The 72,089-nt window shown below is 43.6% G+C and overlaps 2 protein-coding genes across 2 annotated transcripts; one reads left to right on the top strand and one right to left on the bottom strand.

The window, feature by feature from the left end:
• Positions 1-22,468: 22,468 nt before the first annotated feature.
• gtf3c3 (general transcription factor IIIC, polypeptide 3) lies at positions 22,469-56,812 on the bottom strand. Its single transcript, XM_083937648.1, has 19 exons — positions 56,710-56,812; positions 56,348-56,423; positions 54,006-54,388; positions 53,798-53,921; positions 53,523-53,714; positions 52,497-52,662; positions 52,246-52,393; positions 50,363-50,534; positions 29,119-29,219; positions 28,632-28,803; positions 27,648-27,850; positions 27,243-27,344; positions 26,637-26,763; positions 25,767-25,992; positions 25,613-25,667; positions 25,338-25,473; positions 23,593-23,717; positions 23,347-23,499; positions 22,469-23,178 (listed from the first exon to the last, which is right to left on the bottom strand). Exons 1-19 carry the CDS (start codon positions 56,800-56,802, stop codon positions 23,056-23,058), a joined length of 2,877 nt encoding a protein of 958 aa, XP_083793774.1. The 5' UTR covers positions 56,803-56,812; the 3' UTR covers positions 22,469-23,055.
• Positions 56,813-66,004: 9,192 nt separating this feature from the next.
• On the top strand, positions 66,005-68,771 carry LOC310964772 (adenosine receptor A1-like; the record flags this gene model as incomplete). Its single annotated transcript, XM_083938030.1, has 4 exons — positions 66,005-66,184; positions 66,314-66,448; positions 67,660-67,844; positions 68,009-68,771. 4 exons carry the CDS (start codon positions 66,005-66,007, stop codon positions 68,769-68,771), a joined length of 1,263 nt encoding a protein of 420 aa, XP_083794156.1.
• Positions 68,772-72,089: the final 3,318 nt, after the last annotated feature.

Raw genomic sequence — 72,089 nt, 5'->3', positions numbered from 1 at the left:
AGACAAAAAAATTTAAATAAAATAGCTATAAACACTATCTTATAAACACTATAAAGACCTTTTACTTAGCCTATAGATACGTCCATGACGGATGACTACACTGGCACTGGATAATTATATGGATACAACCAGTGTGCTTATGATGACAGCACAAAGTCCGATTTTGCTCTCAAAGTACGCCTGATTGATGAATTTAACTTTAAAATGTCATGATCATCATGATGGAGGTCGGAAAGACTCACTCACTCATCTTCAACCACTTGGGCTGGAGCCCATCCTAGCTGACATCGGCCGTGAGGCACGGTACACCCTGGACAGCACGCCAGTCTATCACAGGGTACATAGAGACAAACAACCACTCACGCTCACACCTACGGGCAATTTAGAGTCCACAATGAACCTAACACCTGCACGTCTTTGGACTGTGGGAGGAAACCGGAGAACCCGGAGAAAACCCACACAGACACGGGAAGAACATATAAAGTCCACACAGAAGGGCTCCAGCCGGGATTCGAACCATGAACCCTCTTGCTGTGAGGCGACAGTGCTAACCACGTTTTATTGTTAAAGATGTGTAGCTGATAGCAGACAATGTGCAGTAGTGTTCCTTATTGTTTTTGAGACTACGCTCCCTCCCTTTGTAAAGAAAGCACGACAGGAAACAGTGTTCTCCCAAAGAAAATTGAGATGTGACTGACCCGAGTAGACTTGAAAAATACACAAATTACTCACAATTTACATGTGAATGTTGCATATAAATAGGCTAATTTTCAGGAAAAGTTGCATTCCCATTACTGTCAGAATTACAATGCAGTTTCCTACTTATCTTAAAGAAATGACGAGCTTTTGCTGTGGAACATCCTCTAAATTTGTTCTGTTTCATACCAGCAAACCCACCAACGATGTGAGAGAAACAACAATAAAACATTTACTAAACCAGACTCTTAAACACACACACACACACACATCTGGACAAATGTATAAATAGATGAGGGGAGAGGCCAGTGATGACGCTGCTGCCCAAATAGCTGTGACACACACACACACACACACACACACACACACACACACACACACACACACACACACACACACACACACACAATCCCTCAGAGTCAAACTAAAACCCTTCATGACAAAAACCTACACACTGATGCCCCTTGTCATAAAACTAATCAGAATGAATGTGAAGCTCTGTGGAGGTAAGTGTCCTTGATCCAGCAGCAGGATTAAAACAGAGACTATGGGGGGTGGGGGTTGGGGGGGGGTTGGTTACTGTTGACAGAATGTCTTCTCTAATCCGCTGCATTATCACGCGGCTTAAATCTACAGCTGGAGCCCTGTTTCCCTAACCCAGATGGATTGATTCGCATGATTCCCATTTGCTCACAGATCTTTTGGGGAGGGGCGAAAATACTGGTTGCTGATTGGACAAATCATCTGTCTATCACCACCTTTGTTGGTGATAGGCCAAATCCACCAGTTCAATCAATTAAGTGTATGACGTACTAACAGAGCGTCAGGGCAAAGCTCAGAAAGTAAACAACATGTCAATAAAGGATATTTTCCGTCTGTGTAACGTGAATTTACAGACAAAAAGGCACAATTTCAGGTGCCCGGTCCATATTCAACAGAAGGATCCAAGAGAGGTGGTGGCGTTGGGCCCGTGGTGTAGGGGTTCTCTCAGGGTTCTCGGACTCCCTCCCAAAATCCAAAAGACGTGCACATGTTAGGTTTATTGACAACTCTAAATCACCCGTAGGTGTGGAAGTGAGTGTAAATGGTTGTTTTTGTCTGTCTATCTGTGCCCTGGCGTCCTGTCCAGAGTGTACCCCGCCTCACCCCCACTGTAAGCTGGGATTGGCTCCAGCGGGGTCCAGGGGGGCGGATGAAGATGATGGATGGATCGAAGAGAAAAGCGCGACAGAGCGGCTCTCTCCATAGCTGCTCTCATCTCATCCGCGGAAGCCTCCATGTTGTTTACACTGAACAGTCGCTTCTCGTTGTGTCCTGCTTAAACCCGCCTCACAACCAACGCTGATTGGACGCTCACTGGGCAAGTTCTAACATTATAACACCTGAGCTCGTACGTGGTAAGTTATGCGAGTGGTTGGGTCACCTGATTTCTGTCTTTGACTTTTGAATAAGGTATTGTTGGGTCAATAGAATTGGTTCCTTTTCAATTGTAAACATTCAGTACATTATACTGTGTACCTGTCACATGGTATGGCTCTAAATTGTACACATTTTTAAACGGTGAAATTGTGACGCGAAAAGATATTACATGGATGGACTGAACAGAGCAGCACAGCCCAACAGCAGTACTGTAAAACAAGGCAGTCAAGCCTGACGCTTGCTGGCGTCCATGTGTGCTGCTGGTACCAGTGTCGGTCACAAGAGAATCGCAGAATTTTGAGGTAATTGAGGTTATTCATCGACGCCGATTGGAGCTCTCTGATATTGAATCAACGATCAGAGTTGTCACTCTTGCCTCCACAACACTGTCCTGTCAGTGAAGTGAAACGTCACTAAAAATCTGATTTTCAGTTTCGGAACAATAGTTTAGTTTGTTTAGTATTGTATAGTTTTTGTTATGAACATTTGTATTGTGAAGCCAGCACGATTTTAGTCATCGCCTTGTAACAGAAAGCTGAAATGATGGCATGCTCTCCACTGTGGAAGCTGAGGAACATCCTCATATATACTATAGATTGTATTATATTATTTGAGTATGAAGAAATTGGGAGTAGAGCAGTATTTTTCTGCCTCTCAGACCTCATTCTGGGAGGACTTCTCCCTCACTGTCACTTCCCTATGGCCCCGTATAGAAGAAGTGACGCGTTCTCACTTTTTCTTCCGCAAGGGTCTTTGGGGGGAAATCTGCAAGGATACTGTGACGCAAAAGTGTGGGAAATTCAAAGTAATATCCTCTACTTTTGTGTAGTTTTTGTTATGAACATTTGTATTGTGAAGCCAGCACAGTTTTAGTCATTGCATTGTAACAGAAAGCTGAAATGATGGCATGTTCTCATGTCCTCACATATACTATAGATTGTATTATATTATTCCAGAAGTAAGAAATTGGGAGTAGAGCAGTATTTTTCTGCCTCTCAAGCCTGATTCTGGGAGGACTTCTCCCTCACTGTCACTTCCCTAAGGCCCTGTTTAGACGAAGATGATCTAGAAAGTAAATGCAAAAGTGGCGTTGCTTTTTCACTTTTTCTTCCGCATTTAGACGAGCGTCTTTGAAGCGGCTGTGAAGCACTGCCACACAACAGCACCCAGAGCTGGTGCATGCGTAGAAACGTCCTCCTCCTTCTCTCCCTAACAGCGGAGAAGCAGGTCCCCGTACAGTGTGAGAGGGGATCTGCAGCACGACCTGCAGCCTCCCACCGCCTCGGCTCCACCCAGGACACTTGAACGTCCCACTGATGGAGAAAGTCCCACATGTTTGTTGTTGTTTACCTGAACTCTGCACACGGATGTTACGGAAACACGTACGCCACGTGAGCTAGCGTGAGCAGATCACTTTAGTGTTTTTACCCCGTTAAGCGAAAACACAATGGTGGAGCGTTTTTAAGATTTCCACTCACTTTTTATGCGTTATAAGTTACAAAAACACCGTCGCCGTCTAAACGAAAGGCACATCTGATAAAATATTTTGTCGTTTTCACCTGCGAGCGTTGTGTAAACGGCCTCAAACTCACTGTCCTCATTATCTGTCTTTAACTCTAATGGTTGGATTAGGCCCGTAGAGTGCTTCTGTGTGCACTGCATGTGGATTTAATGGATATGTCAATAAAAAATAAAAAGAAGACCTAGTTTTTACATTACAACTCCTTCATTGAGCGCTACTGTGCTTTAGTAATATAGTTATGATTAGAAGAAGAAGTCCCGCAATGGGGAAATTCAATTTTCACTCTATTTTTTTATTTTTACACACACACAGGCCAGAAATACACACACATGCTCAGACAGGACCTATATACATGCAACCAATGGAGAGATGTCACAGCGAGGGGGCTGCCAGTGACCGGCAACCTGAGCAGTTGGGGGTTCGGTGCCTTGCTCAACAGCACCTCGGCAGTGCCCAGGAGATGAACTGGCACCTCTCCAGCCACCAGTCCCCGCTCCATTCATGGTCCACACAGGGACTCGAACCAGCGACCCTACAGTTCCCAGCCAAGTCAACTATGGACTGAGCTAGGGGCAGGTGGGCATACATATATATATATATATATATATATATATATATATCTCCCCTCCTCCCTTCGCTCTACAGCACACAGAGTCAGTGAGATGACCTTTGACCTGAGTCAGCCTGGTTCTTAAAGCTCAGCATTCCACATTAGGCATGCACATAAAATTTGTTCACACCGAACGCTAATATTCTTTCAGTGTCAACCAGCGCCGAGCACCATATCCATTCCCCTATGGGACCAAACATTGAACTGACATTTGAAGTCCCACTCCACACACGTGTTTAAGCATTTAAAAACTACTCTAATAGGATTTAGATTTTGTTTAGCATGGATTTCCTACATAGAACGTAAAAGAAAAACTCAGAGATGGAGCTGGTAAGCACTTATATACTGTAATAGCACTGAGTACATTGTATATTTCCACTGTCCGACCACAGAGCTGTGAAAAGCTGCAATCAGAGGAATATTAACACAACTGGAGTTTTCACACTTGTCCTCAGGTTTGCATAGATTCTCCATGCCCCCCTTTGAAGAGTGTCAGCAGACTTCCACTATGGTAAGTACGGGCTGAGTTCAGCGTGAGGAAGTGGTGGTGGGGAGGGGGCACTGGCGCCGTGTTGTCAGCACACAGGTGAAGTCGCGCACACACCACTTTCCCCAAACGCAGAGACACTGAGTGGATTGATGGATCGCGTAGACCGGATCACAGCGCTGACTCATCGCTGCCCTGCTGCCCCGTGGTCTGAGACTCTACAGGAAGTGTGAGTGGTCATGGGAGAAGCCATAATGTTGGAGGTGAGCCGATGCCACTCCCTGATGCTGACTGGGTCATGTGAGACACAGACACGAGAGCTATCTAGGTCCAAGCCACATAAAGACGTGACCTGATGCATAACCTGATAATTGATCATTTTCATATAAAAACAATTGTCCACTTAGGTAACACGGAAAAAGTTGCAAACATTGACATATAATAGTTGTTAAGGCTTATGTGTTAGCTAAACGTGACTGGGAACTGTTGGTGAACTTGATTCTGTCTCGCCAGGCCCCTACACATGACGTGCGGTAAAAAAAATGCATCGCTTCGGACATTCCATCCAGTAGCGCCCGAGGTAGCGACGCGCACCGCTCAGATTTGCCTCTCTGCCGTTGCGCTCAAACTGCAAATCAGTAGAACTTTGACCTCGTTGCCGCAGCCCCTTTCAAAAGCGCAACCAAGGAGATAGAAGCTTTGTGTGTGACGTTTATGTTTCCTAGGCAACCAGAGAGCGACGTCATCATCATTTGTGTCTCTTGTCTATTTCAGGTTGCGTTAAAGTCATATCACGATCTCAGAAGAAAAGGTAATGAAGGAGGTTTATCAGCATCGCACCAGGTTTGTACACTAACGTTGATTTAGCCCTTTACTGGGTCCCTGCGTCCAATGTAAAAAGCTGATCATGTGAAGGCCCCTTAACTTTGTCTGTTGGCGGTTTTGTGTAGTCCATGCAGATGAGAACTTCTTGAGGTATCTGATTAATTCAGAAACACTTGACTGCATCAAGTCGTAACTTCACAGTTATCTCAGGAAAACGTCTAATGTGCATAAATGTACCGTGTAGCTACGTGCGCCATATTGTGGCCCCCATAACGCGATAGTTCTCCGCAAATACATGAACCAAAGTAAAGATATTGATTGGAGCCGCTGCTTTTGTTTCACTACTACATATAAGCCAATTTTACTATATTTTATATATACAGTGGGTACGGAAAGTATTCAGACCCCCTTAAATTTTTTACTCTTTGTTAAATTGCAGCCATGTGCTAAAATCATTTAAGTTCATTTTTTTCCTCATTAATGTACACACAGCACCCCATATTGACAGAAAAACACAGAATTGTAGACATTTTTACAGATTTATTAAAAAAGAAAAACTGAAATATCACATGGACATAAGTATTCAGACCCTTTGCTCAGTATTGAGTGGAAGCACCCTTTTGAGCTAATACAGCCGTGAGTCTTCTTGGGAATGATGCAACTAGTTTTTCACACCTGGATTTGGGGATCCTCTGCCATTCCTCCTTGCAGATCCTCTCCAGTTCTGTCAGGTTGGATGGTGAACGTTGGTGGACAGCCATTTTGAGGTCTCTCCAGAGATGCTCAATTGGGTTCAAGTCAGGGCTCTGGCTGGGCCATTCAAGAACAGTCACAGAGTTGTTCCGAAGCCACTCCTTCGTCATTTTAGCTGTGTGCTTAGGGTCATTGTCTTGTTGGAAGGTGAACCGTCGGCCCAGTCTGAGGTCCATAGCACTCTGGAAAAGGTTTTCGTCCAGGATATCTCTGTACTTGGCCGCATTCATCTTTCCTTCAATTGCAACCAGTCGTCCTGTCCCTGCAGCTGCAAAACACCCCCACAGCATGATGCTCCCACCACCACACTTGACTGTAGGGATGGTGTTGGGCAGGTGATGAGCGGTGCCTGGTTTTCTCCACACATACCGCTTAGAATTAAGGCCAAAAAGTTCTATCTTTGTCTCATCAGACCAGAGAATCTTATTTATCATAGTCTGGGAGTCCTTCATGTGTTTTTTGGCAAATTCTATGCGGGCTTTCATGTGTCTTACTCTGAGGAGAGGCTTCCGTCGGGCCACTCTGCCATAAAGCCCTGACTGGTGGAGGGCTGCAGTGATGGTTGACTTTCTTGAACTTTCTCCCATCTCCTCACTGCATCTCTGGAGTTCAGCCACTGTGATCTTTGGGTTCTTCTTTACCTCTCTCACCAAGGCTCTTCTCCCCCGATTGCTCAGTTTGGTTGGACGGCCAGCTCTTGGAAGAGTTCTTGTCATCCCATACGTCTTCCATTTAAGGATTATGGAGGCCACTGTGCTCTTGGGAACTTTAAGTGCAGCAGAAATTTTTTTGTATCCATGGCCAGATCTGTGCCTTGCCACAATTCTGTCTCTGAGCTCTTCAGGCAGTTCCTTCGACCTCATGATTCTCATCTGCTCTGACATGCACTGTGAGCTGTAAGGTCTTATATAGACAGGTGTGTGGCTTCCTTAATCAAGTCCAATCATTAGAATTAAACACAGCTGGACTCCAATGAAGGTGTAGAACCATCTCATGGATGATCAGAAGAAATGGACAGTACCTGAGGTAAATATACAAGTGTCACAGCAAAGGGTCTGAATACTTATGTCCATGTGATATTTCAGTTTTTCTTTTTTAATAAATCTGTAAAAATGTCTACAATTCTGTGTTTTTCTGTCAATATGGGGTGCTGTGTGTACATTAAAAGGAAAAAAAATGAACTTAAATGATTTTAGCACATGGCTGCAATTTAACAAAGAGTAAAAAATTTAAGGGGGTCTGAATACTTTCCGTACCCACTGTATATATATATATATATATATATATATATATATATATATATATATATATATATATATATATATATATAAATATATATATATAAAATATATATATATAAATATATATATTTATATATGTATATATATTTTATATATATTTATATATATATATAAAATAAATATATTATATATATATAAAATACATATATATATAATATGTATTTATATATATATATATTTTATATATATTTATATATATAAAATAAATATATTATATATATATAAAATATATATATATAATATATATATATAAATATATATATATATATATATAATACATATATATATATATTTTATATATATATAAAATAAATATATTATATATATATAAAATATATATATATATAATATATATATATAAATATATATATATATTTTATATATATATAAAATAAATATATTATATATATATAAAATACATATATATATATAATATATATTTATATATTATATATATATTTTATATATATTTATATATATATAAAATAAATATATTATATATATAAAATAAATATATTATATATATATAAAATATATATATATAATATATATATAAATATATATATATATCTCAGAGGCAGGTTAGAAAAATGCATTCAAATATAAAAAATATTGATTAACGCAGCTTTAATTGGAAAAGACATGTCAGACAATACGACAGTCGTACAAATGTATTTTTTATTTTTGTCCAAGACCAAAAGATTGGAATGAAAAATGATTGACTGAACTCCAAAATTAACTATTCTCTTGTTTTTTATCTATTTTCAACGTTCATCCTCCCAGTTTGTCCCTGCGAGCCCCCGTACTTTGATATTGTACTGAGAGACAGTATACTAAGTGCAGCCTTTCCCCCGGCAGCAGCTTCAAGTCTGCAGGTTTATTTATAAATGGTGAGACTTTGTGACTAAAAATACACACGACCCAGTGAAAGCAGACCCAAGCACCAACATCAATACACAGTGGAGGAGGTGGTGCTACAACACACAGGCTGTACGCACTAAAAGTAATGCCCGAAACCTGTTATATATGGCTCTAATTCCATCATACGCTAAAGACAAACGGATGACGGGTAGCATGTTATCCCCAGAAGTGATTCCTATGAAAACATAACGCGGTGGGCCAGACAGGAGACACATGCGATGCCTCTGACTCATCAATCAAAGAAATCCAAATACTGCTGCTGACATTCTTCTAGGTCAGGGGTGGGCAATTCCGGTCCTGGAGAGCCACTGTCCTGCATGTTTTAGGTTTCTCCCTACCCTAACACACCTGAGTCTAACAACGATCAAACTGTGACGAGCTTCAGCTGTTGATAACGAGCAAATCATTAGAATCAAGTGTGTGAGGGCAGGGAGAAACCTAAAAAATGCAGGACAGTGGCTCTCCAGGACCGGAAATGCCCGCCCCCGTTCTAGGTGGAGCAGTGTGTCGGTTATGCGCCGGTGCACTAAAAGGCTGCATCGCTGAATTATGCAAGTGTCTGAGTATAAAAGCTGCAGTAATCAAGATTTAAACATGAAGGGGAAAAAAGTTATGTCAGTCTAATTGAATCAAAACAGCGGAGCTACAGTGGAGAAGGCTGACCCTGAATAGGGGCCAGGAATGTTTGTGTGTGTATGTCCTGTTCGCCCCAGACAAAGGTTGCAGTGTCGGGGTGGTAAAATTCTCCGCCTGTAGGGAGAGACACGGCCAGACGTAAGGGCCAACTGTCAACCTGACTCCGCCAGATGGGTTGATTCGCATGATTCACGCTCAGCATATCCATCTGGGAACTCTCGTTTGGAGGGCTAAACCCTCCGTCTATCATCGAACAAAACAACCAACCAGATCAACGAAGTACAGAGCGTAAAGGCAAAGTTCAAAGCACGCGACATGTGGGTAAAGGATATTTTTAGTATGTGTAACACGCATTTGCGGATAAAATGCGCAAATTTCAGGGGCCAGGTTTATATGCCAACAGAAGGATCCAAGAGAAAAAGGCGTTAGTGGAATTTGGGCTTCCGCTGTCAGAAAATGTATCTGGATCAGGTCGAGTTTGCACGCGCTGTGTCACACTTAAACCCGCCTCATAACCGACGCTGATTGGAAGCGGCTACAAAGTTTCTCCGTTGCACGTTTCTACGTTGCACCGATCCGCGACTTATATACCATGGAGCTTGTGAGGTCAAGATGAGCTCTCGGGGCTAAGGAACTGTCCCCCTTATTGCTAACGAGGGATCGACCGATGTGGATTCTTTTAGGCCTGATGCCAATGCCGATTTTGAGCCTTGGCCAATGACCGCTTCGGCCTGAATACTACTTTTGCTCCCTCAGTTTACGTCATAAAAATGACACGTTGATAACAAATGTGGGCTACGCGGTGGTGTAGTGGTTAGCACTGTCGCCTCACAGCGAGAAGGTTCCAGGTTCACATCCCGGCCTGGGCCTTTCTGTGTGGAGTTTGCATGTTCTCCCCGTGTCTGCGTGGGTTTTCTCCGGGTTCTCAATCCAAAGGCATGCCTGTGTTAGGTTAATTGATCCTTAGGTGTGAATGGTAGTCTGTCTCTGTTCGTCTCTATGTGTCCTGTGATAGACTGGCGTCCTGTCCAGGGTGGACCCCGCCTCACACCCAATGTCAGCTGGGATCGGCTCCAGCCCCCCGCAGAACCCAGACCCTGGGATAAGTGGTTGAAGATGAATGATAACAAATGTTAAGAGACTCATTTTCTTTTTTAAAAAGAAACATTTATTGAACTTAAAAAAAGTGTGTCCAGCAACACGGAGCTGCCTGTGGACGCCTGTCTGTAAACAATACCGGGAAAAATGTATAGGCGAATGCAGCAGCCCGCATCGGCCGATACGACGCTCCTAAAAAACTCAAATATAGGCCAGACGATGTATCTGCCTATCACTACTGCTAACTCTGTTAGGCAATTCCGGTCCTGGAGAGCCACTGTCCTGCATGTTTTAGGTTTCTCCCGAGTCTAACAAGAATCAAACTGTGACAAGCATCAGCTGCTTGATAACGAGCAAATCATTAGATTCAGGTGTGTTAGAGCAGAGAGGAACCTAAAACAGTGGCCCTCCAGGACCGGAACTGCCCACCCCTGACTTACAGGACTCCTGGTTAGGCGTTGCATAATATGGACAACAAATTAAACGATATATTAAGTTAAATTTCTACTTCTGTGGGCGTCAAGGTTTTTAACGGCCTTTGTCTGTTTCATTTGCCGTCGACTCCGTAGGGGAAGTCACCTCCGTCAGACAGACTTTTTCTGTGATTTTCATAAAGTATATGTAAATATATGTTCATAGCTCCTTTGCGTTGAAAGGAGCCAGTTGAGGTGAGCCAGTTGAGGTGGTTCAGGATCATCTAGTAAGGATGCCCCCTGGGCGCCTCCCTATTGAGGTGTTCCCGGCATGTCCAGTTGGGAGGAGGCCTCGGGGAAGACCCAGGAGTAGGTGGAGAGATTATATCTCCACGCTGGCCTGGGAACGCCTCAGGATCCCCCAGTTAGAGCTGGTTAATGTGGCCCGGGAAAGGGAAGTTTGGGGTCCCCTGCTAAAGCTGCTGCCCCCACGACCCGACCCCGGATAAGCGGATGAAGATGAGATGAGATGAGTATTTTACAAAATGAGTTTATGTCAATGTAAATTGTCTTTGGTTCTCTTTATGTGTGTCCTTTGTGTTATAAGTTATATTAGATTATTATACAGCTAATTACACGCTCTTATATTTAATACAAGAAAAATCCTCCAACTTCTCCTTAATGTTTTATATTATAATACTATGGCTTTTTGCGTGCCTGACGGAGTTGACAAAGTCTAAGTCCTCAGCTGTAAAAAATGCCATATTAAAAAAAATTGAATCACCGGGTGGTTGGCCCCTTACAAGGTTTGATAGCCGAGACGTTGAGCTTTAAAATATACCTTCCTAGAATAACAGAAGGTTAAAAATAAAACATATAAAAGACAAAATAATTCTCAAGAACAGGTGATAAAGCTGGTACAAACGCAGACTTCTGAGTTAGGACCATTATCACACACACACATATTATAGCCACAAACAAGAGGCCTGAAATAGCTGTAGCGTGACTGCAGAACAATAAGGGAGTCCTGTCAGCGGCGACAGTTTCCTGTCCCCCACACACCCTCACATTCCTCTGTCAGTTTCATGCCCGGTCCGGTGTGACAGACGTGACAGTGCTTCTCCAGCAGAAGAACCCAGTTAGATTATATGTATTTTATTCAACATTAATAATCCCAAATTTAGGGTTTACAGGGGCCCCAAAGATGTTTAACATTAAAGAATGTTTTTAAATTTTATCTGATTGACCTATCATCTATTTTGGAATCTTTTCTGTTAAAACATGCTCATAAAAGGTTTCATTTTTCCCCCAACAAAGAAAAGCAGATTATATATATATTATATCTTAGCTTAAGTGAACAAGCGGCTAACTGTAATCTAAAGGGAATTAGCAGATAACTGTAAGCTAAAGGGAAATAGCAGCTAACTCTTAGCTAAAGGGAACTAGCAGCTAACTGTAAGCTAAAGGGAACTTGGGGCTTACTCTTACTTAAAGGGAACTACCAGCTAACTCTTAGCTAAAGGGAACTAGCAACTTACTCTTAGCTAAAGGGAAGTAGCAGCTAACTCTAAGCTAAAGGGAACTAGCGGCTAACTCTTACCTAAAGGGCATAAGCAGTTACTTGTTAGCTACAGGGAACTAGCAGCTAACTCTTAGCTAAAGGGAACTGGAACTTTTCCGTAAGAAAAAGGGACCTACCAGCTAACCGTAAGCTAAAGGGACTAAGAAGCCAACTGTAAAATAAAGGGAACTAGCACCTAACCGTTAGCGAAAGGGAATAAGCAGATAACTGTAAACAAAAGATACCTATAAACTAACCAATCCATAAGCTTACTGTAAGCTAAAAGGAACTAGCAGCTAACTGTAAGCTAAAGGGAACTAGCAGCTAACTGTAAGCTAAAGGGAAGACACAAACTTCAATTTGAAGCCGATTCTCAGCTCAACATTTTAACGTATTCAAATGTTTTTATTGAAATTTAAATACAAACAATTCAACCGCTGTTCTCAGCTGAATGTTTCCCCTCTGTATTTCATGAAATGATTTGGTCCCGACTTCAAAGCTGGTGCGGGAACAACCACAGCACCTTTCAAAAGTTAAATCAAACTAAATCAAACGAAAGATAGGTAAGGGGAACAAGAAAAAGAAAATCCCAAATGGAGGAGAGCACTGAGCACTACTGTGTTCAAGGCTTATTTTGGCAGGGTTTGTCTGTTATTAGTGGCTTGATTGAATTGTGTTAATATTATTGTACCGTTTTAATATTGTGAAAAAAATGACAAGATAAACTTCAAAATGATGATTCAAACTGTGGAATTATTATTATTATTACTTGAGGTTTCAAGATTCAAGAAACTTTATTTATCCCGAGGGAAATGATTGTGCAACAGTTTCAATACTGTAAGATGAAGTTTAGCTTATTTGAAAACTAAACTTCATCTTACAGTGACAACTAGCTTACAGTTACACCTAGTGTACAGTGAAAACTAGCTTACAATTACACCTAGTTTACAGTGAAAACTAGCTTACAGTTACACGTAGATTACAGTGAAAACTAGCTTACAGTTACACGTAGATTACAGTGAAAACTAGCTTACAGTTACACCTAGTTTACAGTGAAAACTAGCTTACAATTACACCTACTTTACAGTGAAAACAAGCTTACAGTTACACCTAGTTTACAGTGAAAACTAGCTTTCAATTCGACCTAGTTTACAGTGAAAACTAGCTTACAGTTACACCTTGTTTACAATGTACTAGCTTACAGTTACACGTAGATTACGGTGAAAACTAGCTTACAGTTACACCTAGTTTACAGTGAAAACTAGCTTACAATTATACCTACTTTACAGTGAAAACAAGCTTACAGTTACACCTAGTTTACGGTGAAAACTAGCTTTCAATTCGACCTAGTTTACAGTGAAAACTAGCCTACAGTTACACCTAGTTTACAGTGAAAACTAGCTTACAATTACACCTAGTTTACAGTGAAAACTAGCTTACAGTTACACCTAGTTTCCAGTAAAAACTAGCTTACAATTACACCTAGTTTACAGCCAAAACTAGCTTACAGTTACACCTAGTTTACAGTCAAAACTAGCTTACAGTTACACCTAGTTTACAGTAAAAACTAGCTTACAATTACACCTAGTTTACAGTGAAAACTAGCTTACAGTTAAACCTAGTTTACAGTAAAAACTAGCTTACAATTACACCTAGTTTACAGTGAAAACTAGCTTACAGTTACACCTAGTTTACAGTGAAAACTAGCTTATAGTTATACCTAGTTTACAGTGAAAACTAGCTTACAATTACACCTAGTTCACAGTGAAAACTAGCTTACAATTACACCCAGTTTACAGTGAAAACTAGCTTACAATTACACCTAGTTTACAGTGAAAACTAGCTTACAATTACACCTAGTTTACAGTGACAACTAGCTTACAGTTACACCTAGTTTACAGTGACAACTAGCTTACAGTTACACCTAGTTTACAGTGAAAACTAGCTTACAGTTACACGTAGATTACAGCAACATCTAGCTTACAGTCATTCACTTTCTAAATTGATGTTATATGCTATTTTGTCATGTTTGTTAACCGCTGTGCATGTTTTGTAGATTGCCCTGGCTAGTCATTTTGTAATTTTAATCTAATCTTTTCTATATTTTATATTCTGTTCGGTTTTTAGGGTGACTTTAACATCTGTCTAGGGAATACAGATGAAAAATAGCCTCTTGGCTAATTCTGGCGCATTCACAGTAATGTTATTATGTTATGACTGTATTATGTGCACTGTCCCTGTTTTCAAATAAACTAAACTTCAATAAAATAAGTACAAACTAAATAAGTGATGAGTGATAAGGAGCGATAAGTGATAACAGTGGTAAAAGTGAAGCAGCATTTCTTACTGAACTAAGTTACAGTACAACTGATAGTACAACTAAATAAAGTGATGACTAACTTAACTTCTCTGTTGTTTTTTCATCGGGTTTCAATCCAAGGAAAAGCATGGAGCAGGATGCACTGAAATCGAAGTAGTGTCAAATATCCGGTCAATAGGCGTAGTAGTCCAAAATAGGCTTGATACACTTGAGAATCTCCCTCGTATTGAAGTGCAATGCCCAGACGCACTAGAGTGGTGGTGGGTATAGATTCTACTCTAACTACCCCTGGCCTGAGAAGGACAATGGGACCTTCCACTTCTGGTGTCAATGAGGAAAAAAACAAAGGATGTTCCTACTGCACCAATCTTATCTGTCCTTACCGTGAATACTTCCTGTTTATACACTGAGGGATGCTACATAAGAAGATAATGGGTCTGTTTATTAGTGAAAAACCATATACTGTATATATAATGGATGTAGCATCTCCGTCGAGGCTCGTTCTCTTGACTTGATCCAATCGTACTTGCCTCTGGGAGCCGCCATCTTGTCTGACTTTAACCACGCCTCTAACCTCTTACGAAAATAGGGCATGTATGTGACGTTGGGGGGAGGGAGAGGTGTCGTCTTGCTGATGTTTACCTGACGCATACTGAGTTAGCAACATTAGTTCCTCCGGCCAGCAGCTAGGCTAACAGAACACTTTACTAGATGTACGGGAGTGGGAGACAATTTTTTTCAGGGACCAGTAGTCATTTTTTAAAATTTCCTGTATCTTTAGCGGAGATTATACCGGCTCCACGAGTCAAGTACAGGCAGCATTTATGATCTCTGATTTAAACTGATATTCAGCACAGCACCATGCTCATAGACTGTAAAACACCGACCCTCACCGCCCGAATCCTCCCGCTGCTCCAGATTAGCATCTAGTGTATCTGCCATCAATAGTAGGCTAATCTACATTGCAAGTCAAACACATGTTCCTAAACGAGCGATCGAAAAACAAACTATCTTGTCACTTATAGTAACACCACCACAAGAATAACCACAGTCAAGGTCCAGATGACGGAGTTAGCATGCTAATCCTGACAACTAGCCTCCGAGGAGAAGTGAGGGCCAGCTGCTAGCTGTCGCTCAAGAGGCTGCGCCCCTAGTTATTCATAAACTTTAACCTCCCATAAAATAAAAACTAACCCGGTCCAAAAATATTCACCCCCCTCAGTGTTGTCATGGAGATATGACCTAAACATACAGACTAGAATGTTTTTTGTAGCAGGACCTTAAACAGGTTTAATGATGCTGTGAAAACGGCCGGTTTAACATGGGGGTCAATGAGAAACTGCTCTATTGTGCAAACTGCTCCTAGTGGACACTTGGAGAACTGCAGTTTTTGGAGCTTCTGTATTGGATCAACCGGGATGTCTCAGTGGTGGGGGCTTGTGATAAACACATCTGCAAGATAAATACTTGTGCATAATAATAATAATAATAATAATAATAATAATAATAATAATAATAATAATAGAAAGCCACATCCTTATTGTAGTCACGGATCTAAGCACACAGAGGGATGAACTGTCAATCAAAGTCCTGATAAATGCCCCCTCCACCTCCACCTCCACCTCCACCTCCACTGCACTTTACCCCCCAGCCTTCCGATCACACACCGGGCTCATACATGCAGCTCTCAGGGCGGACACAGGAGAGGGGCTTTATGTTATTCTGGGATCTGACTGGAAACACATCTGATTTACTCACTTTCTATAACGGTTTATGAGCAGTTTGGAAATCACTGTTGCCTTCTTTTTTTTTTGTGCTTTTGCATCCAGAATTTTTTCATTTCCCCAGCATGATGAAGATGTGATTTTTGGCTGTAGTTGTTGTCTCTTTAAGGCCTTTATTTGCCACTGTTGATGCGCTCGCCACAGCACACCGAAGCATGACTTCATCAGCTCCTAACACCAGCCCCGGTGCTTCACAGAGGAGCGCACACATGAGAAGTGGTTCAAAATGTGCAGAAAACATCAATTAAAGCCCTGGTGACAACATATCATCCGTAGGCTGCCATAGCAACCCCCTGTCCCCGGTGCACACACATAAATATGTAACAATAAACATCCGTGACACATCACTTACCTTTGCAACGGCGATTTAAAAGTCGTTTAAGACCACCGCGTGTGAAAAAAAATAACCCCCGAAGAAGTCGCTTAATTACGGGCGACGGACCTCCGTACGGCCCGGGCAGCACCGAATCTCGGCTTCCGAGTGGGATCCGGTGCTCCAGAGCCCGGGCGCAGCGCCGCTCCCCCCTCGGTAGTCCAGTCTCCGGTCAAAGACAACGTCGCTTTGGAATCGTTTCGTTTTATTGTTCCCGTTTTCAAAACATGTCGGCCCGATGTTTGTCTCCCCGGTGTCGTTTGGTCGTTTCTCTCCGCGGTGCTGCCAGGCCGGGTAGCAGGACGCGTTCATATCTTATTTATTTGTCCGGACCTCTTCACATCCGCCGCCCCGTTTCCGCTGCCGCTCCGCACGCTCTCGCCATCTGTTCACGCTCCGCCGCGCCGCGCGGACGCGAAAACGACCGCGTTCGGGTTAAAACGACACATTTCCGTCACGCGTTTTAGTTGCGAACTTTACAAAATAAGGTAAAAAAAAATAGCAGGCCTTGTTGCGGGAGTCCACACCGACAAAGCTCAGCATCAAAATAACTGCTTTAACACCTCCCACCGCCGGCGCCACCCCCCTTTTGGAGTTCAAGGGTTCCCAAAGTGAGGGTGGGGGCCCGTCAGAGGGTCGCTGGACACATAGAGAAGCCCAGAGGATCACCCCCTACTTCCTGCAGCAGTAGCCCGCCTGATGGACTCACATTGACCGCTACTTTGATTATGTGCAAAATGGAGAAAAGCATGAACTCACTTGGTTTATTATGACTTAGTTGTTTACACAGTACAGGGATAGGAATATGTTTAAGTTATGTTAAAGGTTGGAAATGTAGATTCTGCATTAAAAGATATTTATATATATATACATATATATATATATATATATATATTTATATATATATATATATATATATATATAGATAGATAGATAGATATTTTAAATAATACACCCACGGGGCGTTTTAAGGGGTACAGAATGAAAGTATTGTTTTTACAATTGACATTTTTTTTACGGGTTTGACAATGACTTTCTGTCACGTTCTGTTTACACCGTCCCAGCCAATCTGGCTAAGTCTGACGTAACACCCTTTCAAAGTACCACCTCTACTGTCAGCGAGAGGTCACCAACTTCCAACTCCTGAGTGAGGCTTGTCTTTGCTTGTAGTAAGGGCAGAAGTGTAATAGGGTGTGTGTGTGTGTGTGTGTATTTCAGAGGGAAACATAAAGGGGACAGACCGGAAGTAGAGAAGTTTATAAAACAGCACAAAATTTAAGAAAATAAATGGTCAACACACATAAGCCTGTGAATGTTCTCGTTTGTCCAGGTCATCATTATCCCCGAAGCAATTTCAGTCAAAAGCAACTGGACTTGGTTGTTTGTCTATGGAGATGTTTCACCTCTCATCTCATCATTGAAAAATCCCAATATTACACGCTCCACCCCCAGGACTCAACCCCCTGCTTATATGGACTCCCAAAAATCCATAAAGAAGGGGCCCCGCTCAGGCCCATTGTCAGCAGCATGAAACTCGGTCACTTATAACATTGCCAAGCATGTTGCCAATATCCTGGCACCACTGGTGGGCAACACCCCACGCCACATCCAAAACTCCATGGACTTTGTGAACAAAGTCCGAGACCTAAAAATGGATCCAGATGAAACCATGGTGTCCTACGATGTGACTTCCTTGTTCACCTGTATTCCAACTATGGAGGCTTTGGCCACAGTAAGAGAGCGGCTCTCATAGGATAACATATTTCCAGTTTAATGGCACTTTATTACCGACAGGAACACGGCTGTGCCATGAGTTCACCAGTATCCCCTATTGTGGCATATCTATACATGGAGGAGGTAGAGGACCAGGCTTTGAACTCCTTCAAAGGAGTAACCCTGAGCCATTGGTTCAGATATGTGGACGACACATGGGTTAAGATCAAATCCAAAGAGGTGCAAACTTTTACAGAACATATAAACTCTGTGGACAGAAACATCAAGTTCACCAGAGAGGAAGTTAAGGACAGTTTGCCTTTCTTAGACTGTGACGTCCATATGGAGAACGACAGGAGCCTCCACATTGGGGTATACAGAAAACCCACTCACACGGCTCAATATCTACTGTTTGACTCCCACCCCCTGGAACACAAGCTTGGCGTTATCAGAACACTGCAGCATGGAGCTGATAACGTACCCACCAGCTCACACGCCCAGGGGGAAGAACGCAAGCACCTGAGAGTCGCCCTCACAACTTGTGGCTACCCCAGCTGGACCTTTGTGAAAACAGCAACTGCTTCCAGAAATAAACCAAAGTGGTTGAGAAAGAAAAAGAAAACAAGAGAAACAACATAGTCATCCCGCAGTGGCTGGGGTATCAGAGAAACTCAGGAGGATCTTCAACAAACACTTTACCCTGTGTGTATTAAACCTGGTAACACACTCAGACAGAGACTAGTACATAGTGTTGCTTTCGTCAACGAACCTCTATCACGTGACGAAAACTAGACGAGACGAAACGAAAATGCTGGGCATGTGACGATGACTAAGACGAAATATATAATGCAATTTCGTTGACCAATAAAAAGGAGACGAAATGTTTCTTCATTTTCGTTGACGAAAACGAGACGAAATAACGTTGTTTCGTCTTGTTTAGTCACGTTATTATTATTATTTTGTAGTTTTCTCCCAGTCCCGCGTCTGGGCGACGTCACTTCCTCAATCCCCACACGCGCATTATTTGGATTCTGAAGCTGCCGCTGCTGTGGGTCAGCGTTACCGTTAGAGTTAACTAAACTAAAGAAACATGAGAACACAGTGTGACACCCGCCGGGGGTCGTGTTTGGGAGGAAAAGAAGAAACACTTTCATTACACAGACGTGGAAAAGAAAACGGCATGTGTTGTGTAAAAAGAAAGAAATGCAGCCAAAAAATCACAGGAAAAAACACCACGAATCTTCAGAGACACCTCAGGGCATCCCATAATGAACTTTAGGTAAGTCAAGACATAACGTAACGATACTGTCTGTTTTATTAAGCTCATGCGACATGAGGCTACGGTTAATGTGTCGGGTTTTAACGCTAGCTTTAGCGTTAGCCACTGGAGGTGTGTGTGAGTGTGTGTGTGTGCGCGCGCGCGTTTGCGTGTGAGAGACCAGCGTGTGTATGTGTGTCCGACCGCGCGCGCGGCTAGCATGTGTTTGTGTATTTATTTGTGAGAGTGTAAAGTGTGTGTTTAGCTCCTACCTGACTGACTCACTCTATAAGTGCACTAAACTGCCCCTTGTTGACCAAATACTTTCACTAGTTTTGTATTTCACAGAGCAAATCACACTGAACTGAATTTAGCATCAACATAAATTGGATAACTTATTCTAGACCTGTACATGCTGTAAACTTAAGATATCTGCATGTAAACTAAAGATATGTGCATGTAAACTAAAGATATCTGCATGTAAACTAAAGATATGTGCATGTAAACTAAAGATATCTGCATGTAAACTAAAGATATCTGCATGTAAACTAAAGATATCTGCATGTAAACTAAAGATATGTGCATGTAAACTAAAGATATGTGCATGTAAACTAAAGATATCTGCATGTAAACTAAAGATATGTGCATGTAAACTTACGATATCTTAATGTAAACTAAGGATATGTGCATGGGTTTGGCTAAAAGGAAATGTTGGTTTCCTCAATACTACTAGGTGCTTTTATTATATTGATTAAATATAATTGCATCACTGAAAAGAGACTAATATACAATTTTCTTTGACTAAAACTAGACTAAAATGCTCAGATTTTAAGGGCGCACTCACACTGTCCTTCCTTAGTCGACTAAAACTAGACTAAAATGCTCAGACTTTAGTCGACTAAAACTAGACTAAAATGCTCAGACTTTAGTCGACTAAAACTAGACTAAAATGCTCAGACTTTAGTGACTAAAACTAGACTAAAATGCTCAGACTTTTAGTTGAAAAACTAGACTAAAATGCTGAGACTTTTAGTCGACTAAAACTAGACTAAAATGCTGAGACTTTTAGTCGACTAAAACTCTGACTTTTAGTCGACTAAAACTCTCAGACTTTAGTCGACTAAAACTAGACTAAAACTCTGACTTTTAGTCGACTAAAACTAGAATAAAATGCTCAGACTTTTAGTCGACTAAAACTAGACTAAAATGCTGAGACTTTTAGTCGACTAAAACTAGACTAAAATGGTCAGACTTTTAGTCGACTAAAACTAGACTAAAATGCTCAGACTTTTAGTCGACTAAAACTAGACTAAAATGCTGAGACTTTTAGTCGACTAAAACTAGACTAGACTAAACGTAAAACAGGCCGCCAAAAACAACACTACTAGTTCATCCCAAGGACAGAACACCACACACCCACAAAAGCAATCTGGTTTGGTTGCTGTCCAATGCAATAAGGAATGCAAAGATCTCTACATTGGAGAAACAAAACAACCACTGCACAAACGCACGGCCCAACACAGGAGAGCTAACTCCTCAGGCCTGGACTCTGCTGTCCACTTACATCTCAAGGAGAAAGCCCACTCCTTTGATGACAACAATGTCCAAATCTTGGACAGAGAGGACAGATGGTTTGAAAGAGGAGTAAAAGAAGCCATCTATGTAAAAGTAGAGAAACCATCGCTAAACAGAGGAGGAGGTCTGAGACACCACTTATCTCCAATTTACAATGCTGCCCTTTCATCCCTTCATTCAACAATCTAACCTCAAAGAACAACTGTTCACTAACGGCCTCCTGTGACTCCAACGACTGTTGTTAAGTCTCAATAGAGCACTAACAAAGTCGAAACCAACTTCCCACCAACGACTGCCACTCTAACAACGATCATTAAGACTTAATAGAGCACTAACGAAGTCCAAACCAACTTCCCACCAACGACTGCCACTCTAACAACGATCATTAAGACTCAATAGAGCACTAACGAAGTCCAAACCAACTTCCCACCAACGACTGCCACTCTAACAACGATCATTAAGACTCAATAGAGCACTAACGAAGTCCAAACCAACATCCCACCAACGACTGTCACTCTAACAACCATTGTTAAGACTCAATAGAGCACTAAACGAAGTCCAGACCAACTTCCCACCAACGACTGTCATCCGAGCACATCATTAGAATAAGGTGTGTTAGAGCAGAGACACACCTAAGACATGCAGGACAGTGGCTCTCCGGAATTGCCCACCCCTGACCTTTTGGCTGAAATTGCTTTGGGGTCAACACGCACACTGACCATGAATGTGACAAGATGGAGGCTCTGAAAGAACGGGCTGCCTGCAATTACATCATACTGCCACAGAGGCCACTAGAAATAACGTATCTTAATTCTTATGGAGTACAACTAAAGTGGTACAATTTTTTCAGCTCACTGTAAGTTTTAAACTTAACCACGTGTGTTATGCGTTAAGACAGCGATCTAGGTTTTTTACAGTAACATTATACAGGGCTTAAAATGATAAACTAGTGTTTTTACGAGTTATTGGACAAACGTTTGGCTGATTCTATATTCTGTTCTTGAACAATATCACTCCTAACATTATTCATTGACTGGGGAAGAGGGCTCACAAATCATGCCCCCCAAATAATAATAATTAAAAAATCACCACAGAGAACATGACCAAAGCAACATCATTTTTCTTTTTTTATGATTTATCATCTGAGATCCCTGAAAAGGTTTTGTTAACAAAAATATAACTCTTTACAAAATGGGTGTAAAAAAAGCAGAATTGTTACATTAACCTCTGGGCCATGCGTGTATGTACAAATAATACAAACTAAACTGAATTGGTATCCACAAACATGGGACAGACTTAATCACTACCTCATTCTTAAATATATCTTTGAAATGATGATGTAGATGCATTTGTTAATGTCTACATTCATTTAGCACAAATGCCTCCAAAGCCTGAAAAATATAAATTACTATGAAAACATATTACACACAGTATACAACACACATTAAATGAAATAAGCCCGACATTTGAACCCCCTGCTTTTTTGTATGGAGGACAAAAATAATCACTTGATCATAAATGAATACAGAAATAAATAAATATGAATGAATGACAAAGCTACAGACATAAATACACGTATTCAGTTGAAACTATCAACAGATATTTACCTATTTCTGTATTCAGGTTTACTCATTTGCTAATTAATTAAGAATAGTTATTTATTTATTTAGGTATTTCTTTGTATTCGCTAATGAATGATTTTAGTCCTCCATATTTTTACGAGGCAGCAATTCCGGGGAGTCCTTAAAAGTCAAAATCAAAAACAAATGTTGAGGCATTTCTGTGCATTTTTAAACAACGCAGTGTGTGTTGATGAGCTGGTGGGCCATCTCCATGTTGCCGCTGGCCTGGTAGATGAGAGACAGGTTGAAGGCGATCTCTCTCTGCAGATCCAGCTGATCATCGGGGATACCCTGCAGGGAGGACCAGTGGTTAAGGGGGGTGAGAGGGATAGACTAAACCTGTTTCCCATATTAGGAGATACAGAGATATTTCCATATTTAGTCGCTGGTACAGCAGGTTGTGCGCTCAAGCACAGTAGTTGACATGAAGAGAGAAATGGTTAGGTGATGTATACACACCTCCAGTTTCTGAGCAGGCAATGTCAGCGCCTTCTGGTAGTAATGTATGGCCAAGTGTGCGAGGCCCATCTGCTGCAGCGCTCTGCCCAGGTTGTACATGCTCTCCTGACACTCTCCGCGCAGCTCCACATACCGCCACAGAAAGGAGAAACCCTGAAAACACAGAGCACACGCACATACTTGAGAGCAGAGCGGGGTTTGTTACCGTGAGGCTGTAAGACGGAGTGCGACGCCCAAACACTTTACCTGCAGCACCAGCGTGTGCCGTTTGGCTACGTACTTCTGAGATGCCATGTGGAAGAAGGTGAGACCCACGCACAGGCTGTGGAGCGGGTTGTTGGGGTGCGTCTGGAAAGCCTGAACATACTGGCCTGAAGACGCACACAAAGTTAGATGAATACCGGTGGGGAATGACGGAGAAATATTTCCTAACCTCAAACTAACTGGTGACACAATAACATCCGAGTGGAATACTTTAACACATTTGATTCATTGATCCCAAACTTCACAGAGCGAGACCACAGTTTACCTGCAGACTTTACTGGAGGCATGACGCTTACTGAGCTGCAGAATATGGATGTCACAAACCGTGGGGCATATAATTAAAGCATAACTGGTAAATGGCATCGAATGATGCTGCTATATCATCCTTGTCGGCCCAGCGGTTGAAAGTGGCGCGACAATAAAGATGACGGACAAGTGGTTTATCCAATCGTATGCAAGGATTTTTGAGGAGGCCCGGCCCTCTAAAACACCTCTCCTATGGAGCGATCCCAGATGGATGAGTGGAGCTAGGCGGAACCAAATTCATCTGGTGAGAGTCAGGTTAAAGCTTGGGTGTCTGCAGGTTTTCATTCCAACCAATCAAAAACACACCTGGTCCAACAAATCCACTGTGTGAGGACAGTTCAGGTGATTGAGTAAGCCGAGTCAGGTGTGTTCTTGCTTGGTTGGAATGAAAACCTGCAGCCACACGGCCCTTTACTGGATCAGTTTGACACCCATGGGTTAAAGACTGCCTGCCCATCATCTAATCTAATCACCACATTTACACACACATGCACAGCGTGGGGAGCAATTAGGGGTTCAGTGTCTTGCCCAAGGACACTCCGACATGCGAGCCAGTGAGTGTATCGACGATCTTTCGAATGGAGAACGACCCGCTCTACCTCTGATCTGAATATAGCAAATAATTATCTTCACACACACACGCACACACTCAAAAACATACACACATTTGATCGATATATATATTAGTTGTGTTTTCATGCTTAGGCAATATTGTTACTGAAACTTCCAGTTACCAAAGCTGTTGGCAGTAGAAATGATGCGCTCTTGACTTCACTCATAAATACGTGGTGTTTTCCATAGTGAAGTAGATGATGTACAACAATGACGAAGATAAAGAAAAGTCCAGGGTACGCGTGAGAGAAAGCATTGGGAATTTCCATCAACTTAAAAAAAATAGACAGACCGAAATACAACCATAGAGGTTATAATGATAAGAGACGACACTATGGTAAACAGCCACACGAGGGCGCTCTTACAGCTGGATGCTCCCCTCGATTCCCTGACAGCACTGTGGTGAGAGTGGCGGCTGTGTGATATTAATATGAAAGGAACGTCAAAAGCGTAAAGCATCAGTTACCGTATTTCAACTATGACCTCAATACTCTCTCACCACCTAGGCTCCTTAGGTATAGGAACGCTGGGCAGGTTGGTTTAAATCCTGCCTCATTCAGAAACCAATTAACTAAGGTAAATAATATATTAAAATATATACAGTATATATAACTTATAACTGTTATAATATATATATATAAAACTCAAAAATGAAGCTGTGTTTTCAGCCCAACAAGAAGACAATGAGCAAACTCTAACTTAACAATAAAGGTGGTACAACTTAGGTCTTTTCAAACCATTTTGTACTAATTAGCTGAAACCTACAGAAGCAGGGGCGCAGTCAGTGGTGGCGTGTGTGCGTTTGTTACCCAGAGCATGTTTGAAGCTCCCCGACACCATGGCGTTGTGTCCACACAGCACACACAAGGGGTGGTTGTCCGGATGCTTTAACAGCAGACGCAGACAGAAGCGATGGTGACGCTGGTGTTGGGAAGTTATTGTCAGCTGAGGGGAATGAAAAAAAACCAACATCTCAGATATTTGTTTACGTCCACAGGAATTGTTCTTTAAAGCGTTGTTAATGTAGTATATTTCATTTTCTTTATGAAAACCGAAAATATTGCACACAGAGACATGGGCAGACCTGATTGAAAATGTTCCAAAGCTGAGGCAGATCCACATTTTCCATCAGCATCAGTCTGACGAGGAGGGAAAAACCAACAAAACACTATTTAGATTTTACCTTTCAACTGAAAAAAATGACTGGAACACTGATTTTCTGCCTAACGGGGCTCTACCTGATGTAGTTGTAGGCCTTGTGGTAGTTGTGGTCGAGGATGGTGGCGGACAGGCCGAAGAACTCCATCTCCTTCCTCCTGGGCTTGTTCTCGTAGAAGGAGAAGAACTCCATGGCGGACTCTACCAGCAGCTCCGCCTCTTCGTACCGCCGCACCTCGCACAGGGTTAGCACGCAGCTCACCAGCAGCTGCCACCAATCTTCCTTGGACAGAACGTTGGTTTTACCTGGTCACATGGGTGAGATCATGCCATCAGCATCCACCGCCATAACTGTCATCAGGGCTCCAGACTGCGGCCAAATGGACGCATTTTGCGACCAAAATTTGAGGGTGTGCGACTGAATTTTACATCTGGTCGTGCGTCTAAATTTGCCCCTTTTTGTACACATTAAACAAATTTAGTGTTAAGAGTGAGAGAGGGAGAGGTAATCGACGGCGCTAGATAATCACTGCGGTCAAGTGAGCCGTCATTTGCTTCTTCGCAGTCAAACCAGCCGCCCCAGTGCACCTGTATTCTGACATTTATGGTAAATGCATTGAAACTGAGCTAGCTGACATTAACGATTAACACTTTACTGTCCTTCTGTCTCCCTCTGCAGTATAAAACTCTTACCCGCAGAGAGGAGATCGAGTATTAACTTTACATGAACACACCACGTGAAACAAGTGACACGTCGAAAATGTATTTGTTGTGTCAACATCCGGTTTTCAGTATAAAGTGTTACACAACCAGGCCCACATACAGGATAAACATGGAAATAAGATGAATTGCATGATATTCACACAACTTTTCACTGTGGAATTTTTGACACACACACACACACACGCGCGTGCACACATGCACAAGCAAACACACACACGCATCCTTACCAGTGTTGTCCAGATACGCAGCCTCATGGTCAGCAATCTCTGGCAGCATGGCCTTCACCAGTCTCAAGTGATTCTCACCAGACACGGTTACAGGACGCACACAGACCTTCGCTCGCTGCATGGCCACCTAAGGCACCGGAAAACAAAAATAATAAATAATGAAATTCCGGCGCAAAACCATCCCATGGTCTTTTCCCCCACTTAAATACATCAAATAAGCCATCAAATGAGTTACTTTCATGTCAGAACTATTAATGGAAAAGTCCGGGATTGTCGCTAATGGCTTAACGGTGACTAGCTCGGGGCAGTGCGGTGAAGGCATTAAAACGTCTTTTTAACCACTAATACTACTCAAAATAATAGCAAACCTCTGCAGCAGCAGTAGTATCGACTTGAATGGACTTTACTATGAGAGGTGCTGGTACCGGGGCCAGTAGGTAAGTCTTTAAAAAACTATTTTAATAAACTCCGGGTTCACTAACTACACTGTTGGTGCTCCGTTTTATGTGTTCCACCTTAGTTTTAACCAACTCATTGTTGAAAAATAATCTGCCTGGACGAAATATCCTCACTGCATATGTGTGTGTGGTTATATGAGTGTGTTACCTTGAGTAGCATGGAGATCATAGTGATCATAGCGTCCAGGTAGTCCTGCGTTTGTCCCTGAGTCTTCAGTAGTGTGGAACGATGCAGCAGCAGCTTCAATTCCTACAACCACAGCACGTAGAGATATGATTATACACAGAGATAAAACTAAAGATTCTGTCCCTTTTTCAATTTCATACACCAGAAGAGCTCAACTCATGGTTTCAATTGTTCAGTATTTATTAAGTATGAATGGATGCCTATTCTTGCCAGGAATAAGAAAGAAATGCATGTAAAGTTACACTTAATTAAAATACTGACATAATACATTTGATAAAATAGTGGAGGAAAACATTTTGAACTAGAACTAGATCCATGAAGATGCCCACCTCCCGTGAACCGATACAAACACATGCATGCTCTTGCCTTTTGTGCGGCCGACGAGTCTTGGGCCAGCGTGTCGCTGTCATACATGGACTCCAGGGCCTTGAGGGCGCACTCCGGCCGGCCCAGCTGCTGCTGCAGGGTGGCCAGGGAGAGCCTCGCCTCCAGGTGTTGCGGAGCCATCTCTACCACCTTAGTGTAGCTCCCCACCGCCGGCTCCATGTGGCCCAGGGCCTTGAGACACTCTGTTTGGCAGAAGTCATGAAGGTGTTAAGATAGCAGTGGTTTTCATTGCCTTTACCCATATCAGGGTTCTATTTCAGATAGCAGGCTCAACAAACGGAGCCGAACTTCAGCTGTTTTGGAACGGAAAACTCTGGGTTTCCCTCAGGAGAGATCAACCCGGAGGTCAGGCTGTGTTTCATTTGGCCTTTCATCCACACATAACCGCAGGTGTGGGCTCCTGAAACCGGAGTTTTTGTTGGAAAAGTTTCAGCCATCCACACTTCGACATGCGGACCGGGGAAGCTGGGGATCGAACCGCCGATCTCTCAAATGGAGGCCGCCAATCTCGCTGATCTCACCGATCTCAAAAATGGAGGACAACCCACTCCTCTATTCCAGGCTGTGTTTCATTTGGCCTTTCATCCACACGTAACCGCAGGTGTGGGTTCCTCAAAACCGGAGTTTGTTTTTTGGAAAAGTCCAGTTTCAGCCGTCATGTGCGGACAGGACGGGGAGCTGGGGATCGAACCTCTCAAATGGAGGACGACCCACTCCTCCATTCTACCACTGAGCAACAGCTTTCAAATGTCAGTCGACCGCTGCCAAAGGAAACGCACAGAGGCTTGGAGCATGGACGCCGTTCCACGAATATAGCCAAAAATTGGTTTTATCATCCTGACAAAAAGGGAATCAAAATACGCACAACAGCTGCAGTATGATTGTTTAAATTTGCTGACACAAAGAACAACTCAACCTTCATTTTAAGACATTTGAATCACTTTTGCTTTCAGTTGGTCCCACCTGCATGCCGGAGCCACACGACAGCCAGGTTGTACTTCTCGGATATGACGAGGGCAGAAAGCAGAGGCAGAGCAGTCATGTACTCGCCCTCCTCCAGGTAGGCTTCACCCACATCCAGGTACAAGTCGCCAATCTCCTCCGGACTCTGCTCCATCAGCAACGACACCAATCCCTGTGATGGGGTGGGTACGGGCGGACGTTTAGAACCACTTTAAGTCTCCAAAAAGTCAAAATTCACTGCCGGTAAAATCCATACTTTTAGCTTACAGGGATACTTTGCCCGTTTTAATCCAATTCTGTTGTGTGTTCAGATGAACAGTGTTTAGCCCGTCTCCGTGTCAGTGGATCTCCAACGCTCCGCCAAACACCTTTCATCTGAACACAGCGCCCACATCGCCGCGACACAGAGACCAGGATTAAAATGGATAAAGTATCTCGGTGAATTCAATCAAAATGTTTCTATCAAAATCTACTAAATTGTGTTTACCTCCAGGGGCGTGTAGATGCGCAGGTGTATGAGGCAGACGATCAGCTTGGCCCTCAGGTCCACCGGGACGCTGTCTGGTACCTGTACATCTTTAATTTCACCTGGAGACACACACATACAAACATCGTCAATCAATTACGATACTCTAAAATAACAATGGCCCTTGATTAGTTTCTTCAGTGACCACCAAAGTCCAAGCTACATTTTCCACAATAACACAACAAACCCATCACGTGAGCTTCTGTGTTTTTCTTTGTTCCTTAACTCAAGTTAAAGGATGGTTTTCCGTCTAAATGTGTTCTTGCCCTCTAGCAGCGGATATACCAGTCTCGGTGAACTGTTCTCTCCCTGTCCACGGCAGTGCACCGCTGCAGGATGAATACAGGGGGAACACTGGAATAGATATTTGACGTTATTTTTGGCATCACATTTTTCATATGCCCAGCTCTGGCGGTGTCACCCACACGGAAGTCCGCGGGGACTGACAGTAGACAACCATCTTATATTTTTAGGTCCATGAAGTGGAGACGTAAATCCTTCCGTACGCCCTTCAGACTTCTGAAAAAACATTATAATTCAAATAAATGACATTTTTTTAGAACATTTCAGAAACATAATGTGAAAAGAAATGATTTTCTCTAACCCACCACTTGAATTAAAGAGCACAAAGTTACTTTGATGCATTCAATTTGACGGGGTTAACTGGGTGTAGAACAGACCATTTTCTTTTTGCTGCTGACGTCTGTTTAACGTATTAACACGTCTTCCCGGGGTTACAGCCCAGAGCCATGGGGAACGGACGCACAGTGCATGTTGGCAGGATGCAGACTTGGTCGGTAGCGTGTGCCATTGAGCTTTAATGCAGTTGGTTTTGCAGGGTTTGGAAGCACATTTTGACAGATTGTACTCCTTTTACACAGTTCTATGTCATTTTTACCTGATGGAGGGCCGCGTAGCCGTGCCCAGAGAGAGAAACATAGATGAGCGGCATCCTTGGCCCATTTAGCAGCTTCAATTGGATTAAATGGATGTGCTCTTCTGCGGGCACCCGTGTCACGCATGTGTCGTTTGGCCATAAGGCTTCTTAAAGGCATTATCCTATCAATTTTCTAATGAATAAGCAGCAGTATCTTAGTGCCTTCATAGCCAAATGTCTCTTGGCTTTAATGAAACGTGCATTTTTCAGCCCCTCTGTATGAGCGACCGAGACTCACTCACTTTGAGCTTCATTCTGGCTCATCAGACGTCACTGAGACTAGGTCTATTTTATGCAGTCTATGCCGCTTACGCACAATTATATCACAGATATCATGTTATTTTGAGCTGGGTCAGGACTTAAAAACACCTTCGAACATGCGCAGCTTTAACATTAGTCTGTTAAAGCAATTCTTACCTTTCTGGCATTTTTACACTTTTTTTTGTATTCCTAAAATGCTCCTAATAAGCGTATGACACACTAAAATGTAAAAGAAATCCACCAGGTGTTAAAACTCATCAATATTCAATTCTCATACATTCCTGATAAAAGCCTGGCTAATTTGCCGGGTCCCTGCCTGTTATTTGTTGCCGTTTCACTTATGCTGCTCATGCTACGTTCTAGTGCCATGGGAAGTCTGAATTTTCAGACCTCCAACTAGGCAAAGTGCACTGGAATACCTGTCAAAGTGAAACCTATGGAAAGTTACATTTTGACAGGTATTGTAGTGCACTTTGCCTAGTTGGAGGTCTGAAACTTCGGACTTCCCATGGCACTTGAACGCAGCATTTCTCTCTCAGCAATTGTGTCAGGGAAAGAGGGACATCGGGCAGGGGGAAGAGCGTGGGACCTCAGAGGAAAGCGTTGAGTGCTATACCTGAAAAATGCCAGAACGGTAAGAAAAGAAACTTTTAGTGGCTCTGTTTTAAACCCAGACTCAACACCAGAACCGCCGCGATTAGTAGTCACAATCAATGACTTTGATGCCGAAAATGCGTCAACGCCGTTATTTTGAATCGGCAAATAATTTTTTACTCTTTCAAAAACGCTCCGATACACTCCCATCAGTGTTTCTCCTGTATTCATTCTGCAGCAGCGGCGCTGATGAGCTCTGTTTTTAAATGTGCACACAATCATTAACATCCTCCGCTCTTGTGTTTTACTGAGTGGTGAAATACATGCGCACGAACCTCCGCAGGGGCGAAAAAGTAACAGTGCCATCCCTACTTATCACATGGTCGTGTAATAATCGTTCGTACTATCTCTAAAAATGTAATTATTGCTCTTCATGATGTCACTTCATACATTGTAGACTCAGTATTTTTGTTCATGTCAGGATACTGTAGGAACGATGACTCAATTGCTCTTGTGAAAAAAACTGAACCTAGTCCCTAACAGGTTGGTATTTTATGTTGAGTGGGGCAAGAGGTACAAAAACAAAAAGTATTTCCCTCATATTCCATTTATTTTCCCCCTCATATTAGTAGCACACTGCTGAAGTATCATCCAAAAAAAAGCACCCAGAAGTCGAACTCACAGATCGATAGGCGGTAGACTAGGGAAGTCCTCCCAATTCAGGCACCTTAGACAATGGGAAGGTGTTGCCATTGGACGAGTATGGCGGCAATGGACTTGCCCTGGATGCAACTGTGACAATGTCCCTGTCTGAGCGTGTGTACAATGGGCCAGCTTGCGCCGGCGAAAAAATTCCAGCGGGTGGCGCTGTTGTTCCATCCACGGGGGCGGGTATGCGGGTATTGCCATTGGGCCAGGAAATTTGACGTATTGCCAATGGGCCAGGGTTAAAAGGTATGGCCATAGGACACTTATTTTTCGTATTTCCCGACAAAGGGGTCACATGATGCCTATCCGAAAGTATTGCCAAATGACACTTTTTGGGACACTTTGTGTAATATTACAGCGGGTATCAGCGATCTCGTGAAGGCCAGGGTGTTGGGTGGAGGAGAGTGTTTTTGCAATATGTACCAGGGGTATGTGCCAGAAAGCAGAAATTAACAGGGTATATGCCAGAAAGCTGAAATTAACAGGTTATACTCCCAAAGGCCCAGTCAACAATATATCTCAACCCCACACCTCTTCCAAACGTTCCAAAACAGATCACCAAGTACAGAGCCGGCAACCACCATTTGTTTGTCCCTGGGACGACAGGGGTGCGCACTGTTCATGTCAGACCTATAACCCCATGCTTAATGGCTGAACTGCAAGTACACCACTATAGAGCTGGGTTATGAGTCTGAAATTGATAGGACATTCTCCTGGAGCCCCAGGGACCCTGTGATATAAATGCCAGCTCTTGGGTACTTGGCACTTTGGAGATAGGCTCGTGTCATATCCAGGCACCTTTTAACACACTCTAACATATAGGGCAGGGATGTCAAAGTCAAATACATCAGAGGGCCAAAAAACAAATTTGCTACAAGCCGAGGGCCGGACTGGTTCAATGTTTATTAAAACATATTAAAAGTATTGCATATGTCCTATTGAACCAAGACCTAACACAGTGTACCGTATTATATATAATAATTAAATAAATAATCCAATATTTTTGTATGGCTCCAGCAGTAATTTCAGGTGAAACATTTTTCAACAGGCTCACAGACAAAAACAAACGACCTTCAAAGAGAAAACACATGTCCTGTACATTACATGAATAAAGCAATATTTTCTTATGACTTTAGTTATTTCAAGGAAAACATTTTCAACAGGCAAACAGCAAAAAAGAAAATGTCCTTCAAAAATAAAATGTGTTCCTTAATATCAAGTTAAAGACACACAGCTTTGCCTGTTACCTCCGTGCTAGATTGTTTATATTGCGAATATAATAATCGTGATAATAAATAATAAAATGAAACGAAGAACCAGCAATTCCACATTTCTATTATTAAACACTCCATGAATGATATTTTTCAACAGCTGAAATAAAGTTTGAACCCTCTCCTCTCCCCTCTCCCTCCTCCCCCTCTGTTGGCGACCACAGCCCTAAAGCTGTCGGACTCTGGTCGCTATGGTAATGTGTAAACATGCCTTCAAAATAAGATACAGATACGCTTCAAAAATGAATATCAAATGCATGAAAAATTTAACTCACCACAACGCTAAATCAATGAGAGCCCTGAGCTTGATTCTCGGCAACGAGATGGTCCCATCTTGGGGTAATGGGAGAGACTGACACCCGAAGTGTGTTGCTTATGTCCAGTCAACTCCGTTGTTTTGTTTTGGTTGCTGTCACAGCAGAAAACCCTGCTTCACACAGATAGGATGTTGGAAATGGCAACAGGGTTTTAAGTGCTGTGGTGGCGATCTCCGGATATTCTGCCATGACTTTAATCCAGAACATCGGCAGAGTGGATGTCTCAAAAATACTTTTAAAGCCGCCGTTGTTTGCGATCTCCAGCAGTTTATCTTCTTCTTGCACAGACATGCTGGATTCACCTGGTTTGTTGATAAATGGGTTGCGGATCCATCCCTTGCCAGTTTGTGGGTCCTTTTCGTTGGGAAGTAGCGCTCGAACTCTTTTAAAAGCAAAGACAGGTGATCGTGCGCCAGCTGGGAGAATGAAGGCTCAGGCTCAGTCTCGCTCAAAATCCCCGCTAATGTTTGAAACATGTCCAATATGCCTCTGTTGACGCACCGTCCCAACAAATCCAGTTTGGCTTTAAATGCAGCTACTTTATCTGCCAACTTGAAGACCGTGGTCATTTTCCCCTGAAGTGACAGATTTAATTCATTGAGCAGGCTGAATATGTCGCGCAGGTATGCCAGTTTTGCGACCCATTCCTCGTCACTGAAATGTGCTGCCAACGGTGACTTGTTTTCTGAGAGAAATCTTTGCAGCGGTTCTCGTAATTCGTACACTCTGGCCAGCGATTTCCTTCTGGATAACCGTCTTATTTCTGTGTATAAGAGAAGCCGCGTGTGCTCCGCGTCCATCTTCTCCCAAAGCTGCTCAAAAAGGCGTGAGTTAAGGGCATGTGCTTTAATGTGGTTAATCGCTTTAACGACATCATTCAAAACGCTGTTTAATTCCGGTGGCATTTTTCGGCTTGCAAGCATTTCCCTGTGAATGATGCAATGCGTAGATTCACACTCAGGTGCAACCTCCTTAATCCGAGCCGTTAAACCAGACAGTCGTCCGGTCATGGCAGCAGCTCCGTCTGTGCATATGCCGACATAAAAGGACCATTTCAGTTTTCCTGATATATAGCCATCCAGCGACTTGAACAGTTCTGCGGCTGTGGTGTTGGTTGGCAACGATAGTGCACACAACATGTCCTCATGGACATCCTCCTGATAAAGATATCACACATAAACAAGTAGTATGGCCTTATTGTGAACATCTGTAGATTCGTCTACCTGGAGCGCGTACCACGGTGACGTATTAATCCTCTCCAACAATTGTTTCTCAATGTCTTCGGCTATTTCCTCAATGCGCCGAGCCACAGTGCTAGCCGACAAAGGTACCCGTGCTATCTTGTTAACAGCAGCCTCTCCTATGAGTTCATGGCAAATGTCTTTAGTGGAGGGCAAGATCAACTCTTCACCAATAGTGAACGGCTTTTTAGCCTTAGCAATACGGTTAGCCACCAAGGATGATGCTCTCAGCGCATTCGTATTTATTGATGTGGTGGTCGCCAGTAATTTCTTCTGTCCTTCGTGTTCCTGTTTTTTTCTTTCAAAATACTCCAGGGGCTTGTTTTTTAATCCAGGGTGCTTGGTCTGCAGGTGGCGAAGCAACTTTGAAGGCTTCATTGCCTCGTTAGAGAGCAGTTTGCGGCTTGTCACGCAGAGCGGGCTTGGTCTGTGGGAATCCCTTGTCGTGATAAATCCATACTTAAAGTAGAACTCCTGGTACTGTCTGTTATAAACTTTCTTTTTCTTGGAAGTTGGCTGTTCTTCTGTCCCTTCACCGGCCCTTTTCCCCTTCCAAAAGAAACTTTCCAAAGACGTCTGTTTTCTGCTCATTTTGCTTGTAGTTTAAATGTTTGGCGCTCAAATGACCGGGATGTAACCGAGAGACTCCAGTCATTTTTCAAAATAAAAGATTGTTCAGACTCAGATAATAAATCAATTTGAAATAATAAATTATCTCTTTGGCGTCCCGGTAACAATTGGTCCGCGGACCAGGCTGTGAGTTTCAGCCTGATGCCTTGTGGGTAAAAATGCCAATTTTTGTTAAAATCAGGTGTCCACATATTAATGGCCAGTTGGGGGTTGTCCATCCGCCATACATTTGAACTGGAAGCGTGCGTCAGTGGTCACATCTGCCCAGGGCATTGGGTTATAAGTCTGAAATTGATATGGCACTCTCCTGGCATCCAGGGGACCCTCCCATATCAATCTCAGCTCTCGGGTACCCGGCACTTGGGAGATATGCATCGTGTCATAGCCAGGCACCTTTTAACACACTTTAACATTGAGTGTGTGGGGAAAGGACCGGGCTCTATCTCAGGGCTGGTGCGTTCTAGGGCTCTGATACTGGGTAAGCATTCAGCCCTGAAAATTTGAAGCAGATTGGACGACCTTCGATTTTGACCAAATTTTGAGATTCATCCTTAGGATGCCAAAACCCTCTCCAAGTCTAAATTTTAACATCGTCCCATTCCCTTCAAATTTGGCACACTTGATGGCCATGGGGTACACATGAGGAATCCGAACTTTCAACCTCCTTGGCCCAACACAGACCTGCTGTGACCCCCTCCCTTTCTAGCCACTTATCTCCCCAAGAATTCACACTGCACACTCCTGGGTAACTGAGGACCACGGTGTATCAATCTCAGCTCCCTCCTCTTAAGCATCTATGAGCTATAGGGTAAAATATACTGGGACAGTGCTGAAACAAGGGAGTAGGGAGCTGTAACTCGGATATGTTGTTACCCAGGTCTTGATGAACATATACTGTGAATTTCAGCCTCACAGCCCACTGCCCAGATGGTCAATTGACCCCTAATTGGTCAAAAGGTCGCTTCCTTTGGCCAACCCGCCATACGATTGAATGGGGACCATTCATATTCATATCATATCTACCCAAGGGATTTCCAATCGAGCTGAAATTGACAGTGCACACTCCTGTGTAATCAAGGAACAACATGTATCAATATCAGCTCTCCGCTCCCTACCGTCTCTGAGTTACAGTATAAAACATGTTGAAAAATGGGTAAAGCAATGGAGGAGGGAGCTGTAACTTTAATGGCACATGCATATGGTCTTTCTGAATACATGCTGTGAGTTTCAGCCTCACAGCTTACTGTCTTCATGCTCAAAGGGCCTCCTAAGGCTCAAAAGGTCGGATCTGGGGCCTAACGGGCCTAACCTTGGCCCAATGGCAACACGTTGAACTGAACTGACAGTCAGTAAATAGTTGTAACAATTTCAGTTATGAACTGAATTCAGACTCCAAAATCATACCAGAGTATCAGCTGGAGCTCAGGAGTAGCCTGGTGTTGGCCCTGGGACCCCCCTCAAATTGGACCAAGAAGTTTTGATTTTTAGAATGGCAAAGGTGTTGCCATTGGGATTTCACCCTTACCCCTCTCCCCTGGCCAAACGGTGAGTCCAAGGGGCTTGAGGCTTCAATATGTCATTCATGGGATCCTGCTCTATCAATATCAGTTGAAATATGCACAATTTGGGCTAACAGGGAGAAATGAGGCCAAAAAAGACACTCAATTGGCCCTGTGTCCAAAAGCCGTACGACGTGCCAGAAGTGGACAGAAGCCTGAATTTCCTGTAAGTGTTTCGCACCGAGTCGAAGGGTGAACGGCTTAAAATCGTTCCCTTCGCGCGGTTCAAATTTAGTTGAGGCCAGGTGAGCCCGGTACCTCAGGATGCCAGGGAAAGGGTCTATAGGGCTGAAATTAACAGGGCACACTCCTTGGGACCCCAGAACACACATATTTGAATGCCAGCTCTTAATTAGTTGGCACTTGGGAGATACAGTTGCCCTGTGATATGGCCATGATATGACTATATCTTGAGATTGGTGAGAGCTAGGAGGCTGAGCTCCGTGACACCCCGGTGACATTTACCATACACTCAATGTCATTCAGGGTGTGTGAAGTGGACCTCCAGGGCAAGAGGCTGGACTCATCCAGAACATGTCCGAATATAGGGCCTCATCAGGCGGATACATGAGCTCCGTGACACCCCGCTGTCTATTTACCATACACTCAGTGTTATTCAGAGTGTTGGAAGTGGGCCTCCAGGGCAAGAGGCCGGACTCATCCAGAACATGTCCGAATATAGGGCCTCATCAGGCGGATACATGAGCTCCGTGACACCCCTCTGTCTATTTACCATACACTCATTCTTATTCAGAGTGTTGGAAGTGGGCCTCCAGGGCAAGAGGCCGGACTCATCCAGAACATGTCCGAATATAGGGCCTCATGAGGCGGATACATGAGCTCCGTGACACCCCGCTGAATCATCATATAGAATTATATATTTTACAAACATATTACACAAACACACATATACATATATAATATTTATTAATGAGTAGGATAGATATATGACAGAATTAAGCATTTATTATAAATAGCACATACAGATGTTCAGAGACAGACAACCATTCCCACCTACAGGTGTAGGCACTGCAACACCCAGCAAACAGACCCAGCAACCCCCTGGATTTGATCCAGGCCCTCCCTTCTTGTGAGACAGTGGTGCCACTACACTATGGTGTGAGATGGCAAATCATTGCAATGGAGTGAGCACAACTGTCTGAACATAGGTGTATGTATGTAAATGTATATATATAAAACAATTTTACTTAGTATTTTATTAGATATTTTTTACACATTTAAGAGAGTAAATCGGTTCTATTCACTTTTAATCATGGGTTAATATCTAAAATAAATAATAAAATGTACACACCTGTATATATATATATATATACATATACATACATATATATAGATAGATAATTAAAAATAAATATATACATATAGATAGATAGATAAATAAAAATAAATATATAGATAGATATATAGATAAATAAACTAAAATATATATATAGATAGATAAATAAATAAAAAAAATATATATATAGATAGATAGATAAATAAATAAAAATAAATATATATGTGTAGGTAGATAGATATATAAAATTATATTAAACACTTTTTAACTTTGCTAGTAAGTTTTCAAAGCTTTTAGACTGAAATCACACCTTTTTCTATGGATGAAGATGAGGTCATCGGCCTTTAACAGCCAAACACTGATCAGCCAATCACTGAGAGCCCATGGCCTTATCACGCCGTTCCCGTGTGAGAAACATCATATATATCACGGCATTCCTCCATTTTCTCATTCTCTCACCACACAGCGGTTATGACAACACGGTAAGTCCTCAAACTCTACTAATTATTATTCTAAGTATACCTGTGAGCGAAATAATTAATAATATGTTGCCTACAAGTTGAGTAGAAGTTTGTTTTATCTATTTTGGGAGCATTTAACGGTGCGCTTTTACGCACGTGAGTCACGGCTTTTGAGAAGACTTATTAAACACGCACTTTGCGGTCCCTTTAAGTTTCAAGATGCCAGCGTGCCCGTTGTGTCAGAGAGTTATCGTGGGTCTCTCCCGTCATCTAACGGATATCCACCGCGTTGCCAACAAGGATGAGAAGCGGATTTTGCTAAGCTTTGCCTGTCAGCGGGTAAATATAAGAGCCACTGCGTGTCCCGTGTCGGGCTGCACATATATGCAGACACGTCTTGACAGACACATTGTCCGGACACATTTGGACCTGTCCGTGCCAGAGAGGGGCCGCATGATGCAGCTGGCACGCAAGAGGGAGACAATAAAGCTTCTGGCTGCTCTGAGGGCCACGAATCCTTCTCCGCGGTACAGTCCCGGATGGACCTCGACTCGGCTGAGGAAGAGGCACCTGTGGATGAGGAACCTGGTTCTCCTCTCCGGGACTGCGGGGATCCAGAGTGCCACGAGAGGGCAAAGCAACTGATGGCAGAAAATAAGAAGCTGAGTGATGAAAAAGCTCAGCTTCTCTTTGAAGTTGGGAAGCTAAGAAGGAAGCTGCAGGCGGCTTTGAGGAAGAGAACAAGCGGCATGATCCACAGCGCAACAGCAGATGTGGTGAGTCTATTTGCATCTGCCTTTAATTATTATTATTTTTTACTTTCTGTCTTTGTGTATGTTTTTTAATTATTATTATTTTCTTTTCTGTCTCTGTGTATGTTTTTTTTAATTAATTGTAATTAATAAAAATTATTAATCATTTTATTAAATGTTTTACACAGGAAAGTGCTGCTTGTTTGGAGCAAGAGGAGGAGGCTGGGCCCTCATCTGCACAGGTAGGCAGGAAGGGAGTGAATTAGTCAATAGAACAATAGGATGGTGGCCAAACTCTCACATATTTTTATTTTCCCATCTGTGTGCCTGTTTTAATGTCTTTGCACACTTATCTTGACAGGCTTGTGTGGAGGAGGAGGAGAAGGAGCAGGAGGAGCAGCATGAGGAGGAGGATCAGCAGCAGGAGGAGGAGGAGGAGGAGGAGGAGAAGCAGAAGCAGCAGCAGCAGCAGCAGAAGCAGCAGCAGAAGCGGCAGAAAAAGGAGGAGGTTGAACCTGCTGGGAGGGGCAAGAAGCCTAAGCTCACAAGGAAACCCTACGTGACTCTGGCACGCCTAAGCCAAGGGACGGGACGGGGGAACACGATGCGGGACATCATTCTCACTCCCAGCATGGGTAAGGATATAGTTTTCATCACTTTTACATTGGTTTTTTGATCACTTTGTGTGGGTTTTAACACCTCTATTGATTGTTCATTACAGAGTCCTACCTAAGGAGCTACATGTTCCACCACGAGGGTCTAAAACCCACGACTAAGGTGCATGAAAATGCCCAGTCAAAAATTAGCCGGGTAAAGACGTTCATCAAATACATGTGCCACAACGCTGACAGAATCAGCGACTGGCTATTCCTGGACGACCCGGTCAGGCTTAGAGGGTGAGAGACAGTTATTACGCAGTTATTTGTTTGTTAGTTAACTACTTCACTTGAGGCAGCTGTTTGCTAATTCATTTTGTTCTTTCTTTTCTTACACCTCTTCAATCAGTTGGTCGTCCAGTGTTGTGCGCAGTGGGATGGTGGTGACCACTGCAAGATTCTACTTATTTCAGGCCCTCCACTTCCTTAAGTACTTTAAAGAAACACCCCCAAGGACCAGCCGCTTGACCTCTAAGAGGGTCTCCTCCCTCATCCGGGAGCTGGAAGTGGGACTAAAGAGCATCCAGCGGGAGGTCGTGGTCCACCAGATGCAAACCAAGAGGTCCAAGATGGCCACACTCCCGTCCAAGATGGACATCATGACCTGCCTGTCTAAGGCAAAATCGATGATCCCAGAGCTGCTGGGTAAGTTTACCTCCACTTTAAGAACTTTTCCCATCGCAATAACGTGACACAAAGGTTGCAACGTAGATTCTTAACTCAAACCATGTGTGCTTTTTTTTCTGCTGTCATTAGACAAACTAGAGCACAAAAACACTCACGAGCTGAGATTAAGCTTCTACGGATACCTGACCAGCTATTGGTGCTGCATCTCTGGCCACAGGCCAGGGGTGTTCACCAATATGAAGGACCGGGAGGTAGAGGAGGCCAAGTGGCAAGGGGGCAAGGATGGCTATATCATCCATGTAAGTGCTACACCGTTACGGATGTGTATTATTTTTGAAAGTGAAATATGATTTGAGATGATTAATTCTTCCTCTGCTCTCTCCCCGTGTGACACGACAGGTGAAGGAGCACAAGACGAGCAGGAGCTTCGGGGAGGCGCAGCTCACGCTGACCCCCGAAGAGTTTGGCTGTGTGGAGGTGGCTGGCTGGCTGTCAAGAGGAAAGTTCAGGGTGCAAACAGCTACGTGCTTTACACCGGGGGCAAAAACCCGAGTAAAAATGTGGCTAATTTCCTCCAGAGGGCCTGGTCGGATATGAATCTAGGAGGGAAGATGACCTTCACCCTCATAAGAACGGCCATCGCCAACTTTGTAAGTTAACGTACGGTCCACATTCAAAGGGAAATGTTTGGATGATAAGCAATGGTATAACATAAGTCTCTGCACTTTTCACATATGTTTCAGGCAAAGCAGAACCAGGATATCGTGGCGAGAAAAAAAGTATCAGACTTTATGTGCCACGACACCCGGACTGCCGACCGGTTCTACGCCAAGAACCCGGATGTCAAAGAGGCGACGGTCATCCGAGGGCTCATAGCGGACAGTATAGAGAAGGCCCCTTCCATGCCCCAAGTCAGGCGAAGCAGAGAGCGCAAAAGCAGCAGCAGCAGCACGTCCGAGGAGGGGGAGGTTGTGTATCAGGAGTCGGGGCAGTCCTCTCTATCTTCTCTGGAGAAGAGCGAGAGTGAGAGCGAGGGCGAGGGCAAGGGCGAGGGTGAGAGCGAGGGCGAGGGCGAGGGCAAGGGCGAGGGCGAGAGCGAGGGCGAGAGCGAGGGTGAGGACGAGGACCCGGTGGTATCACCACATAAGTTGAAGCCGACCCTTGTAAACCGCAGCCCGTATGCTAAAAGACTTAGAAATAAAAGAACTGCGGAGAAGGTCAAGGCTGCAATTAGTAAGAGAAGGTTGCGCCTGTAGCTTTGTTTCTTTTATTAGGTTGTTCTTTTGTTCATTTTAGCTTAGTGCATGTTGTGTAGTGTTCAATGATGTTTTAATGTTCTAATTATGTATTCCTGATGTTGTAGTTTTGTTTAAAAAGTTTTCCAATGTTGTTGTATTGTTCTATTTATGTATTATTGAAATGTTATGTTTTTTATAAGAAGTTGTTAATTAAAAGTTATTTCTAAAGAAATGTTTCATTCTTAACAATGCCACCATGAATCAACTATAAGTAGTAAACGCTGAGGAGTTCAGAGCTGGGATGACAATAAGTTGTTCCCTGGGTCTCCAGGTGTGTGCCTTGTGAATTTCAGCCTTTTTGGTCAATGCCCTGGTGAGATATAATCATTTTATGCAGAAGGTGTCCACCCGACGCTTGGAACCTGTTTAAACGTATGGCGAAGTGACACCCTCGAACTGGCCATTAATATGTGGACACCTGATTTTAACTGGAAATTGACTGTTTTATCCCCAAGACATGGTGCTATGAGGCTGAAATTCACACTGTATATTCACCCAATGAGCCTTTACAACATATGTGAGTCTCAGCCTCCAACTCCAAAGCTGTCCCCGTTCTGACCCCGGTCAAAACAGTAAATCAAGTGTGTATACAGTGTAACTCAGAAACACTGAGGAGCACGGGGCTGATATTGATACCTGTTGCTCCTCAGTTACCTAGGAGTGTTCCATGTCAATCTCAGCCTCCTGGAGCAATGCCCTGGGGAGATATATGAAATTTATGCAGAAGGTGTCCACCCCAGGCTCGGGACCTGTTTAAACGTATGGCGAAGTGACACCCTCGAACTGGCCATTAATATGTGGACACCTGATTTTAACTGAAATTGACCCTTTTTACCCCGAGACGTGGCGCTACGAGGCTGAAATTCACAGTGTATATTCATCCGAGGGGCCTTTACAACATATGTGAGTATCAGCCTCCTACTCCCAAGCTGTCCCCCTTTTGACCCCGGTCAAAACTGTAAATCAAGTATGAATATAGCTTAACTCAGAAACAATGAGGAGCACGGGGCTGGCATTGATACCCCTTGCTCCTCAGTTAGGTAGGAGTGCGCCACGTGGATCTCAGCCTCCTGGAGCAGTGCCCCGGGGTGTTATGAGCCGGGGTCCCAATCGTGGCACGTTCCCCTTTGTATAAACGTGTGACGATTGGGCAGGGCGGATATTTTTGGCCCAATGGCAGCACGTTTGCATGGGCGTACAATGGCAACACTTTGGGACGGGGTCCTGTTCGTGGCACGCTCCCATTTGTACAAACGTGTGACGATTGGACAGGGCGGATATTTTTGGCCCAATGGCAGCACTTTGGGACGGGGTCCCGTTCGTGGCACGCTCCCGTTTGGACCAAACGTGTGGCGATTGGACGGGGCGTATATTTTTGGCCCTTTGGCAACACGTTTGCATGGGCGTACAATGGCAATACGTCGCGGTCCAGCGCCGACTGGCGGACAAGCGGCGGTACTGCGAAAAGTACCCCGACTTCGGGGGCCGTTTGCGGGGCCCCCCGGAGGCCCAGAGACTCCGTTCCAATTTGGCGCGGACCCCCCATCCTTCGACCGCCGTCCTCCCCCCCCCCCGATTTTTGCCGGGGCCCCGGGGGGTCCGGGGCGATTTTTCTAAGACGGCCCCGTTTCTTACGCCCGCGCCAATGGACGCGTGCCTGGAATGGACACCCCGATCGCTCACTTCCCTAAGGTAGATTCTTAACTCAAACCACGTGTGCTTTTTTTTCTGCTGTCATTAGACAAACTAGAGGACAAGAACACACACGAGCTCAGATTTAGCTTTTATGGCTACTTGAACAGCTATTGGTGCTGCATCTCTGGCCACAGGCCAGGGGTGTTCACCAACATGAAGGACCGGGAGGTAGAGGAGGCCAAGCGTCAAGGGGGCAAGGATGGTTATATAATCCATGTAAGTGCTACACCTTTACGGATGTGTATTATTTTTGAAAGTGAAATATGATTTGAGATGATTCATTCTTCCTCTGCTCTCTCCCCGTGTGACACGACAGGTGAAGGAGCACAAGACCAGCAGGAGCTTTGGGGAGGCGCAGCTCATGCTGACCCCCGAAGAGTTTGGCTGTGTGGAGGTGGCTGGCTGGCTGTCAAGAGGAAAGTTCAGGGTGCAAACAGCTACGTGCTTTACACCGGGGGCAAAAACCCGAGTAAAAATGTGGCTAATTTCCTCCAGAGGGCCTGGTCGGATATGAATCTAGGAGGGAAGATGACCTTCACCCTCATAAGAACGGCCATCGCCAACTTTGTAAGTTAACGTTCAGTCCACATTCAAAGGGAAATGTTTGGATGATAAGCAATGGTATAACATAAGTCTCTGCACTTTTCACATATGTTTCAGGCAAAGCAGAACCAGGATATCGTGGCGAGAAAAAAAGTATCAGACTTTATGTGCCACGACACCCGGACCGCCGACTGGTTCTACGCCAAGAACCCGGATGTCAAAGAGGCGACGGTCATCCGAGGTCTCATAGCGGACAGTATAGAGAAGGCCCCTTCCATGCCCCAAGTCAGGCGAAGCCGAGAGTGCAAAAGCAGCAGCAGCAGCACGTCCGAGGAGGGGGAGGTTGTGTATCAGGAGTCGGGGCAGTCCTCTCTATCTTCTCTGGAGAAGAGCGAGAGTGAGAGCGAGGGCAAGGGCGAGGGTGAGGGCGAGGGCGAGAGCGAGGGCGAGGGCGAGGGCGAGGACGAGGACCAGGTGGTGTCACCAAATAAGTTGAAGCCCACCCTTGTGAACCGCAGCCCGTATGCTAAAAGACTTAGAAATAAAAGAACTGCTGAGAGGGTCAAGGCTGCAATTAGTAAGAGAAGGTTGCGCCTGTAGCGGTGTTTCTTTTATTAGGTTGTTCTTTTGTTCATTTTAGCTTAGTGCATGTTGTGTAGTGTTCAATGTTGTTTTAATGTTCTAATTATGTATTCCTGATGTTATAGTTTTGTTTAAGAAGTTTTCCAATGTTGTTGTATTGTTCTATTTATGTATTATTGAAATGTTATTGTTTTTTATAAGAAGTTGTTCAATAAAAGTTATTTCTAAAGAAAAGTTTCATTCTTAACAATGCCACCATGAATCAACTATAAGTAGGAAACGCTGAGGGGTTCAGAGTTGGGATTACAATAAGTTGTTCCCTGGGTCTCCAGGTGGGTGCCTTGTGAATTTCAGCCTTTTTGGTCAATGCCCTGGTGAGATATAATCATTTTATGCAGAAAGTGTCCACCCGACGCTTGGAACCTGTTTAAACGTATGGCGAAGTGACACCCTCGAACTGGCCATTAATATGTGGACACCTGATTTTAACTGGGAATTTACTGTTTTACCCCCAAGACATGGTGCTATGAGGCTGAAATTCACAGTGTATATTCACCCAATGAGACTTTACAACATATGTGAGTCTCAGCCTCCAACTCCAAAGCTGTCCCCCTTTTGACCCCGGTCAAAACAGTAAATCAAGTATGAATACAGTGTAACTCAGAAACACTGAGGAGCACGGGGCTGGTATCGATACCTGTTGCTCCCCAGTTACCTAGGAATGTGCCATGTCAATCTCAGCCCTGTGGAGCAATGCCCTGGGGTGATATAATCATTTAATGCAGAAGCATACAAAGGGATGTTTTGTTCCACCAGATGGCGACTAAGCGCTCGAAGATGGCCACGCTGCCATCAAAGAGCGACATTATGTTGTGCCTGTCTAAGGCAAAGGCCAACATCCCAGAGCTGCTGGGTAAGATTTCCTCCACTTTAAGAACTATTCCTATCGCAAGAACGTGACACAAGGGTTGCAACATAGATTCCTTAACTCAAACCATGTGTGCTTTTTGTTCTGCTGTCATTAGACGAGCTGGAGGAGGACAACAGCCATGAGCTGAGGTTTAGCTTTTATGGCGACATCACCAGCTACTGGTGTTGCATCTCCAGCCACAGGCCAGGGGTCTTCACAAACATGAAGGACTGGGAAGTCGAGGAGGCCAAGCGACAAGGAGGGAAGGATGGCTACATCATCCATGTAAGTGCTACACCGTTACAGATGTGTATTATTTTTGAAAGCGAAATATGATTTGAGATGATTAATTCTTCCTCTGCTCTCTCCCCGTGTGACACGACAGGTGAAGGAACACAAAACCAGCAGGAGCTTCGGGGAGGCGCAGCTCATGCTGACGCCTGAGGAGTTTGGCCTGGTTGAGAGGTGGCTGGCTGTGAAGAAGAAGGTGAAGGGGGCCAACAGCTACGTGCTGTACACTGGGGGGACGAACCCCAGCAAGAACGTGGCCAACTTCTTGCAGAGGGCCTGGTCAGAGATGGGGCTGAAAGCGAAGATGAACTTCACCCTCATCCAGACGGCCATCGCCAACTTTGTAAGTTAACGTACGATCCACATTCAAAGGGATGTGGGAGCATTTATTGGCTGCAACGATTTAAAACTCTGCACTTTTACGCACGTAAGTCACACCTTTTGAGAAGAAGTATTAAACACGCACTTTTCCTTTGCGCTCCCTTTGTTCTCCCTTTAAGTTTCAAGATGCCAGCGTGTCCGTTGTGTCAGAGAGTTATCCTGGGTCTCTCCCGTCATCTAACGGATATCCACCGCATTGCCAACAAAGATGAGAAGCGGATTTTGCTAAGCTTTGCCTGTCAGCGGGTTAATATAAGAGCCACTGCGTGTCCTGTGTCGGGCTGCACCTATAGGCAGACACGTCTGGACAGACACATTGTCCGGACACATTCGGACCTGTCCGTGCCAGAGAGGGGCCGAATGATGCAGCTGGCAAGAAAGAGGGAGACAATAAAGCTTCTGGCTGCTCTGAGGGCCACGAATCCCTCACCGCCGGTACAGTCCCGGATGGACCTGGACTCGGCTGAGGAAGAGGCACCTGCAGTTGAGGAACCTGGTTCTCCTCTAATAGACTGCGGGGATCCAGAGTGCCACGAGAGGGCAAAGCAACTGATGGCAGAAAATAAGAAGCTGAGTGACGAAAAAGCTCAGCTTCTCTTTGAAGTTGGGAAGCTAAGAAGGAAGCTGCAGGCGGCTTTGAGGCAGAGGACGGGTGGCTTAAACACCAGCGCATCAGCAGATGTGGTGAGTCTATTTGCATCTGCCTTTAATTATTATTATTATTTACTTTCTGTCTTTGTGTATGTTTTTTAATTATTATAATTTTTTTCTGTCTGTGTATGTTTTTTAATTATTATTATTTTCCTTTCTGTCTCTGTGTATGTTTTTTTTAATTAATTGTAATTAATAAAAATGATTAATCATTTTATTAAATGTTTTACACAGGAAAGTGCTGCGTGTTTGGAGCAAGAGGAGGAGGCTGGGCCCTCATCTGCACAGGTAGGCAGGAAGGGAGTGAATTAGTCAATAGAACAATAGGATGGTGGCCAAACTCTCACATATTTTTTTACCCCCATCTGTGTGCCTGTTTTAATGTCTTTGCACACTTATCTTGATAGGCTTGTGTGGAGGAGGAGGAGAAGGAGCAGGAGGAGCAGCATGAGGAGAAGGAGCAGCAGGAGCAGGAGGAGGAGGAGGAGGAGGAGAAGCAGAAGCAGCAGCAGCAGCAGCAGAAGCAGCAGCAGAAGCGGCAGAAAAAGGAGGAGGTTGAACCTGCTGGGAGGGGCAAGAAGCCTAAGCTCACCAGGAAACCCTACGTGACTCTGGCACGCCTAAGCCAAGGGACGGGACGGGGGAACACGATGCGGGACATCATTCTCACTCCCAGCATGGGTAAGGATATAGTTTTCATCACTTTTACATTGTTTTTTTGATCACTTTGTGTGGGTTTTAACACCTCTATTGATTGTTCATTACAGAGTCCTACCTAAGGAGCTACATGTTCCACCACGAGGGTCTAAAACCCACGACTAAGGTGCATGAAAATGCCCAGTCAAAAATTAGCCGGGTAAAGACGTTCATCAAATACATGTGCCACAACGCTGACAGAATCAGCGACTGGCTATTCCTGGACGACCCGGTCAGGCTTAGAGGGTGAGAGACAGTTATTACGCAGTTATTTGTTTGTTAGTTAACTACTTCACTTGAGGCAGCTGTTTGCTAATTCATTTTGTTCTTTCTTTTCTTACACCTCTTCAATCAGTTGGTCGTCCAGTGTTGTGCGCAGTGGGATGGTGGTGAACACTGCAAGATTCTACTTATTTCAGGCCCTCCACATCCTTAAGTACTTTAGAGATACACCCCCAAGGACCAGCCGCTTGACCTCTAAGAGGGTCTCCTCCCTCATCCGGGAGCTGGAAGTGGGACTAAAGAGTATCCAGCGGGAGGTCGTGGTCCACCAGATGCAAACCAAGAGGTCCAAGATGGCCACGCTCCCGTCCAAGATGGACATCATGACCTGCCTGTCTAAGGCAAAATCGATGATCCCAGAGCTGCTGGGTAAGTTTACCTCCACTTTAAGAACTTTTCCCATCGCAATAACGTGACACAAAGGTTGCAACGTAGATTCTTAACTCAAACCATGTGTGCTTTTTTTTCTGCTGTCATTAGACAAACTAGAGCACAAAAACACTCACGAGCTGAGATTTAGCTTCTACGGATACCTGACCAGCTATTGGTGCTGCATCTCTGGCCACAGGCCAGGGGTGTTCACCAATATGAAGGACCGGGAGGTAGAGGAGGCCAAGCGTCAAGGGGGCAAGGATGGCTATATCATCCATGTAAGTGCTACACCGTTACGGATGTGTATTATTTTTGAAAGTGAAATATGATTTGAGATGATTAATTCTTCCTCTGCTCTCTCCCCGTGTGACACGACAGGTGAAGGAGCACAAGACGAGCAGGAGCTTCGGGGAGGCGCAGCTCATGCTGACCCCCGAAGAGTTTGGCTGTGTGGAGGTGGCTGGCTGGCTGTCAAGAGGAAAGTTCAGGGTGCAAACAGCTACGTGCTTTACACCGGGGGCAAAAACCCGAGTAAAAATGTGGCTAATTTCCTCCAGAGGGCCTGGTCGGATATGAATCTAGGAGGGAAGATGACCTTCACCCTCATAAGAACGGCCATCGCCAACTTTGTAAGTTAACGTACGGTCCACATTTAAAGGGAAATGTTTGGATGATAAGCAATGGTGTAACATAAGTCTCTGCACTTTTCACATATGTTTCAGGCAAAGCAGAACCAGGATATCGTGGCGAGAAAGAAAGTGTCTGACTTTATGTGCCACGACACCCGGACCGCTGACCGGTTCTACGCAAAGAACCCGGACGTCAAAGAGGCGTCCGTCATCCGAGGTCTCATTGCGGACAGTATACAGAAGGCCCCTTCCATGCCCCAAGTCAGGAGAAGCAGAGAGCGAAAAAGCACCAGCAGCAGCACGTCCGAAGAGGGGGAGGTTGTTTATCAGGAGTCGGGGCAGTCCTCTCTATCTTCTTTAGAGAAGAGCGAGAGTGAGAGCGAGGGCGAGGGCGAGGGCGAGGGCGAGAGCGAGGGCGAGGGCGAGGGCAAGGGCGAGGGCGAGAGCGAGGGCGAGGGCAAGGGCGAGAGCGAGGGCGAGAGCGAGGACCCGGTGGTATCACCACATAAGTTGAAGCCGACCCTTGTAAACCGCAGCCCGTATGCTAAAAGGCTACGAAATAAAAGAACTGCGGAGAAGGTCAAGGCTGCAATCAGTAAGAGAAGGTTGCGCCTGTAGCGGTGTTTCTTTTATTAGGTTGTTCTTTTGTTCATTTTAGCTTAGTGCATGTTGTGTAGTGTTCAATGATGTTTTAATGTTCTAATTATGTATTCCTGATGTTGTAGTTTTGTTCAAAAAGTTTTCCAATGTTGTTGTATTGTTCTATTTATGTATTATTTAAATGTTATAGTTTTGTATAAGAAGTTGATAATTAAAAGTTATTTCTAAAGAAATGTTTCATTCTTAACAATGCCACCATGAATCAACTATAAGTAGTAAACGCTGAGGAGTTCAGAGCTGGGATGACAATATGTTGTTCCCTGGGTCTCCAGGTGGGTGCCTTGTGAATTTCAGCCTTTTTGGTCAATGCCCTGGTGAGATATAATCATTTTATGCAGAAGGTGTCCACCCGACGCTTGGAACCTGTTTAAACGTATGGCGAAGTGACAGCCTCGAACTGGCCATTAATATGTGGACACCTGATTTTAACTGAAAATGGCATTTTTACCCCCAAGACGTGGTGCTATGAGGCTGAAATTCACAGTATACACTCATCCAATAAGCCTTTACAACATATGTGAGTCTCAGCCTCCAACTCCAAAGCTGTCCCCGTTTTGACCCCGGTCAACACAGTAAATCAAGTATGAATATAGTGTAACTCAGAAACACTAAGGAGCACAGGGCTGGTATTGATAACTGTTGGTCCACAGTTACCTAGGTTTGTGCCAGGTCGATCTCAGCCTCCTGGAACAATGCCCTGGGGTGTTATGAGCCCCTTTCTGCTGAATGCGCCCAAAGGCAACACGTACGACGGGATCCCAATCGGGGCACACTCCGCTTTGTTCAAAGTGTGGGAATTGAACACGGCGCCAATGGAAGGGTGACCGAATTGGACACCCAGGGTCGCCACTTCCCTAATATTAATATTTGCATATTAACTTGAATTTCGGCAAAGATCACGCACCAGTCTCTTCAGCAGCCGTTTCCTCTACAGCCGGCGACTTTGTGCCGCATTCATTCTTGTCGTCTTGTTCCGCAGTCGTTGTCTCCGCGACTTTCTCTTCTTGCTTTGAATCCGCAACCTCTGATTTGGAATCATCCCGGAACAAAACGACACCCGCAAACTGGACCAAGACCTGGGAAAACACACAAAGTATATCCATTAGAGTTGCTACGGAGCAGAGCATAGGGAAGACAGGTGCAGTCCACATAATGTTGCCGATAGCAGCTAACGCGTTTGGTAGATAATGACGCCAGTACAGATGGATTGTGTTGGAAGAAGCTACTAATGGGAGTAACAGGCAAACCACCTTTCATGGAAGTGCTGGAAGTATGATTTCCGGGTCTAAGCCTTGTTTTTCTACAACGCAGCAGTGCCGTGTTCCCTGTTGTTTGAACTAGTGACCGGCCGATACATTGGACAGACAATATTGTAAGTCGATATTTGCGTTTTGTAGGTATCAACGGATGCGGGCTGCTGCGTTCACCGTTTTTTCCGGCTGCTAATACAGACTGATTGAGACTAGTAACATTTGTTATAATCGTTGTGTAAATTTTATGATGTAAATTTAGGGAGCAAAAGTAGTATCGGCTCAAGGAAGACGTTAAATATTGGTATCAGCCCTTAAAAATCCATATCTGTGGATCCCTGGTTTGAACAGATCTGGGTTTTTAAAAAAAAAACTTAATGGTCATTTTACCTCTCTCATATTGATGAAAAAGATGTCTAAAAATAATCGAAATATTTAAAGAAACTTTCGAGAAAAAATAAACTTTAAAGCAAAAGAGAATTTGGTTTGGTGGTAAAATGGGTAAGGTTTGGTTCACCAAAAGCTAAATAATGAGCCCTTGGTATTTATTATGTTGCAGTTGCCAGTTTTAACCTACAGTGTTGCGTTTTAAAAGGTAAGTGTGTAATGTAAATGTTTTTTACCGCATTATAGAATGGCATACAGTCAAAATAAACGGTCAATTTGATTTTATGGAGGAAAATTAAAGCTGCAGTCGTCTGGCGGATCGAGTTGACTCAGTCAAATGTCAAATGTCTACAACACTCAGGACCCTCCCCCTCTACCATCGAGCTCCTCTGCTCCCTCCGGTCGAGTGCTCGTCAGTGCGTGTGCACCAGCATTTTGTGAACGCGCACGTCTCTTCTCTCATTGGCAAACGGACGGAGTACACGCTACACAGAGGTACGCTCAGTGAATGTCATTCATTCATATTCAACCTCTTGTCCCTGTTGGGGTCGCGGGGGGGGGGGGGGCTGGAGCCGATCCCAGCTGACTTCGGGCGTGAGATGGGGTACACCCCGGACAGGTTGCCAGTCTATCACAGGGCACATAGAGACGAACAGAGACAGACAACCATTCACACCTACGGGCAATTTTAGAGTCATCAATTAACCTAACACGTGCATGTCTTTGGACTGTGCGAGGAAGCCGGAGAACCCGGAGAAAAGCCATGCAGACATGGGGAGAACATGCAAACTCCTCACAGAAGGGCCCCAGCCGGGATTCGAGGGCGACAGTCCTAACCACCATACCACTAACTTCAGCTTTAATCATTCAGATTTGAGCTGGGCGATACGACCCAAAACTCATGCATGATACGTCACACGGAGCGACTCCTTCCAGACTTCGGCTCTCTTCATCTTCACACACCCTACAGCCTGTGAAGTGCACGATTCATGACCAGATAAAGGCGCAAAATATGAAGGGATGGACGTTTTTCTATGGTTATGCGATACTTATTGTCGTAACGCACAGCCCTAGTTCAGATTAATCGACCACTCAAGAATACAGTCGATAGACACACAGACATTCTGCACCCAAACACACAGAGGTCTACCTGCAGCGCCTTGTTGTACTGGCGGTTGGAAATGTATAGCTCAGCTGCCATGTTGATGAAGTCGTCGCTGACCAGGCTGGGGTGTCGCGCCAACGCTTCCTCCACTACACCCAGAGCTGAGGGCAAGTCATTACTCTCATAGTAACTCCTAAACAGGACACACGGACAGATGCAGATGTTAGCGACAAGCTCCAGCCATGACACTTTCTTAATGAAATGCTGTGTTGGGTCTCCGTGTGTGTGAGCTGTACTTGGCCATGTCCTTGGAGAGTTGCATGAAGTGCTCCCCGTCCTCCAGCGGCAGCAGCGACAGGATCCTGCGGTAGCCGTCCATGCACTGCTTGTGCTCCCCCAGGCGCATATAGAGGCTGGAGCGCTCCCACACGTAGCGCACGTTGGTGGGGTTGTACTTAATGGCTGTGGGGGGAAGGGGAATATTTAAAACCAATCACACAGCTTCAAATAATTCTTTTCAACTGGTGATAAATCTGCAGATTAGTTTCATGATTAGTCCTAGGAGAAAACTGTAATCTCAAACACTCACACCCGTATAATAATTTCTAAAGCTACAGTGCGGAACTTCTACCGCTCCCTGGAGGATTTCTGCGTCATTACAACGTTGCGACCGGCACCTCAATATGACGTATGGCCCGGTGTAACCCGCCCCTCCCCTGCACCACCACCGTACGCCATTCAACAACATTTTGATGCTTTTTTGAAGAAGAGTCAATGCAATTTTTTTTAAAAACGACTCTTCAGAAGAGGTAATTATGGTAAGTCTTTTTTGTGCCTCACAAACACAGAATAGTATGTTTAGTTACACATAAACAAGAGTTTTTATTTGTTACGGACGTTAGTGCTGCCCATAATTTACTTTTTGTCCGTCGGCCTCCTGTAGCTGGTCGTTGATGAAAAACTAAATGTTAGATAATCCATTATCATTATTATTAGACACTAAAATAGTCCCTCACAGTGAGAAAATGAGTGCTGTGTTGCACCAATTACTGTTCCATTATATGATTTGTAATTTATAGTCACCGGCAGGACTGTAAACACGCACGCATGCTGCTCGCAGCGCTCTCCTCCCCCCTCCCTTCTCGTTGTCAGGTAAAAAAAAAAAAAAGGTAGAACGCGTCATTTCCATTTCGATTTACCGTGAGGTATTAGAGGAGCCCAACAGCTTCTTCAGCGTCGGATCATCTCCTCTTGTGGTGGATTGGGTGAAACGGATATTTACAGACACTCACTCACACCTAAATGTAGCGCGTCGGACTGACCCTTTGAGTAGCAGACGATGGCCTGTCGGATGTTGTCCTGCTCCAGAGACATTTCTGCTAGTCTGATCCACTCCTCGCCGTCGGAGGGGTTCAGGTGGGCGGCGATCAGGCCAAACTGCAGGGCTTTCTCCACGTCTTCATCGTCCTCGTAGATCATAGCCAACGTGGAGAAAGGCTCATAGGCCAGAGGAGCTGGAGGAGAAAAAAGGTGAAGATCAGTTTGGATCAATTGGAAAGGTAAAAAGTTGATAACATGCACGCTTGTTGTTTCGTACCCTGTCTTATGATCTCCATACACATCAAGATAGCGTCCTCCTTCTCTCCTCTGGCAAAGCGGATGTTGGCTTCTCCCATTAAGCCTCTCAGAGCTCGGGGCAGTTTGCTGCGATGTCGCCGCTCCTGGACACACACAAAGTACAAAGTCACAAACTAATGCACTCGAGGAGCTGGGGAAATACACACTCTTCCCTCCCCGTTCCTCACCTTCATCATCTTCTTGTTTTCTCGATTCAGCTCCATTTCCAGCGCAAACACGTCCCCCACCGTCAGATCCTCCTCCTCCTCCTCGTCCTCCTCCTCCTCCAACTCTCTCCTCTTCCTGCTCCTCAAACTCCTCCTTCTTCTTTTGCCCCCTCGCTTCTGCCTCTTGTTGGTTTCCTCCACCTCTGTCTTATCCCCGTCCCCTTCATCCGCCTTGTAATCCTCATCACCTTCGTCGTCAACGTAGCTTAAGTTGTCCTCCCCTTCCTCCTCCCCTTCCTCCTCTCCTTCCTCATCCTCCTCCTCTTCTTCTGAAGATGGTGGTTCTGGTCGTTCTTCCAGCATGGAGGCAAACGCCAGCTGGACCCCTGGGCTGACTCCCTCCTCTGACAGGAGGGGAGAGTTGAGTCAGGTAATGTCATCAACAGTCATCATGTTATATAATAATAATAATAATAATCCATCTTCCATAATCATCTTTACTTTTTACTGTGAGCCACAGAAAGTGATCTGTGGTCATTCGTACCCCGGGTTTTGCCTCTCAGGTTACGCGTGAATGAATCTGATTATTATTATTTTTCTTGTATAATTAATGAATTAATGAATCACGTTACACTACAAAATGTCAGAAAAGTCCCATCACAACTTCACAGAGCCAAGGCAATCATATCAAATTCACATTTCGCAGCGCCACATGCAAAAACAGTTGCAGTTTACCATCTTTTATGATAAATAAGCAGCAAATGTGCAAATCTCTGATGCAGACAGGAGAGAAAAACGGGAATTTTCTGCTGATCAACTACACTGCAAAATCCGTAGTGTTGTTTTTTCAGTGTTCATTTTGAGTTGGGGGGTGTTGATTTTGGTGTTATTGTCAGTTAAGCAAGTTAATTGTTTACACCTGTAACTGAGTTACATTCCCCCGTGGCGGAGTTGATCACAACATCCATTGGTCGAACAGATTTACCAGCAGGCCATGCTTTTTTATTTTAAGTGTTGAGAATAAAACAATGATTATGATTTTTTTCATTCACGGCCAAAGTATAATTTCTGAAAGCAAATAAACATAAATTAAAAAAGTCTGAAGGGATCCCATCCCACCAGACTGTGATGTATGAGGAAGCTCTATGTTGTTTCATAAGGAGCTGTTCACAGACTATCAGATGATGGGGACTGGAAGTGGAACAGTGTAAGCTTGCCCTGTGTTTTCACTTGGAGTTTGGGGGGGGGGGGCGTCAAGGGCCCCGGTGCATCGCACTGGAAGCACCATCCTTACCTACGCCCCTGAATGTGTCCTAAAATAACACTGTATGTTAAATTTAACACTCAGAGTGAAAGGGAATAACACAATTTTAGTGTTAAAACCACACTTTAATGTGTCCTAAAATAACACTGTGTGTTTTAATACTCTGAGTGAAAGGGAATAAAACAATTTTAGTGTTAATCCCACACTTTAATGTGTCCTAAAATAACACTGTGTGTTTTAATACTCAGAGTGAAAGGGAATAACACAATTTTAGTGTTAAAACCACACTTTAATGTGTCCTAAAATAACACTGTGTGTGTTAATACTCTGAGTTAAAGGGAATAACACAATTTTAGTGTTAAAAACACACTTTAACGTGTCCTAAAATAACACTGTGTGTTTTAATACTCTGAGTTAAAGGGAATAACACAAGTTAATGTTAAAACAACACTTTAACGTGTCCTAACATAACACTGTTGTGTTAATACTCTGAGTTAAAGGGAATAACACAATTTTAGTGTTAAAACCACACTTTAATGTGTCCTAAAATAACACTGTGTGTGTGTTAACACTCCAGGTGAAAGGGAATAAGACAATTTTAGTGTTAAAACCACACTTTAATGTGTCCTAAAATAACACTGTGTGTGTGTTAACACTCCAGGTGAAAGGGAATAAGACAATTTTAGTGTTAAAACCACACTTTAACGTGTCCTAAAATAACACAATTTTGTTAGTTAAAAGTGCACTTATGTGGTGTCTAAAACAAAACCAAGGGTGTCAAACTTTAACACTATTAAAGTGTTAAAATATGACATTTTATATGAACTCAGAAAAGTATTAAAATTAATTTCTGGGAGTTGAATTAACACTTCTGGTTTTGCTGCGTAACCAAGTCGCCATGTCAGTTCTTGGTCACACTCAGATGCAAATACGCACCTATCAATGTTTGCGTCTAGCTTGTATCAAAAAGTATCAGGTCTCAAGGGACTGAAGCAAACTTTTAAGTGGTCAAAATGTCAAAAAGAAGTCAAACGAGTCTTGCTTAGACACCGGTGCACGTGTGAAACCCACACCGGAGTCAGACGGACGGCACATTTACCGATCTTCCCCGGGATGTGTGCAGAGGTGGAGGGCTGAGCATCACTCTCCGCATCTTCAACAGACACCTCGGACTCCTGAGACAGAAGAGAAAATGTGCACTTAAGCTACCATTAAACAAAAGTGCACACTTTAGAGCAGACTTTTAAGTTAAATATACTGATATTATAGACTTAACTCTAAACACAAATGTAAATTAGCGTGACAATATTGTCGAAGTAACGTCTGTTAAACGAAGCTAATGGAAAGGGTGACAATGTGTCGGCTAAAGTTAGCTAGCTATGCTAACCTAGCTTTGCTCCTGAGCGGTTTTCTTTAGCCTGTTTAGCTAGCTCGCCTCCGTGTCGGTCACTTGTCATTTACCTTGGGTTTCCGCTCGTCTCTCCGCTTGTCAAACTCCTCAAAAGTTATCCTACCCTCCAGGTAGTCTATCAGCTCGGCGCTGAAGCCAGACATGTCTGCCTGTCTGGAGCACACGCGTACGGCGCCGGGGAAGGGCCAAAATTAGGACTACCGCGTAGTCTCATTAACGTACATACATAGACGGGAGGGGCGTGCCTACAGCTCCGCCATCTTGGAACAGGGCTAGCAGGGGCAGCGGTGCAAAAACCCACAATTATCCGCAGAATTTTGGATCGAATTACAAACCTCTTGATTTGTTAAAAACTTCACACGTGTAGCTATGAAACAGGGTTCTTATATAGGTACAGATATTTTAAAAATACTGGTTTTACTACCCAAATACTACTAAATGTTATCAGCAGACGAGTTTCTGACAGCCAGAGAGCCATGGCTACATTAATAATAATACTAAATGGTAAATTATGTAATTAAAATATTACTGAAATAGAAATTAATAATAATAATGAGATAAGTTAACCCTTTATTAGTCCCACAAAGGGGACATTTCCTTTTTATAGCAGCAAAGTGGAGAGCAAACAATAAGAAACAATACATTGTAGAAAATATAGGAAAAATATGAACAATATAAACAAAGGGAAATGTAAAATATAGGAATAACGGCTGCTATAACCACTGAGCCACCAGTCGCCCCATGTAAAGAGGTTGAAGGTCCCCGAGGCAGCGGCCGCAGTCGAACCTGTTGCCCTTTACTGCATGCCCCCCCCCCCTCTCTCTCACCCCATTTCCTGTCTGTCCTGTATAAAAAAGGCTTGAAAAACTGCAAAAAAAAGCATCTTTAAAAAAAAGATTAACAAGAACAACATAAATTGAGTATTTTTTTAAATATTTAAATATAATATTTTGTTAGGAGGAGAGCACTATGAAAAAAAATCTTAACCCGGCATGGTAAGGATGCGGCGGGCATATGTGTCTATGGATGCACCCATGTTTACATGTATATATGTGTATGGATGCACTCGTGTTTACATGTGTATATGTGTATGGATGCACTCATGTGTATGGATGCATTGTAGGAGTGAGTAGCCCTGTTCCAAGATGGCTGCCCTGTAGGCACGCCGCTCTAGTGGATGGCAGCAGCCGATGCAGCGTGTATGTACTGGTGTGGCAGATGACAACAATACTCTTATTGTTATAACAAATACATAATTAACTTGCTATAACACTTTACATTTTTGTATACAGGGCGATGAAGTTCTGCTGCTAGTGTCTGAACTGATTAATCCTCATTATCAGTAATATTACCGCAGTTCCAACCCTCCATGACTCCAATCAGTGTCCAGTGTCTGACTCCAGTTAGGTTACTGACAGTGTTGCAACTGCATAAGTAGCCAAATATGTCCATGGTGGCCATGTGGAAGTGTTTGGAAGCCTTTTGCTGTCACTGCCAGGAAAAGACAAACAGATTGGCATCATATTATATCATGAGAAGTTTATTCATGAGGGATAAACTCTTGAATACAATCATACAAACAGTACACATAATACACTACTCATACACATGGTGCAAAAAAAAAACAACCCTTTCTTACTAAAGTCCAAAAAAGTGAATAGAAAAGTAGAAAACAGCAACACAGGACCGAAGACAGAAGACAGCAGTGCAATGTAGTGCAGAAACCAAGTTCACAAACCAAGTGAGGTGCAATACAGAGTTTATGTAGCAGCAGGGTATTCAGATCAGTCCCTGAAAGTTGGGGAAGAAGCTGTTACATAGTCTGGAAGTGGTGGAACCTACTGCCACATGGGAGGGGGGAGAAAAGTTTGAGTGAGGGGTGGGCGGGGTCCCACGCAGTGCTCATTGCCTTGCGAATGCAGTGCGTGGTGTAGATGTGTGAAGGAGTCCGATGCTACCTCCGCTGCAGGTTCATTCGGTCCACGGTGCAGTTTCCAGACCAGGCAGTGAGGCAGGTACTCAGGATGCTCTCTATAACCCCTCTGTAGAATGTAATGAGGATGGGGGGGCAGGGCGGGAGGTGGGCTTTCCTCAGCCTTCCTCAGGAGGTGAAGACCAAGCCCCCGCCACAGCAACTCCCTGGTTGATCCAATACTGAAGCGCCAAAAACTGCAGTTCTTCAAGTGTCCAGTAGGAGTAGTTTGCACAATAGAGCAGTTTCTCATTGACCCCATGTTAAACAGGCCGTTTTCACAGCATCATTAAACCTGTTTAAGGTCCTGGTACAAAAAACATTCTAGTCTGTCCCTGACAAACTCCCCCTGCCTGGTGCCTGGTGCCTGGTTTTCTTGGTCTCATCAGACCAGACGATCTTACTTCGCACAGTCGGGGAGTCCTTCATGTGGTTTTGGCTAACTCTACGTGAGCTGTCATGTGCCGTGCACTGAGAGGCTTCCATCGGGCCACTCTGCCATAACGCCCTGATGGGTGGAGGGCTGCAGTGATGGTTGACTTTCTAGAACCTTCTCCCATCTCCCCGCTGCATCTCTGGAGCTCAGCCACAGTGATCTTTGGGTTCTTCTTCACCTCTCTCATCAGAGCTCTGGTCGTCCTACACTTCTTCCGTTTAAGGATTACGGAGGCCACCGTGCTCTGAGGAACCTGGAGTTTGGAACCTCGGCTTGATCTGCACCTTGCCGCGCTTGTGTCTCTGAGCTCTCAGGGCCGTTCCCTCGCCCTCGTGATTCTCATGTGCTCTGCCGTGCACTGTGAGCTGTAAGGTCTTACACAGACAGGTGGGGGCCTTTCCTAATCAGGTCCAATCAGTTTCATTACACACAGCTGGACTCCGATAAAGCTGTAGAACCATCTCGAGGACGATCAGAAGACATGGCCAGCACCTGAGTTAAAGGCTCTAACTACTTATGGACATGTTTCATTTTCATTTTTCATCACCCTTTATTTAACCAGGAATATTCCCGTTGAGATTTAAAATCTCTTTTCCAAGGGAGTCCTGGCCAAGACAGCAGCATAAACATACAAGTTTCATGTTTAAAACCAAAACAACACACAACTAAACATGAGAAATCAACAAAATCAAACAGCATTAAAAATAAAAAAGCAGATCTGTCATGAACGGTGCGGGGAAATAACAATGGGAGACTGGACCCGAATGCAGACACGGACACAGGGTAAAAATACAAACAAATATTTAATACACACGACAGAAACGGGAACAATACAGGGGAAACAGAAATACTGAAGACGAGACGGTCAGGAAACAGGAACGCGGGAAACTACGGGAAAAAACAAAGACAACAATGATCAACACAACAATCAACGAGGAGCGCAAAAACCAGAACGAGCGAGAAACCGGAGCCAATCGGACAAACAGTTTACCAGGGGAAGGACAACAACGTCAGCTCAGGGTTTATATACTCCTTCAGGTGATTAGGGTAACAGGCTGCAGCTGGGTAAGGACACGCTTACACTGTAAAAATGAATTTGTTGGCTCAACTTAAAAAAACTAGTTACCTGGCTGCCTTAAAATTTTGAGTTAGGTGAGCTAAGGAAGTCTAGTTATTTACACTTACATGTAAGTTGTTACCACTTAAAATAATAGGTTTAATCGACTAATCCAAAACCGAAAAAGCAGTTGGGTCAACTTGATATTTTCAGTTCAGCCAATAATATTTTTTGTACTACTAACAAGGAAATTTAAGTTGTATTAACTCGATACCTACTTGAGGTGACATTATAAAACAAGTCGGACCAAAAAACATCTATTTTTTACGTTTGTTTCTCATACCATGAAACTTAAGTTGTTTCAACTAAGACCATCAGTTCAATCAACATAACATTTTAAGGCAGCCAGGTAACTTTTTAGGTCAAAGTTGACCACACTAACGATCTTAAGTTTGATCAATACCTTCAAATTGCATTGAATGTCAGGTCAACTAAATCATCTATTTTCTAAAATGACTGTGGAAAACATAAAGAAATTACTTTTTTTCACAAAATATTTATTTGAACACAATACTGCAAATTTCTAAAACCATGTAAACGTATAAACAATGAGCAGGCCATGACGTGAACTGAGTCAGGTCACTTTGAACAGTTACAAACAGTCCAAAAATGGTAAAAAAAATGTGTGGTCCCACCTGTATTTATCCAGAAAATATCTAAAAATGTAATTTCTCTGCTGAGCTGCATAATTAGTGGGATTACAATAACAATTGTACTTAAATAGAACATTTGTATTTACACAACGCAGAAAAGGCAGCCATACGGAACTATGCAAGCACAGACCAGGCTCTATGTCGATCAAACCATTTGCTGCAGAATCTTGTTTTTGAGTGCAAGAACTTTGGATGAGCATGTTGCTCTGCCAACATCCATGACAACTTTCTGGATCACCTCAAAGCTGTACTTCAGTCCCTTTGGATAGTCGATGTTGAGACTATACAGGAGGCCAATTAGGATAGCATACGCGTTTGGAACACTTTTTAGCTCACAGATGACAACTTTGTCCTCCAGTATCACTGCAACATCCATGTCTGCGATCATGTCACCATCATCAGATTCTCCGGTCATGAAGAGTAGGCCTACACTGACACCTCTTGCCACTTTGTTCTCAGAATCTGCCGCCTGGAGACAGTAGGTGAAAACACAAAAATGAGGTATTCTACTCTAAAGATTCTAGGGCAAAGCAAGGCAATCTTGTTTTATACATTGGTCTCGGAAACACACAATTTAAAAGGACATTTAAGAGTTTCCCTATTTTTCAAATGACCTCCCAAGTGAGTAAAATAGTGTTTTAGACTACAAGGTTAGGCTAACTGTTAACGTTACACTCAAGTTAGCTTAGTCATTGTCAAACATTTAAAAGATGAAAGTGACATTTTTCTAACGCCAAAACCTCTTAATATTCTGATTTATGATCAAACAAATATTTCCCAGAGTGGTAATGCACACTGCTAATGAACATGAAAACTATATCTGATTTACATGTGCAGGATTTACCTGTGTTTTTTGTGGCAAAGGTTCATGTGTGATAGTTAGCTTATATGTAACATTAGCTTACACGGAGCTTACAGGGGTAATATGTTGTCAATTTTATTGTATAGGATATATATATAAATTTATATATATATATATAATGTAGGGGCTACACAGTGGTGTAGGGGTTAGCACTGTTGCCTCACAGCAAGAAGGATCCAGGTTCGCATCCCAACCTGGGCCTTTCTGTGTGGAGTTTGCATGTTCTCCCCGTGTCTGCGTGGGTTTTCTCCGGGTTCTCCGGTTTCCTCCCACAGTCCAAAGACATGCATGTGTTAGCTTAATTGATGACTCTAAATCACCCGTAGGTGTGAATGGTTGTCTGTCTCTGTTCGTCTTTATGTGCCCTGCGATAGACTGGCGTCCTGTCCAGGGTGTACCCCGCCTCACGCCCGATGTCAGCTGGGATTGGCTCCAGCACCCCCTGCGACGCCGATCCCGGGATAAGCGGTTGAAGATGGATATAATGTAGGGATAGATAATATGGAAACCTAGTTTGGCATAAATAGAATGGCATACTGCCCCTTTTAACTTACAGAAACTTTACTTACCTCCTTCTGTCGACCAGTATGCCTCTGTGTGGAATGAAATGGACTCTGCATTGGGCAGTCTGTGATGTGCTTGTGTGGGTTGTCCAAGGCAATTTTGCAGGGGCTACTACTGTTTAATAATGGTGTCAACTCAGCAATCTTAGTTACCTGGACTGTTCTGATTTAACTGAGGAGTTGACAATAAAAAAAACTTAATATTTCAAGTTGGCTCAATGATTTAGATACTTTTAGTTCGATTGACTGGGGAAAATAAGTTGAATCAACAAAAAACCTAAATTCATTTTTACAGTGTACCAGACCTGGGCGACAAAACACCAAGGGGAGACACATGCAGGGAAAAACAGATAGAGGGAGACAAACTCAACATGCAACGTGCAACACGTGCAAATTGTATTTAAAAAGGTCCTTAATCCTGCTTTTGAAATGCTCCGTGCTGATAAGGGATTCCTGTTTGAATGACCCTGGAGTTTATTCCAAGATAAAGGTGCTAAATATTTAAAAGCACTTTCACCAAACACAGCGTTGGTTCGAGGAGCATCTTTCAGTTTCACTGTCATATTTCAGTTTTTGTTCTTTAATACATTTGCAAAACAATTCTGTGCTTTTCTGTCAAAATGGCTGCAAATGCAAATGAGCATTTAAGAGGGTCTGAATGAGCTCCACACCCACTGTACATTTCTCGTAATGATGATCAGATAATATGTGTGTTGCATTGTGTATTTAACACCTTTTTTTGAATTCATGTGCACTGGTTTCTTATTTTTGCTGCACACCCAGTATGCTTCACAAATGTTTGGCTCCCTCAGTCATTGTTCTCGATTGAGATGAGAAGCGTTCGGCCGTATGAAAGTGCCGCTGAAGCGTGCACCATTGAAAACTGAACGTGACGTATTTGTTTTGTTATGAACCGGCTGGAGACGTGCGTCAAAGCCTATCTGCTTTTCCATTTCCCCCCCGGATCTGGAGTGGCGCGGCAACTGCTGCTGTCCATTCAACGGGCCCGTGCTTGACGTATTCCGCGTTATCTTTTTCTCTCTGTGCAAGAAAAGAGAGGGAACGGAAGAAGAGAGAGGATGGAGGGGATGGAGGGGATGGAGGGGATGGAGGAGATGGAGGGGATGGAGGGCATGGAGGGTGTGGCTTCATCCTGCTGCTGCTGCTGTTTCCTCAGTGTGACTGCACATCAGTGAACTCTGGTACCTTTTCTCCATTGACCTCGTATTCCTTTAGTGTCCTGGATGGTCTTGACCTTCCAAACTGTGCGAGGACTGTACCTGAAGTCTAACCCAGGTGAGTACACGTAGACGTGAGCTACTTTATCCACCAGAAACAGTGCAGGGATCTTGGTGATATTGATTTATACAACCTTAACCTCCCTTTGCCTTTTTAAAAAAAGATATTTAACAATCTCTAAGGGACTGTGTCAAAATTATAAGGTAGAAATGGGTTATGTTGCCTGATATTTAACCTGCAACGTAACAGAATTGTTGTAAAGTTAAATGTATCACGGAGCCAACGTGCACATCAGGATCACCAAACTATAGCTGCAACTTACTCTACAACGCTTCACAGGGAATAAGCTCACATCACACAAGTGACTTAGTACTGAAATCCTATCACTGCGATTACAAATGCACCTTTCTCTCTTCATCTTGCACCTTAAGATCCACTTAGTATATTGTAATATAGTATTTTAAATTTGCGATACTGTACTTTTATTGTAGTTTATATTTTGTATTTCTGATTGTATTGTACCGCTGCTACGACGACCTCATTTCCCCTTGGGGATAAATAAAGTTATCTATCTATCTATCTACTTATTTTCATTATCCATTCTTCTGTTGTTTTTTGCCCAAGGAAAAGTTCACAAAAAGTGAAAAGTGCCCAACGCAGGTTACAAGGTGACGTCTTCAAATGTCCTGTTTTGTCCGACCAACAGCCTGTTGACGTACGCCGTAGACAGGAAAGCAACAAATACTCACATTCTAGAAGCTGGAACTGATAATAAAAGTTTTTCTCAGTAATTGCCATAATTAGAACAGCAACAACATGTCTTGCGAAGCCCAAAAAGGTTGCCATAGTTTTAAGTTATGAAGAATATACGTTGTTTTCCCACAAAAAAGTAAAAAAACTATAGTAAAAACTCTGTAAAGAGGCTCGGAGCACATCTACTCTTTCTCATTCTCCTTGTGCCCCGCCCACCACCATTGCTATGGTTACACCAAGAATTATAAATACTAAAAATAAACAAATAAAAATCCTGTTAAAGTAGAATTACAGAGCAAAATCCTCCCATGGTCCTTTTCAGCATTAATAATCTTTAAATAACATGTTTTTTGCCCATGAAAAGTCCACAAAAAGTGAAAAGTGCCCAACGCAGGTTACAAAGTGACGTCTTAAAATGTTTTGTTCTGTCTGACCAGGAACAGCCCAGAACCTGTATACGTACACCGTAGACAGAAAAGCAACAAAACCTCACATTCTAGACACTGGAACGAGCAAATCTTTGGCATTTTTGCTTCATAACACATTCAAAAGAGTTAACTGATAATAGAATACCCCGATGATAAAAGTTTCTGTCATTTCATGAATAGATGAATTCATTTTCAACATGTCCTCGACGGAAGTCCACATGTTATTCTTATTTTGTGAGAGGCAAAGTTTGGCACAATTTTTTCTCTTGGGTATTCTTGAGACGCGTTGTTTTTATGTTAAAGCCAATATTTAGTGCTCTTGACTCACGCACTGTGACAAGAGAGGCCTTTCTCACAGTGCGTGCGGATTATTTTTGGGAAACCTGGAGACAACCTACTATGTCTTCTAAATATATCACCATGACGACCGTTACTGTTCCCTTGCACGGTGATATGATTTGGACTGTGAGGACTGCCCTTAGAGCGTGTCGAGACACCGGTGTTTGGTGTGTTTTTTGTCCAACTTGATTTTTGCGTCACAAGTTTTTCTAACACAAATGAATGATGCGGAAACATTCATAGCGCTGAAGCCTTTTGGCCCCGAAGAGTTGCTGCCTGTTAGCTTAAGTTTTAATAACTGTTCATTTAGCAGTTTGGGCGCAAAAATAGCAGCTGGGATGTTCAGTAAACAGAGAATTCCACTTCTAATATGTGTATTTTAGGCGGACTAAAGATGTTGCTTCACCAAAATCAACCTTGATAAGTGTTAAGCCCCGCCCCCCATCCCCCACCCCCCACACCAACAATTTGTGGACGGTCCCTAATCACTCAAAGCCCGGGATAACGCCTGAAAAGGGCTGCACAAATGAACTCCCTAACTTCTACTCTGTGTTTTTTGATCGCATGTTTTTCTTAGATTGTAGAGAAACCATCTATGTATATGTGTGATTGTGTGCACAAGCAGCAGGTTTGAACATCAGTGTGTAAACAGTATTGGGTCTTCGCGGGTCATTGTTTCCGTCCCTTATCAGGAACAAGTTATGCCGCTCAGTTGATCGGCACAAAGGCCGCGGGCTTCATAACAACCGCCTTTCCTCCACCCTCTCGTTTCTTCTCCTGCTTCTCTTCAGATACATTCAGCCTGCGATCGACGTGAACACTAGACACTTTTGTCTCAGCGTAACAAAAAGGGGAAGATTTGTTCACCACGATGTGATTTTCTTCGGGTACAACCTGGATTTTCTTTTTCCCATTTCTACCCACTTTCTTTTTTCTTCTTCTCTGGTTTTCAATGAGTGCGGAGTCCCTGTCGCCTTCCAATCATGAATGGGACCCCTGGCAGCTGCATGGCAGAGATGCCGTATGGATTCCAACCCCAGCTCAAAGGGCTCTACATCGCCACTGAGCTCATCATCGCGGTGCTCGCCATCATAGGGAACTTCCTGGTTTGTCTGGCAGTCACGCGCAACAAGAAGCTCCGCACTGTCACCAACTACTTCCTGGTTAGGAGATCCGTTTGTCCTTTTGGTCTTATTTTTATCCCCAGCGCAAATGTGTAATTCTTATCATAACATACAAACTGGTTTGGGAAAATTCTTTTCTACTGTGTGTGCATGTGTGTGCATGTGAAGGTATCACTGGCGGTGGCCGACATCCTTGTGGGCTTGGTGGCCATTCCCTGTGCAGTGCTGACGGACCTGGGTCGACCTCACCATGACCTGCCCCTCTGCCTGGTGCTGCTCAGCATCCTGATGGTGCTCACACAGGTACACGGACAAACTCACTCTCTGGTACAGTTAAAATGTATTCAGTTAATCTAAGTCATTTATACATAGTTAAAATTAAAACTAAGTAGGAAGTAGAATATTTGAATTACACATTACACATTTTAATCATGTAATAAATTCACTGAATAGGAAGAGTGCATTTTATTATATATTTACAAATACAATTTAAATGATTCATAGTCACTGCACATTGACTTTGGAATATAATTCAATTTTACTCTGGAGATCTTTCATCAGTGATGAGTCATTTCTAGTTAATGTAACCTTTCTTTCTCATATTTGTGATAACTGTGACGTATTTCGGTGACAGCAGATCAAAGACACTCAGGGGTGGCACCGTTGGAAAGCCCGTACATGAAAACATGTTCAAGAAATCAACTTTCATCTCTCTACGACCTTCTGTTACCAAGATACGGCAGAAAAAAGCTTATTTTATCACTAAAACTAGATTTTTCTCACCAATAACGCATCAGTAACACCAGATATGATACAGCACTGTGTTGGTCTTGATATCAGCTATCACAATCATATATATAATTATTAAAAACAACTCCCACTGTGACAGATAAGTCTTGTTGTCCGATTGGAAGAACATAAAGTGCACGTTACGTTTTAGCATTAACAGACGCCCCTGTGCCGTCCTCAGACTGTGATGACAACACTCATCTTCAGCATCATCATCTTAGTTGATATTCAAACAACTACTTAACTAAACACAATTTAAAGTGATACAAAATCTACTTATTAACAACAATTTCCTTGCTGTGAATGAATCTGAAAAATGATTCAGACTTTACTCAGTTACTTTAGATACATTTAACTGATAAGTTCAAGTTCAATACACGTGATATTGCTGAGGGACTTGTACGTGATATTCAGCAGTAGAATGTACTTGAAAAAATGTAGTGCAAATTGTTACAAGGATTTTATCAAGTAAATCCTACAAGTTATTTTTTTCAGTGTACTGTAACTAAGGGACCAACTAAGGGAAAGGCATATCCACCCTCCACCCACCTGCAATGGACGAAAAGGTGCAGCTGCTCTGTTTTAGTCTTTCCACTTTGACCCAAGAATCCCTCACGGATTCAGTCCAGTCTCGATTCACTAAATAAATATGAATGAATGAAATGAAAACATCTTCTTGCTAAAAACCCTGTAATACCTCTTCCAAATGCTTCTTCCTCTTCCAGAGCTCCATCCTGAGTCTGTTGGCAGTAGCGGCAGAGCGTTACATGGCCATCCTTCTGCCCTTCCAGTACCAACGTGTCATGAGCCCCAAGAATGCCCAGCTGGCTCTGCTGGCCACATGGGGCCTGGGAGCCATCTCTGGGTCCGTGCCGCTCATGGACTGGAAAAGACAACCAGCAGACTCTGAGTAAGAGATGAGTGACCAAGTAAAATGAAAAACTTCATGGTAATAAAACTGCAGGCGAATGCAATGAGCAAATGGACAGCGAATGAATGGGACGATGAAGAAAATCAGGGAAACAGCGTGTGGCGTGGGATGTGTGTAATGTTGCCGCCTCCCTGTCTTTCCAGCTACTGCATCTTCACGTGTGTGGTGGACATGAACTACATGGTCTACTTCAACTTCTTCTGCTGCCTCCTGGTGCCGCTGGCGGCCATGTTCGTGATCTACGGCCACATCTTCCTCACGGTCCGCCGCCAGCTCAGACGCATCGCTGTGGCCAGGGGAACCGCGGGGGACGCGAGGGCTGCTGTCAGTGGAAGCACCGGGACGGAGGACACTGGGAGTTCTGCTGCAGAGGGAACCACGGGAGGCGGGGTCAACGTGGGGACAGGACTGAAAGGAAAAGGAACCGGCAGACAAGCCAGGGAAAAGACAGTAAAGTGTAAAGCTGAAGTAAGGCCCGGGGAGGAAGTAGAGTCTGGCATCGGGTCGCTTATTGAAACCGAGACTACCACTGTATTTTTAAAGTCAGGGCTCAGGATCGCTTCAGCCGGATCTAGCAGCTCCAGCTCCACTCCCGCTGACCCCCGTCCATCGGAGTCCAACGAGGCCAAATCCAACCTTCGCACCCGTCAGGAGATGCGTAAGGCCACCTCCCTCTTCCTGGTCCTGTTTCTCTTCATGGTGTGCTGGATGCCCATCCACCTCATTAACTGCATCTTGCTGCTCTGTCCACAGTGCCAGGTGCCCATGTCACTCACACTAGCAGCCATTTTGCTTTCGCACGCCAACTCAGCACTCAACCCAATTCTGTACGCGTACAGGATGAGGTCGTTCCGACGCACTCTGATAGGAATGTGGAGAGGACTGTGGAGCGTTGGGCCAAAATGATGAGCAGTAGAGCAGCTCTGTGGGTCACAGGGAGTTCTTAGAGAGCGTCAAAACACTGTCAAAAGTAAAAAGTGGCACTTTTTGTTCAAGAATCCAACACACCTGGTCATATTAAAGACTAACCCATCGTTCATTGTTGCATACTTCAATTTATTGAAACATTCAATGGTAAAGTTTTGATAAAATAACTATTTTAAAGTCTTAACCCTCTGGACACTGTCTAAAAAATTCTGTTCTGCCATTAAAAGCACTTTTTGGTCACTGGATCATATCTAAAAATATAAAATGATTTTTTTTTGTTCATTAACTCCAGTCCTAATCATGTATAGCAAATTTGAATACATTTTTCGTAAAATAATACCCTTTAAATACCAATTTATTATTAAAAAAGTCACTTTTTCAGCACCTGTTGGTTCCCAAACTTTTATGATGATGCAGACGTGGAGGCAAAGGTCATATTGATATAAGCGGGTTCGATCTAATAATATTAATAATAATAGATACATTTCATATAGCGCTTTTCTCAGTACTCAATAAACTCAGAGTTTATTAAAAGAGTGTTTTAAAGACTTACCTACTGGCCCCTGTACCAGCTCCTCTCATAGTAAAGTCCGTTCAAGTCAAATAGCAAAGTCAATCCAAAAGGAAGGAGCCCATTGGTGCTTCGTTTAGGAATCTCTCACCTTTTCCAATCTATTTTGGGGACAAGGTAAAAAGTGTCCAGTACGGTGCGGTCGATGAGGGACGGGAAATGCTCCATAGCAGTCACACAGCTGAAATTCTGAACATTAAAAAATGTAAATATTTCGGAATAAATCAAGTAAATGCAAGCAAATTGCACTTTGGCATTTACTGTTAATATGTAGGATACTGTTTTTTGTTTAGCCAAGCTTTTCAAAATAAAGGTTTTCTGTGCATATAGTACCTTACACTTCTAATCCTTTGAAAACATAAACATAAAAAAAACAGCAAAGAGAGGCGAGTCAAATCAACAACTGCGTGCTTTATTGATACACAGTAAAGCATTTTATAATACAGTAGTAAGGCATATATTTGGTGGAATCTGATATGTTGTGAAGTATTGACGAGTTATTTGAAAAATGACGTGAGAATGAAGCACAAACTTTGTAAATGAAAAAAAAACAAAAAAAAACTAAGAAATAGTTCGAATTCAGTGTCTGCATCCAATCAAAAAAACCCTCTCGGATCACGCTACAGAAATATGATGCCAAAAAAACAATCAAGTGTATAACTCCGTGATGCTTCTCTGAGTGGTTACACATTAAATAAGGATGGAGTTTATTTAGTCACATGCTAATATTGTAACACAACACACGGCACAAACAAAATCGCTTTTTTAAACAAAGACAAAAGACTCTGCCAGAACAAACACCTCCTCCTGCAGAAAACAAATATCTAGTATGTCCCAGGTATGACAGTAGTGCACACACATTTATTAGAGTTTTTGTACTGGAGTCCGAAATCTCCGAATGAGATACAAAAAAAAATGTAGCGAATGCATCCGAACATTCAGATTTGAGGGCTCCTACAGTGCAGTAGAACATGTGCGGAGCGGTTAGGACATCTGACGTCATTTTCAATTCATGATCGACAATCTGAGAGGAGTGGGGGGCTGAGTACAGTAGAGAAATTGCCTCCGAACCGAACCGGAAGTTGACAATCGCGACGAGGTAGAGCTTACGTTACCGGGCTTCCTCAAAGAAGAAGAGGAGTCCAACCGAAGACGTCCTCAAAGGTAATCTCAACTAGCAGCCTTGTAACACTGTAGTGCTCGGATTCAATTCAAATCACATTCTTCTAGTTGCTGGAACAGTACTTGTACTTCTGAGGGAGGGAAACTGCTAACGTATAAACCGATATGCAGCGTACTGTGTGTACTCAACAGGCCCTGCAGAGACACTTAGAAACCATCTTAGTGATCCATACTTAAAGCAGTTCTGACCTTTCTTGCATGTCACACAGCGATTCCCTGCAAGGTCACACCCCCTTCCCCCTGCCTGACCTCCGATGCTCCCCTGACACGTGCGCTGAGAGAAAAGCCGCGTTCCAGTGCAATGGGAAGTCCGAAGTTTCGGACCTCCGGTAAGGCAAAGTGCACCGTCAAAGTGGAACTTCAAACTACCCACGGCGCTCGAACGCAGCATGAGTGGCGCAAGTAAAGCAGAGCAACGGACGACAGGCAGGAAGCTCAGCAAATCATTTTATTCGGACCGAACAAACCACGGGTCAGACTTTGATCAGAAATATGAGATATGAGAATCGAATATTCAGTGCGTTTACATCATAGACTATAAAAAAGGTTTCCATGCACATCAGTGACCCGAAAATGGCCTTACCCCGGTTAATGTAATAATCATAATAAGGTTGAAGTTCCCCTCATAAATTTAATGGGAAACTAACAGAGTAACTCCACCAACATACAGCTGGACTGAATACGGCTTTTTTACGGTTCACCTTTGTCAAACGGTCGACTTTTGGACAAAATTATGACAATAACAGGTCGTCTTAGTAGTGATATTACTTGACCTGGCAGGGTACTCCCACGGTTTAAAGGTGACGCTCTATTAGTGTTGTTTTTTCATGTTCTCGGCGCAGTTGCGGTTGATTCTATTTCAGGGTCAAAAGCCGCCACCGCCGCGGAGTGGGGAGCATGCGCAGACGAGAAACCCGATAATAATCCGGGTAAGATGTTTACATGCTTGGGGGGCGGCCTGTGACTGAGTGGTTTGACTCCGACCTGCGGCCCTTTGTTGACCGCTTATTTATACTGTTTAGTTAAATAAACACTGCATTATATTCAGAGCTCTGTGTGTCTTCTCTCCTTTGTTTCAACCTGAGAGCCAGGGTTGTAACAATACATTCATTTTTTTAGGTGTCTTTTATATTGTTTTTCTATATTACTGCTTTGGGTCTGTGTGTAATGCTGCTGTTACACTGCAATTTCCCAGCCTGGGCTCAATAAAGTATCTCTATTCTATAATCGGGGTACTGAAGGAGTTCTCTGGGTCTGTTAACCGGGGCATGAGAACCCTGATTTTACCCGGGGTACAGTGTTTACATGGTGTTTGAGAATCCGCGGTATGCCCTTAACCAGCTTATAATTGGGTTTTTAAACTGCATGTAAACGCACTGATTGATGAGTTTCAACACTTGGGGGATTTCTTTTACATTTGAGTGTGCCATACACTTATCAGGAGCATTTAAAGATTAAAAAAGTGTAAAAATGCCAGAAAGGTAAGAACTGCTATAAGATGGACCAGTGCAATAATCAGGAAGCTCTTTCTAAAGTAGTATGTC

Source organism: Echiichthys vipera (genome assembly GCF_963691815.1).
Source record: "Echiichthys vipera genome assembly, chromosome: 23".
In the NCBI taxonomy this organism is placed as follows: domain Eukaryota; kingdom Metazoa; phylum Chordata; class Actinopteri; order Perciformes; family Trachinidae; genus Echiichthys; species Echiichthys vipera.
The sequence above is the reverse complement of the archived record's forward strand: the minus strand, read 5'-3'. Positions and strand labels throughout refer to the sequence as shown.

Bases quoted from the DNA above. Each gene is read 5' to 3' on its own strand.
- gtf3c3 (XM_083937648.1), bottom strand. From the start codon at position 56,802: ATGTCTGGCTTCAGCGCCGAGCTGATAGACTACCTGGAGGGTAGGATA. The intron at 28,804-29,118 runs GTAAACACAATT...ACCCCATCACAG, and splicing joins GCATCTACACGCCCCTGGAG to GGATTGGTGTCGTTGCTGAT. The intron at 27,345-27,647 runs GCAAGAGCATGC...CTGTGGTTGTAG, and splicing joins ACTCGTCGGCCGCACAAAAG to GAATTGAAGCTGCTGCTGCA.